We start from the raw sequence: 72,089 nt of genomic DNA on the forward strand, positions 1-72,089 counted from the left end.
GCATAAAATTGGTTTGTAAACCTGACCGTGACTCAGCGCCGGACACTCTTACCAACTGAGCTAGCGGATACCCCATAAATTAACTCTCAAATTCATCACAAACACCCTCTAACCTTCTTTATACATCAAATAATTCAAAAAGAATTAGAATTAGGGACAGAAAAAAATATATTCATACATTGCTGGAACTCCCTACCATCCCCCTTGCGGCAAACGAAGCTGGGGTTAAATAGTAGTTGGTACGTATTACAAATATTTATTACTCCCTGCTTGAGAGGTGACTGCCTCCTCCTTTTTCGATTATTACGGTAGCGGCAAAGCATCTTGTGCGTGAAGTGGGTGTCTTACGGATGGGATCCTTGTATGATATACTTCGACGCGTTTTTTCTCACCACCTTTGTGTCGCCAATTCACCCTCTACCCTCCACGCACCTCTCTTCACTCGCCCCCTTAACCGCCACACTGTGGCCACGCCTCTGGCGTCTATATAAGGTCCGTCATCTCCGCGGCGACTCACTCACACCCGGAACGATCAAGCTAGTAGCAGCGTGTTCCTCCACTTCTGAAAATTTCCACTAGTTTCCTCGATCTGTAAGGGAGGCTATTATCAGTTACGAGTCAGTGTGCCTTCAACATTTGTCCGGCATTCAGTGCTCGCGTGTATTAGTCAAGGAATCTATTAGTATTGTCGCCTAGGGTACTCAAATTCAGTTAATATGAAACTTAAAATCAGTATACTCAGCCTTTTTTTCATCCTGTGTATCCTAGCAGAAAGGAGCAGCGCTGGACCATATTTTGACGATGGTAAGTTGTTTTCTTTCATGGGAAATTATTTCTCTATTTTTTTCTTCCAATTCTTCACTTCATCTCTTCGAAATGTTGATATTGTACCGGGCCGTTCAATACCGTATGTTTGGTTTCAATTGCATTTGATTTTTTAGCGATGGGGAATAAGAGAACTCTTTCAATTACAGTTGCGTTTTCTGCGTCGGAATGGAATGGTTGTATTTCAACGATTTTTTCATTCCCTAATTTTTATGTCAAATGGTGCGTTTCTGTAGTTGCTGAGATATAACAATTATTAAAAATTTTGCTTTTCCTCGGTATTTAAGAATATACTGAACAGATTCAATTTTTTTGTTTTAAAACATTTGTCGCGATGACCTCTATCGAGATCAATAACTACTTAGACATCGGTTCAGCAAAATGTGGAGATGTTGCCATTTCCCGTTTTTCAATGATAAATAGTTTGAAGACGTTTAAAAATTGCTGTGATGTATAGAAAGATAGAAATGTTTATGTTGTTGAAAAATTAACTTTTTTCAAATACGTTACAAATTACGGACCGGTTTTTTATTTGAATAGTTTAGGGGCAGTCGCGTTTTTCTGTTTGTTTTTTTTCTAGTCTTCTACATCCGAAAACTTGAACGGGAGTATGAGAAGTTGGAAATCCATACGATACTAATTAGACTCATATTAAAGCTTGCTAGTTCCGATAGACCTAATCGGTGGAGTCGTTTTGGAGATATTCATTTTTCTATATAAATGTTAAATATCGCCTTTCAATCATCTTGTGGAACATGGTGGCTTATGGTGAAAACGAAGTGTACAGTAACATGTTGAGATCATTCTAAAAAAGTTCAAAAATACCAGGAAAGTTTTTTCAATTGTTCCATCATACTGTGACTATCCAATTTTTCATTATTTAAGTACAATTGGTACGTATTTATTCGAAACTCTATTACCAATTACAACTGTCAATAAAGGATAAATTAAGGATCGCATGTTTAGTACTGGTTCCTGGGTAAAATATCGCAGAGTAAATATCTCATGCCAAAATATCACATGCAGGGAAATCCCATGCAGAAAAAAATCTAAATAGTCAAAAATGTTTTGCAATACAGAAATCTCAAGATGATAATATCTCGCACAATAATATATCCGATGAAAATATCTTAAACGCAACCGTCCTAAGTAAAAACATCAACATCACAACAGAATGAACTCCAGAGAAATAATAAAAAAAATTGTGACATTCATCAATCCAGATATCAATAATTACAAAACCGTCATATAATCATCGTATAATCGGAATGAAAGATCTAAACACAAGCAACGACTGACGCTATTCTACCGAAGTGATGTGATCGATACTTTACGAATTATTATTTTTTATCCTTCATTTCCATCAATTCGATTAGTAGTGTCCTTCCGAATTGATCCACACCAATCCGATTTCAAAAATGAAAAGGTAGATATTCGCGATGTGCGTTAGTTGTGGTACTAGCATTCGCCAGGGGGTTTAGAAACATATATTTACCTTATTAGTAACATGAAGTTCAACCAAATAATAATTTTTGGAACAATCGCGCGACGGATTGCGGGCATCCGACGTCTGAGGCTTTCATATCATGAAAGCAGCGATTATCCAAAATTTTAACTTGTTATCCCCATTTTTCATCAAAATGTGAGGTATATAATACTAAAAATCTTTTTAAAAAATCAAAAAATGACAATATTTTGTGATTTTTGTATCAACGGGCACATATATTTTCACAGTTTTTTATGGTGCCATTTGAGACCAGTATTTTGGGGAAACAAACTCAACATCTGTTGAGTGGTCATGGGAGATGAAAGGAAACACATTCATGCAAAAGGTGTGATATTTCTGGAACTACCTGGCCTATTGCACCCATCCAAAACAGTAGTCTTTTATGTCATGACAGCTACAAAAGTACAAAATTTCAACTTTCTCTCTCAATTTTTTTTTAATTTCTGATGCTCATACCGATTATAATGATTGTTTTCCCATCCAAATTTCAGCCAATAGAATTGCACCATTTGTTGATATTTTGTATAGCCTACCTCGAATTTCAGCGATTATTTTTCCCATCCAAATCTTGGCCAATAGGATTGCACCATTCGACGTTATTTTGTATAGCCAACACGGTATTTCAGCGGAAATTCTTGGAAATTTCACTGGAAATTTTGCATGTTGCCCAATTGTATCTGACAGATTAAATGGCAATTCGTTGAAAATTTCGTCTCATGGTGCAATTCTATCGGCCAACATTTGTATGGAAAAAATAATCCCCCGAATACCACTCGAACTTCGAAATTATCTGATATTTCCCTCAAGGTTCCCTACAAACAAATAAGCTCGTCAAGTTTTCCAGAAAAATTACTCGCGCTTCGCGCTCGTGATTTTTAAACTGGAAAACTTGACACGTTCATTTGTTTGCAACGAACCTATCGGGAAATATCCGATTATTTCGGAGCTCTTGTGGTATTATATGCGATTATTTTTCCCATCCAAATCTTGTCCAATAGGATTGCACCATTCGACGTTATTTTGTATAGTCAACACGGTATTTCAGCGGATATTCTTGGAAATTTCACTGGAAATTTTGCATGTTGATATATATAAAAAAAAACAAATGTTGAAGTAACCCTCAATTGTATCTGACAGATTAATGGCAATTCGTTGAAAATTATGTCTCATGGTGCAATTCTATCGGCCAAGATTTGGATGCAAAAAATAATCCCCCGAATACCACTCGAACTTCGAAATTATCTGATATTTCCCTCAAGGTTCCCTACAAACAAATAAGCTCGTCAAGTTTTCCAGAAAAATCACTCGCGCTTCGCGCTCGTGATTTTTAAACTGGAAAACTTGACACGTTCATTTGTTTGCAACGAACCTATCGGGAAATATCCGATAATTTCGGAGCTCTTGTGGTATTACATGCGATAATTTTTTGATAATTTTGCGGGTAGGCTATATATATAAAAAAACAAACGATAACTTAACCAAATAAACCTCTTTTTATTTCATGGCACAATTCTCTTGGCCGAAATTTGGATAGGAAAAATAATCTCCTGAATACCACTCGAGCTTCAAAATTATAGAATATTTCCCTCTAGGTTCCCTGCATACAAACGAAGTCGTCAAGTTTTTCAGTAAAAATCACTCGTGCTTCGCACTCGTGATTTTTTAACCTGAAAAACTTGACTCCTTCATTTGTTTGCAACGAATCTATCGGGAAATATTCGATAATTTTGAAGCTCTTGTGGTATTATATGTGATTATTTTTCCCACCCAAATTTCAGCCAATAGAATTGCACCATTTGTTGATATTTTGTATAGCCTACCTCGAATATCAGCGATAATTTTTTGAATATTTTGGTAAACAAACGACACTTAACCAAATAAACCTCTTTTCATGTCATGGCACAATTCTCTTGGCCGAAATTTGGATAGGAAAAATAATCCCCTGAATACCACTCGAGCTTCAAAATTATAGAATATTTCCCTCTAGGTTCCCTGCATACAAATGAAGTCGTCAAGTTTTTCAGGAAAAATCACTCGTGCTTCGCACTCGTGATTTTTTAGCCTGAAAAACTTGACTCCTTCATTTGTTTGCAACGAATCTATCGGGAAATATTCGATAATTTTGAACCACTTGTGGTATTATATGTGATAAAACCTAATAACAACGGTAATATTTTGAAGTTTTACCCGAAAGAATGTGGATATTTCAATTGTTACACATAAGATGCACTGAGACGAATATTCTGAAAAAAATGAAATCCTTGTATTAGTTTTTGAGGCATTGAGGAAGAACGAAATTTACAAAAGTCGCTATATCTCAAAAACCACTGGATCTACCACTGGATCTGGTATCGAGCTGGAACGACATATCAACATAAATGTTACTGATAGCTATCATAAGTTAGAATTCCCGATTTTTCGCTACCAGTTTGACCGCATTTTTTTACAATTTTTTCAAGATTAATCTTTAAAATTGTGAATTTTTCAACACATACATACAGACGTGATACAAAAAACATGTTTTTTTTCGTTTCATAATATTTTCGACACCTTGGAATTGAGTTTATGTTCCATTAATGTTCAAGAAACTCTGTTATGGGTTTATTATCTAATACGTCTACATAAACTGTCTCTTAAATATATGCTGAAGTTATATCTTCAAATCACATTTTTCAAGCACCCTCCCATTATTATCAATGCTCTTGGGTCCAGACTATGTAGGATGGAGTTAATGTGGATTCAGAAGTTGGACCCGTTTCTTCAGCCTTCCATTAAGTTCCTTCTTTGTGACCCGAATTTTTTATATTCGAAAAAGATGTGATTAAGCGCTGCGATGGAATACTCCCAAGAGCACTCTTCAAAATCAACAATGAGAATATGGGAGTTTATTTCCATGATTTCCTTTGGTCCTATTGACCCATATAATTTGCTCTCGCTTGACTTTATGTAAACTTCCAGAGTTTTGGTGTTTCGTTTACAGAAATTTGCGAAGTGCTTCTCGTCCTTGTTTTTTCCTACCATCTCGATCAGTTTAACTGTAGCTTGAGGAGCTTATTTTCTAAATAAGTCTACAAAGTCAATAAAAAGCACTCCGATCATTTCAGTTTCTACACTGTCTGTAGCTTTCCTTACTAGTTTGCCAGCTTCTTCATTCCCAGTAATCTCCAAATGAGATGGTATCTAATGAAAGTGTAATGAGTGAAATGGTTCTGCTTTCAGCAGGAATCCATTATATTTATTTTTTAATTTATATATCTATTTGTAGCTCCTTATGTGGAGGCAATTGAAATTAGAGAATTGAAAAATTAGTGAAATACTAAGCTGCCATGCGGAAGCAAAAGTATTTTGCTAAATGGACGGACGGTAGTCGTTAGAGTGGCGGCTAGAGTGCTCGAGTAGTATGATACGGATGGGGGTGGAATTTCTGGCGACGGTAGGTGAAAATTTTTAGACTTCTAATCTCATAGTGTCACTGCCGAATGATAGTGTCGCCAAGGAGATGACTGTGACTGGACAAGTTTTTCCCCCCGCGTGAGGTTTCCGTCATCCTGCGGTGAATGCGGTATAGAGGGTTGGGGGTGATATGGAAACAAATCATAATAATTGTTGGCATTTGGTAATTTTAGACAATTCGAACTTGTGAATAAGTGAATTAACAGTGTACTTCGATACAAGTGCGAGGGGATGGAAACGAGTGTGAAGTTGGCGGCCCGAGGCGAAGCCGAGGGTCGCCAATCACACGAGTAAAAATACCCCGTCGTACGTGTATCCGAATTATACTTTTTGTTAGTGATGTGACGTTCAGCGAGTGGCAAACTGTGTCATTTTTTGTTTACTAGTTAACGAAAAGTCTTTTGGTTAACAAGTTTTTACTGTTCGTTTACAAGTAAACGAAAAGGTAATTTTCGACACGGGATGAACATAGCAGCAGTGCAAAAATGTTTTTATTTGTACGTTCGGAAAGGCACATCCACTTTCGTTCGTTTCCTTGGAGGAACTACCTAAAATGACAAAAAGGAATTGAACATCGTGAACTTGACGACTCACATGAATAAAGGTCCACTCGTGCAACTCTTTTTAGACCCGAGAAAACAGAATATACACACCATGCCCCACACTTCTCAGAATTTCCACCCATCAACATGTTTTGCTATCTGAAGCAAAAAGTCGAGATTAAAAGAAGTATAAGCCATACAAAGACTTATTCCATCCAACTGAAAATTAATTTTTGGTTAACAATTTTGAAATATACACTCCAATAACGTCCATTCTATCTTTGAACTTATTTTAACATACGACTTCACACTTTATCTCTGCAACAGGGATTTGCATTCTACGGAATCTCTAAAAGTAGTTATGTAATATTCTGATGGAATGGATTTGTTGCAAAAAAATACAAAATCTAGAAGAATTAGCGAGCGCGGGTATACTTAATGGATCTAAATTGAGCATCTTAAGATGAACATTGAAAACAATGAATATGGGTTACTTTTTAGAGATATACGTAAAAAAGCATTTTCGAGAAAGTTGTTATTATAAAAGCGTGTTTTGTCCAAATTTCTACTTGATATTCTAATATTTGCGAATGCTAGAGAGCGAACAACGTTTTTTTTTCCAACAAACCTAAATCCCAAATAGCCAGAAAACTTGGTGAGAACAGGTATATTGTTTTTGATTGAACTATGTGGGGGGCATTTGGGAGAATATTTTTTGAAAAAAATGAATAAATAAATGGATCCATTAGCTTGGAGATTTTTGTGAAAAATCATTCCAAAACAAATGGCCTTTTCTCGAAATATATGCGACCGATCAAGCGGTTCTTCGGGGCAGACTAACTACTCATTAACACCTATGGTCTATGAAAAGTTCAGGTTTGTTTCGTCTTTTGCTTCCGAGTGGCGGCATTGTAATCCGTCATTTTTTACATTCCTTAATTTTCATTGGAAAGGATGTAGAATGACCTGAAACCCAACAATACGAAGTTTCAAGTCCATGTGTATATACAGCCCCCCTCCCTCCTCAACTTGCTGAAATGAGCATTTAAAAATGGAACGAGGAATTAGCCGAGAAAATTTGAAAAAATCTGAAATTTCAAGAAATTATAGGTTTTAATGAGTACTCACTCAGTACACAAGAATAGTTGAATTACTCGAATATTTTGCGAGAAAAAGCCAAAGGTTCTTCAATATTTTTTGACAAATATTTCAAAACCTAATGGGCCGATTTATTTTTATTTCTTTCAAAATATTTACCTCAATGCCCCGTATGCAGACCAATCAAAAACTATACGTCTGTGTTTACAAATTTGTAGTGCTATCTACCATTTTGCGTTTTTTTTTTCAAAAAATCGTTAGCATCCGCAAAAATTGAGATATCCAGGGAAGATTTGGAGAGGAAATATCACACATAACAATGAATGTACGTATTACAGATAGACTCCACTGGATTAGCAGCTTCGGAGATATTAAACTTTTTCTGCAAATGGTTTTTTACGAATATCTCCAAAACATGTCAACCGATTTTATTTTTTTTATAATGTTCGTCTCGAACCCCCTATCTCGATGTATCAAAGTTTGTATACCGGTCATGGCAAAGTTTTCTAAATTTTTCAATTTTTTGTGTAAATTCATTTCATCAACATATTACCCATATTTTTTTAGAGATCCCGCAGAAAACAAAGGGCTATTGCAGAGAAAAAGTATTAAGTCATATGTGGAAATCATTTGATGAAAGTTGAATAATCGAAGGGAAGTTTTGTATTAGAAACATGGGGCAATATATTTTTCAATTTTTCAATTCCATCGCGAATGTCTAATTTCTTGTTCTGGAACCGAATTGGCACTGATCCATTCGTCAGCATTTTACCAATGAAATTGGTAGAAATGAAGGGAGTAGTAGATTATGGAATGAGGACGATGGGTGGAGGATTGTGAGGAGTGTGAAGTTTGCAGCACGAGCGGGGCAAGTCGAAAGGGGGGGGGGCTTGTTCGTACTTGTTCAACTGTACAAATGGTCAACTGTACACAGAATTTTCAGACGGTGAGAACATTACTGTGCAGGGATTCAACTGTCGAGAGAAAAAACTATCAATCTCTACCTTGTCCACGCTGTTTAAGGGGGGATCCTACTTTAGAGGCTTCAAAAAATCTTTATTTTCAAGGATTTTTTTAAAAAGGAAAGAAATGTCTGATTGAAATGAAACTTTTAGGATTTATTCTTATATATTTGAAGAGTCTTCTTAAATTTTTTTATTATTATACATTAGATATTTTTCATGTTTGAAGAAATTTACGGAGGCGCCTCGAGTGTGCAATTTCTGTGTGGCGGGCAAGATGCAGGTCGCAATTTTCATGTGAAACAAAAAAACAAAAGAAATTTTTAATTTTCAATAGTGTAATTCCTAGGTGAACCACAAAAATTCAACAAAAAATGAAAAATTCAACAATTTTCCGCAGATCGAAAAAAAAATGCATTAAAAAAAAAATTTACTTTAAATCGTTTAAAAACCGGATTAATGTTAACTTTCTTAAGATATATTAGGCTCACCTAGAATAGAATTTAATTCCAAATACAACACATTTTGATTCGTTTCGATAGGACGTTTACTTTTTTTCCTATCTTGCCCGCCAATTTGAAAAAATCATAAAAATGGAAATCCGAGAAATGGCGTGTCAAAGTTTTCGTGATGCTCGTATACCTGCTCGACGTTTGCTCACTATTTCGTCTGTATCTCCGGAAATAATCCAAATTTTGTTCTGAAATTTTGGAGACATATTCTTGGATAGTTTAGGAAGTGATTTACGCAAAAAAAAATCAATTTTTTGAAGCCTCTAAAGTAGGATCCCCTCTTAACGGACCCTGCGCCGCATGTACAGATGTGACTATGCCTAGTTTTTTCTCTCTACAGTTGAATCTCTGCCCAGTGGTGCACTCATCGTCTGAAAATTCTGTGTACAATTGACCATTTGTACAGTTGAACAAGTACGAACGGAGCCCCCCGCTGAAGTCGAGGCGAGCCGAGGCGTAGACGTGTCACACCGAGTTTTCTGTTTATCGTTACGAAGACTTATGGCCGGTGGGCGAAGGGGCACACGAAGGGGGCGGGGGAATCTTAATCGAAATACTAAAAAATGAATAATGCTTTAAATAATGAATAACGCTCAACTGTCATGTCGCTCCGAAGTTTCGACAGTCTCTATTAGAGGCATAGTAGATGGCATTTAGCGGAGGGTAGGTAAGCACCTATACTCCTAGGGGCTGTAATATATCTCTGGTGGAGTCCGGTCTTATAATATTTAACCTATCGTCCTCAAACCAGTCGGGTAGGAAGCGCTTTCCGCGCCTCAGTAATGAAAAAATGATTAATTATGCATAAAGGCACGGTCACATGACTGTACCATCGATTGCTGCTCCTTGTTGGTTCCGAATGAAAGCTTTGCAATTCTACAACCGCGACCAAAAAAAATAATCCAATTTTGCTTGGAAAGGATGTAAAATGGCTTGAAATCTCGAAATATAAAATTTTTTGAAAATATCTGTGCGTGGTCCACCCTAACCAGGAGTAATTTTATAGTTAGAAGAAGACGCAGATGGGTAAAAAATTCCGAAAAATTTTGAATTTAGTTAGATAGTAGGTGAAGGAAGTTAAGCGGTGTTACTGTTGAATTTGAGAGTGAATTTCTGAGGTTGTGGGTAGCTTGGTCGGTAAGAGTGTCCGGCACTATCCTGGGAGACCCGGGTTCAGTTAGCCAATTTCTGAATAAACGCAAGAGAACTCAATAGAGGTGTTAGTGACGGCCGAAGCAAATATCAGTGTTCCGGTGGCAGGTGAAGTAACCACATTTACATGACAAATGCGGTTGATACATCCTAAACAGTATTTGCTCCTATTGGATCATATGGCTTATAATTGAGAACAGATTTAATTAACATTATTGGTACAAAAACGGATCGACGTGGAGGGAGCCGGAGAGTTGATATAAACATAAACAATGACTTCATAGGAAGAAATAACTAAGAGTTCTTTGTCGATCGATAACGATATTCTTTGGGCCTTAGTGACCGGGTTGTAGTCTGCTTTAGCAGCACATAGAGTACAGACGTGACTTCCTCGTGCCATATTCATAATAAAAGAAAGTAAAGTTCGATTCACTGCATTTATGTGATTACTTCTTTACCCATTCCCATTAGCTCGAAAAATGGAAAAAATTGTTTTAACTGAAGATGATGGTCCAGGGGCCAGATTACCTCATGCGAATGTTAGTTAAAATTTAATGAGGGGTTTGCGACGTTGGCTGGCCCACATGCTTTCACCCAGGGTACACACTTTTCACATTCTTTCAGGGGTTTTGGAAACCACCGAAACGTGTGTTCAAACGGTCTGAAGAACATTCCGAGTATTGATTGTCGGAATTGCACGATACGTTCACACAATGTTTCGCCGTATTGTCTCAACCAATTGTCCGCCATATCTGCCATTCTTCCACCGAGTGGCGTGTTGATTTGTCCCAGCCGACGCTATTGACCTTTCGTCGATTTCGTCGAATTTCTCAAAGTCAATTGGGAAATTCGCAAAGGCCCGGTTGTGTTAAAGCGGGAATTTGTTTCCTTTGATTCGAATTCTCTTTGAATGGATGTGAAATAAAACCGGGCGTCGGTTAGTGGCTGGCATCTCGCCGAGTTTCGGCTGGAGCCCCTACAATCACGTTGGCATCTCAACCTTCGTTCAGGTTTGGCGCAGATCTGGCTGAGTATTGGGCCCAAAAGCCGGGAGGGCCCGACTGCCAGTTATGAATTGAGCCCCTTCTATTTTTGGAGCGACAGCTCAATGGCAATAGGATTATCAATCAAGATTTTTGGCGGGACAGGTCTTCATTATTCCATCATGAAAGCGGACTTAATAAATTCGACACTTTTTTTTGCTTCCGAATGGAAGCATTGTATTTTTATTAATGTCCCATCCCCGGAGTATTAAAGATTCGATATGTCATCGTCCTTCGCACTTGTACTGAATTGGATGGTAATCATTGTCGTGATGATAAGAATCCACATCTAAATTATCCTTTTATTCCCTTATTTCTTATTATTTATAATACAGTAATTAGATTCTTCTTTATTTGAAAGACAGACAAATTTTCATTTTATTGAGATTTGTATTCATCATTTAAGGGTCCGGTGACAAATGTGTTTTTCTGTGAATAAACGTTATCGTATGTCTATCTGAGCGCGATAACGCGCTACCGAGCAGGACAAACTTTTTTTTATTCGGTATTGCATCATAAAGAAAAACAGATAATATCTTCATACCTGTGCATCTGAATTTTATTGTAGTACAAAACTGATATTGAGGGACTGCTGGTAGCACGATTTGAAGAGAATCCCAATTGGTTCATGTATAAACATTTGATGGCAGGCTGTTAACTGTGAAGTCAATTTTATAGCACACCAACATTATCAACAATACAATTCAATGTATATAGGATTCTTTACTGGGCGACATTTACGTTGATTCCTTTCCCTAAGGAAAATGCTAAAGAAATTCGTACTAAATTCCATGATCTAACAAGTGCTAAGGCCACATATAATGGTCACAGCTGAAAAATATATTTTCTTAAATCTATTTTAATTTTCTCGAACCATTTGACGTCGAATATTTTTCATTGTCGCATCCAATAGCACCCTAACCGGACACTTTTTTCTTGAATGTGAGTGGATAAGCCGTTTCATAATCGAAAACAATACGATTAATTCCCGTTTGTATCTGCAGTTACAACTTTACATTTCAAAAGATTCAGAGCATACAATTGCTAACTGAATTTAATCACATAGACTTTCTTAAATAGATATATTTCAGATCAGGATTATGATAAATCTTTCTTTAAACCTAAAGTGTCGGGGAAAATTTTGAAAGGTGCAATGAATGCAACTATTTTTATAGAACTACATGGTCCTCGGTTCGATTTTTTTCGAATTCGCGAGCTCTAAATTGCCTTTGTTTTTCCTTGGCCAGTTGTCGCCTTTTTCGCGGACGATAAAGTCTGCCTTCGTTTTTTCCGCGAGTTTCAAACGCTTTTCATGGGCCTGTGATTTTTCCTAATCCTGTTTCTTAGCAGCATCTTTTATTGTTTCGTTCGGCTGAGGTCTTCTTACCACAATTGTATTTTTAGGGGACACATTTGCATCATGCACTTGATTGAACGTATCAAGATCTTCTTCTAACATATTAATCCACAATATTTTTTCCTCTGTGCTCATTTGTATGATTTCACTTTTTTTATTGACTTTGAGGATTTTAGAGTTACTTTGAGTGTTACAGAGTGATTTATTACTCAATTGTTCCGCTGAGTTTTTCTTCTTCTCGGGCTGTTGGAGGTCAGGTTTAATGTTTAGGACAGGACCTGTCTTGGAATCTGCATGGCGTTGGAGTTTCACTTTTTCCACTATTTTTGCAATTGATTTTTTCTCAAAACTGGTATGTTTCACTAAGCGATACCTACCGATTTTCATTCCATTCTTAGTTGTTATATTTGCCCAGTATTTAGATTTTTTGGGTTTGAAATTTCCAGGTTGATAACCTATCGGCAGCACTGAACTTCCACTGGCTTTCGGAGATGAGTCCACTTAACTTGTTCTAATGTTGCCGAAAACGACGTAAATTGAGTGAAAATTATCTCGTGAGGTTCTTTGATGCAGCTCCAGTTTGAATGAGTTTGGGTTCAGTTTTCTATGCTTTTGAAAATTTCACCTTGGTGGGGATGCTTTGAATAACCTACGAGGAAGAATGCTCGAGTTTTCCTTTTTGCTACCGCACTTCATTTGCATTTGTTACCTATTGAGAGAAAAGATTAGTGATCGGTCCATTTTTTTATAGAGCAGTATCTCCTCCCCTGCGGGGAGATAATATTCTCCCTCACCCGCTCTATGGAATTGCAACCTGTTGAATTTTTCCCCCACATTTGCTTCACATAATTTTATTCATTCTATAACGTTGACAAACGTCCTAATTTCCACATTCTATATAATAACACATCACTATTATGTCCAATTGCTTTGGTAACCATGGACAAAGTTTTTTTATTTTACGCATATTTTCTTTCATTTAATAAATTTGTGATTGCAATGCTCCTTAGTCATGGCGGATTATATATAATTGGAAAATTTGCTTCCATTTCTTCATTAGATTCAACAGATTCTTCACTGTACCATACTTGAAAAGTCGTACACATATCCATAATGCCCTCGTCTTGGCAGTGTAATTTATCCTTGCCATACCTGATGTGTATTTTATACCCTCATTCACTCTTGAACTTATTTACATCAACGATGAGCATCAACAAGTAAATCTTCCCCTACACATTCTCATTTTGACTCCGTCGCGATCTTCCACATTTTTTGTGGAATGTATGCCTCATCGCTATCTGTATATTTATCAACACATGCGCATACTCTTTTATGGCGAAATTCAGGCGTTTGTCATTCCTCATACGATTCACGATCCGCGAGATATTTCTCGAGGGCCTCCAAATCGTGACCTTTCAGATTTTTAGACATTTTTACTACTGTAATATCTTTTTACGAATAACGAAAAGCGTGTCGCTCAATTTTCATAAAATCAGTGGCGGGGGTTGTATGATAAGAGTGGGGGTAATGCGCATCATATGAAATCCGCGGGAGTGGGAACATGTGTGACGCCGCCGCCGCAGAACTCTCTATGGTAGGGATAACGTGTGACGGTCATAGGCCTGTTATGTGCATAGTGGGGGGATTCTCCCCACTCTCATACGTAGCGCTATAAAACGCGACTGTTCTCAGTACATTGTGTTCAGTCGACCCGATTTCGTCCATTCATTTTTTCAACATGGGGAGCATCAACCAAAGATTCAGTGGTGCTGGCCAGCATGTGGTACTGTCCTAAGTTATATCTCCAAATAGATCGGAGCCAAAGCAAATTCGTATTGGTTTGCACGTTCCGTGTTTTGGTCAATTTCTTTCGGTTATACAGTGTATGGCCGTACACTCGAAATGCGGAGTATTGTCAATGTTACGTGAAGAATACGTGGGGCCTTTTTTCAACTATCTGGATGCTGTTACAGACTACTTTGACCCCGAGAAGTTTCATCCGAAGATCGTTCCCAATGTATCTGCAAATAAATTTGGGGTCATAAAAGTGAAATTGCACCGTAACTTTAAAAATGACTACGTAACCGTTGCTCGCGATACTGATGATAATCAGACTCATATGATGATGATGAGCCAGGGTATCACAACATTGAAAAACAAGGCTACCTGGATTGATCAGTGGCTCAATTTCTTGGAGACATTACCTCTCGAAAAATATAACGGATCTCTTGTACGATCAATTACAAGCGCTGTCATACATTATATACAATACAATAGAATGACAGCCACTGAAGATCTCCATCATCGCATACATGGAAATTTCGAAGAGATGTATCTCATGACTCTCGATGATCTTCGACGTACAATACCCTACGAAAATCTGGGATATTTGTATCAACTGTTTGGAAAATTATTTCATAATTGCTTCGATCATTTAGATAATTTCGTGGGAAGGGTTTATAGAACGTCCTCATATTGAAAACATATTCGATACCAAACACATGATATTGTAAATTATTTTAACCTTGAGAACCATTTGTAAAATAGAAAAAATGTATATTACTATTTCTTCAGACCTTCGACAGATTTTCAGATATAAAAAGAGATGGAAGGCAAAAAAATTTTGGATATTTTAAGAAAAAATCTTGGTATGCAAAAAAGCTACAAGTAATAAAGAGAGAGAGAGAGAGAAATAGGTAGAAAGAGACGAGATCGTTAAGAATTTTCCCAACGTTCTTCCATAGCCACGGCAAATTTATTGTCCTAAAAGTAGCTGAAAAAAATGCATTCATCTGACGCAGCATCCGGGCTCAAGGTACCGCGAAATACTACACCTGAAAAAATAGAAAGTTTCTCTCGACCCCTTCTGCACAACGACATTCCAAGACCCGACAAACTGTTGAACAACATTTTTTTGGGACCGTCACCCCAGGGGACCCGCCAGCGCGTCGTCCTCTTCAAAAGACATGTTGACCAAGGGAAACCCTGCTCGACATTTCTGGAGAAAGGGGGGGGGGGGATTCTGGGAATAAATTCACCAATCGTTCCCACTTACTACTGAGTATGATTTGAATATGCACATTCTGGTAGTTTTCCCACCTGAGACGATGATGGGTTAATTAAATTTTTCATTACGTATTGTCTATCAACCGTGCAATGAACATAGTAATTAGTAAAATTACAAACTGATTGCGAATTCATTCTCTAGACAATCGTAGTAGAATGTTTATCATATAGTATAATAAGCAAAATAACAATAGAGCAAGCGACACCAATGGCCAACGGGTAATCGCTAGTTTTAGCTGTCCATTTTCTGGTTCATTATCTGGCCATAGAGTCTTTCCACATTTCCCATTTCACAACGTAATTTCTTGTTTCTCAACGATTTCAGAGAACTTTAATTCATAGACATAAATTTATTATAAGTGTTATTCTCGTATTCTTACTTGCACATAAATCCGACTGAACAGAAATATTTAATTCGTGCATTTAAATTCTGCCCATGAATGATAGTTTTACATAAGATCAGAAGGAATCGTTTTACGAATTTCTGCAGAGATATGCGTAAAAATAATTAAGGATTAGAATAGCTGATTTGAATTATTTTATTACACATATAGCTTTGTTTCTGGATTTTTTAAACAATTTTTTCTTCACAATAGCGACATGGATTATCTATATTTTCAAACACGCTCATACCCGTTAAATTAATCTTGTAGTGTCAAGTAAGCGAGGAAAACATTTGGGTTACACTTTAAGAAAAACAAACTGCCTCCGGGAAAAGACATTATGATTTGGATGGTTTATAGTTGAGTTCCGGCTGCACTGGAAAACCTATCAGAAAAACTAATACGACAGGGCTGTTAGTTTTCGGTGTCCCAGGCTACGCTAACATCTGGAGTTTTATTAGCGACTTCCTGTTTTCCCAAGTTTGCTAACATATTTCCTTAACAAGTATATTTGTAAACTTATAATGAGAATCTTTCAATTGACACTAATAATAACAATAATAATAGAAATGGCTAATAATAATAATCGTATTATAATCGATTTGAATTTTAGTGATTTAATTTAGTAAAAACATGGTGGTCACAGGGACCCTACGTCGTACCAGAAGAGATATTTTGACAGTGGTCGAGGGTGATCGTCTGGGCGGAGGGAGGGTTTTGCCTAAAATTTTTCTACCAACAATCCTTATAATTAGAAACGCTAATAATAGTGCATCACATTAATGTTGATTTTAATGCAGGAGTTTGGAGAAATCAGAGGGAGATGATCAGACAAGCAACCCGCGATGCCACACTGACATGATTTGGGTTACCCACTTCCAAGAATGTAACGCTCTGATTACTCGTTTCTATTTCTACTATCGATCCTTGTGCTTTTTAAGTGCATCAATAAGTCAAGTCTCTCTCAACACTTTAAACTGTTACCGTAAGGAATGATTTGGAATTCCGTTCGAAGACATCGAGTAAAGCGCTTTATCTTTAACAAACTGCGTGATCAGTCACTACGAAGGTATTTGTAATTGCAAGTAGGGTTTCCGGTACTCGGAATGGTGAATAAACACTGGGTCGAAGTAACGACTGATTCCGGGATCAAGTATCTAAGTTTGCGAGGAGTTAGTCCCTTGATGGTTCTGATTGATCGTACATCGATTCTGATGCTAGGACAAATCGGAAATTAAATTTTAAGAAATTTTATACATACGTTTGTAGTTAACTTCCGAGTGTAAGTGAATTCGACGTTGATACCGCATCATTTTTATTGTGTTCATTACAGTTCGTCGATGGGTACGTGTTGGTATTCGGCAATCGACGCACCTTGTTCGCGTGATTTCGCAGAATATTCTTTCAATAAAGAGCTTTCTGCCAATTTAAACATCAAATCGTATTTGGTAATGAAATAGAATATTATCAGACACAGCAGGGCTTATCATAAATATTTAATTGAATAAAAAAATGTGGATCATAAAAACTCTGCATGACTCTCTACACACATCAAACAGACACAGTTCTAGATACAATAGTATATCGTGTTTCAGTATAACTCTGAAAATAACTTTTTAAAGTTATGGTTTTCAAAATTCCCGCTCCGAAAGCAATTCAAGGTCGACTCCAGCGCTCCCTTGACCCCTGGCACTTCTTCACCGGCAAATACTGTGAAGGTGACTCCCATATATACCACCAACCAGGACAGTGTTACCTGAGAAGGTGACCAGGATCCGGCCCCAAGATTTCCGTCTCCCATAACGGAATATTGGCTAGTCCCATTCAAACTCTTACTTCCTGCCAAAATATTTCCGATGTGCACGTAGACAGATACACACCTCAGCTACATGCAATCCCACAAAATGCAATCTTACCAAATTCCACGAATTCGGCAAATGATTCCCTAGATGACATGAGAGCTTGTACCGCTTGGGTCCCCTGAAGATTGCGGGTTATTTCCGCAACGCACCCCGCTGTGCTGCATATATCGGACAGTTCATAATGAAGTGTTGGACTGTGTCTTCGGCTCGTTCGCAGTCACAGGTCCTCAAGTTTCAAGTTTTTTAAACTGCTGATTCCACGACGGAATACTGTGGTTGACAAAGACATAAAGCTGTGAAAGACATAAAGATACCCATGCGAAATCTCTGCAAACCTTCGTTTGCAGAGACTTCTCTAAATGGTGGAAAGGTCTTCTTATCTTTCCTCGACACTGTCGCTGGACTGGACGCAAAGTGGGCCGTCTGCAACCACTGGATCTCACAACCCCTGCCTGGGCAAGGTTCGTTCTATCTTATCTTCAAAACCCGTGCGTTGCCGTCGTGGAACACAACGACAGTATTCCGTCGTGGAATACTGTCGTTGTGTTCGTCTTTGAAACAAATATGTTGAACTCTGATTGAATATATTGGAAGATCGGTATCCAGAGATATTCACTATGTTTTGAATACCATGTTTTTCTGCAAATTTCAACGTTTATTATTATCGTTTGCATTATCGAACTCGGTGAAGAGGACGTACTAATTTTTTAAACTGCTGAATCGCGTTTGAGTAATTACCCTGATCAGTTAAAAATAAAAAAATTGAAATCATTTGTCATGAGGTGAAAATTTTATGAGATCACTTGAAATTATCTGGTCCATGAAATCTCTTGGAATCGGAAACCATTGTGTCATGATATACGGCCGGGAATAACCCTTCAGAATGGTTCAACGTAGTTTTTTTGCGTTTCAAGCCATACGGCGTGGTTAGTAAACAAGTTAGAAAATAAAAAAACGAGAGCGGCTCTAGGGCTTCCCTGTGGAAGCAAAAAAGTTTTTTATCTACACAACAAAGTTCTCTTAACCATATATCTTCCACTTTGATCCATTATCTTGTCATTTTTCATGTCAAATGATAATCCCGTCACTGCAGAAATTGTATGGTAGTTTTCGCTGGAGTCTTTCAAAGTTAATTTTACCCCATCAAAGCAATTCTGTAATAACCGGAACCCGTGGTGATCTAATAATTGGCTATGAAGACTATAACGTGAATGCCCCAAAAGATTTCAGTTCGACTATCCAACTTTTTGACAAGTGATCTACCATATGTGAGGTCTGGCGAAAATAAATTTTTAGTAGTTTATAAAATGTTACTACAGTGAAACCAGCTATGGAACATCGCACTACGAGACCATACTTCATTTGTTGTAACATAATAACATTAAAAATTGCGACAGTTTAAATGTGGAAAAACGCGCTTGTTTTTTTTACGATTCAACATCGTACTTTGCATTTCAGTTTGCAGTATAAGACAGAGGCCACTTCAAAATCGATGAAGACAAATACTCTCCATAATCCTATTATATAGCATAGCGAAATCATCATTGAATAAGCGCCAATTTATTTTTCAGTAGAGCGATTTTTTAAAATCAGTTATGCAAAATTGAGGGAATAATATTTTGTACAAGGTGTAGAATTCAATGTTGCTATAGTTCTAAGTAGAAAAACGACTTGAGTATTTCAAAACTTTATTGATTTTCTGGTACTTATTAGGGTTCTTTCGCCGCGAGTAACAATCTATTCGATTCTAATCGAGTTGTAAATTCGATTAGTTGACTATACAAAATTAAACGTGGGAAACGTGATACGCCGAATAAATACTTGTACCACATATGAAATTGATCGAAAGAGGGATACGAAGAAAAAACGTGACACTCGAACTAGGAGAATAAAAAATGTTGGACACACAACACTTATTCAACAATTAAATATTACGATTTAGTCACTAGAAATGGAATACACTTAATAGTGGTGACAATTGACGAGCCACTTCGGGGGTTGAATAACAACTAACTCAGAGACTACAAATCTTAAAAAGTACAAATCTAACGGTGTGAAAGGGAAGAGGGAGTACATTTCGAGGATGAAAGGTGAAAGCGAAAATGTCATTGGTTAAATGGAAGAAGGAGTAGGGTACGATCGAAAAAGAGGGAAAGAGATTTGTTCAATTGGGTTTGCTATCAAAAATGCTAAAAACTGGCGAGTGGAGGTAAAGAAACGCAGGTCCGCTCGTGGGCCAGGTGAGAACTGAGGGGAAGTTTGGGACTGTCTAAGCGGGTGGTAAAAATTTTAATGGATTTAAAAGGTTGGTGGATTAGGGCGATTTTATAGGTGAATTTTATGAAGAAACGGAAAATTGCAAGTAATAATCAGAGAGAATGGATGGTGAAATGATGAAGGACTCGTGGGTAAGTCAAGAGGGGGAAATTTTTTGTTAGCATAGCAAAATTGTCTGTGATTAAAAATATAACTGGGGAATTTTTGTTAATGAGTTTGACTTGACTTACTCTTTTTTTAGCTAATTGGAACTACCAATCCCTCCAGACTATTTATTAACGCTTCGTCTTTTTTATCTCTTTTTAATTCTCTATATAATCTTATGGGGTGTCTCAAGAGTAAAGGGGGTGAGTCTTCGCGAATAAGTTGAATTATATAAATATACCTGTTTGGTCTACATAAGTAACGCGATCTTAACAGGATTTGTTATGTAGAAAGGGGGGGTCAGCTCACCGGTAAGGGGAGAAATTAATTCACTAAGGGATACGAGGGAGAATATTATGACGTACTCACCCAAGACCACGATCCGATTTTGGTCCAACGAGACAAGTCGGTAATGGCCTAAGTGTATGGTATCATGTAATTAGAGTACATCAATAGGTGTTGCATGTCAAACACGCCAAATAGATTTTTTATTTGGTATTTTCCATTCCCGTTTTCTTTAGTACAATTTAAATTCCTACCTTCAGCAAATTTTCCAATAAATCCATAAAAAACTTGAAATGTTCAGGCGCATTCCTTAGAGTCTAATAAAACTATAGAATGCTTTCGAATGTTTTTGGAATATTGATCACTTTATCTTTCAGTACTGTTTTTCTTTAAGAATTTTCATCGTTTCAGTAAAATAACTCTCAATTTCCCGCGTCTATAGGAATCGTTCTAACCTCTTTATTAATCGTAAACTCTGCGCGTGGAATTACTTTATAGATTCTTTTCCCCACATATTATATTGCCCACTGCAATAATCATTTTTCGGCTACAAAATTGTTTATTAGCAGGGTTATTGCTTTTTCTCGATCCTGAAACATTTTAAGTTTCATTTTCCCACTTCTATAATTTTTCATCGTCAGTATTGTCGCGACCATCATTGTAGGAACATCTCAACGGAGATCCTTCCCTTCTTTCGATATTAGTGTTATAGTTCACCCTTCTTGTTGTAAAATATATGTGAAATTGTGAATTAAAGGTGTTGTGTATCAATCAAATAAATTCCCATTCTCCTCAAAAGAACACATAAAACATCCACACAAGGAAAATCTCGGCGTGTAGTATATATTCGAAATATTCTGTGCAGGACAGATGCGTAGAATTTACAACTCTAGGAAATTCAAAATTGAATGTGGTATTCGAACGAATACAAAACAATAGGCCAAGCAAAGTTTCCGAAAACCATAAACTGGCAAGGTTGTTGTCATAATAACGCATTGAGTGTCCAACGAGACACATGTGCCCAAGCTCATCTGAGGCATTCCTGGTCGGTGGGGATGCACGTCAACCTCTCCGGGGTTCCTGAATTTAGTTATTAAATCCAATTAAACGACTCTAATCCTAATTACTGTTCCAAACACGGGCGTATTGATGTTTCGGAGAATTTCCATTCGATTCACTCTCTAACTGGGGTATCCAACAAGTGTCTGCCCCCCTTTGTGCGGCCCTTCTTCCGGAGTTTCCTCGGGCAATGCCCTTAATCTTCGCAGGGGGTTGGATGGGATGACCCTGCGCTTCACCCTGATATGTGGTTCACGACGCACATTTCAATTCCGTAAATATTTGGACTGATTTTGCGGGAGGACGCGTAAAGCGAGTCGGGGATAGTGCTAGGGGAAGCGGTATGGTGCGTGCCGGCACGTGCGACGAGTATACTTCCTTGCGAGGGGACAGGGGAAAGGAAGGGAACGATAGCTGGGGACGATGTGAGGGAGCCAACGGTGGTCAAGCGGCTTGGAATTAGAGAGAGGGAGTGAACAAAAAAAAAATACCAGTTGCCTTGTCACAATACATTTTTCTAAATACCCTGGCGAATGTCAGTACCCATTGTAGAGATAAAATATAGTAATCTGGTGAAGTCATAGGGTTTTGTCTGCCGATTTTTCTGCAATGAATATTTACTTTTTCCCTAGGTTCAATTTGACGGAAACTATCTCAAATACTCTGGAAAATATGCATTATGTCCTGGTAACAATTGAATTGTTTCTATGAAATGTACAAAAATCGACTACTCATGATGTTCTCTTTTTTTTATTAAAGCTTGTTGAAACCTAGAGGTTTATAAAGCTACAAACATATGTTTACAGGAATAATTTGGAGTTAACGAATTTCGTTTTTCGTTTTAATATGTTCGGGAGTTGAGCAGTTATACATTTATATTACATTACTTTAGAAAATTGTCTGTACTTAATAAACATTCCTTGTCCAAGTCTTTGAAGAATCATTGAATTTACTATGGTGGTCGGTATCCGAGCGATAGAAGACCGTGGATCATGGGATGTCTGTACTGCTCATAGAGAGGGCAGTTCCAGAGAACATGATCAAGGTCCTCACTCGGATGACCACATCTAGAAACGGCAGAATGTATCAATCCTTTACGTTTGAGGAAATAGCTCAGTGAGGTAATTTAGAATTGTAGAACTAGGGTTTACGTCTATTAGAGTTGAAGTTGCAGAAGTAGATGTGACCCCAATTAGGGGAATCTTCAGTGCATATTTCAAGTGTTTGGTTCAATGATTTTTTTTTAATTCTTCGCTAAAGGCTTCTTCATAATTTTCTCTTCAATTGAAATTCTAGTGAATCCATTCATATGCCTATTCATAACTCCATTGTCAAAAATTAGATTTTGTGAAGAACACATTAGAAAGTTATCAACTTTTGGTATCCATCAACTAGGAGTTCTACCCTGCTTGTTTTTGTTAGAGAAATAATCGAAATTTCGTTTACGCAAACTTGAGAGGAGAATAAAACTAACATTTGTTGTGAAATGCCTCACGGAGAAAGGAAAACGAACTCTCTTTCCAAAAATTGTCAGAGTTTCACTCCCTGCACTACCATCGCTATCGATTAATGGTATGAGGGGGAATGAGTAGGGGTAGCAACAGAAGCGTAAAAGTTCTAGTTTCTTATACATGTATGTGGTCTAAATCAATTTTGGCACAATTATGAGAGAACGTGAGGTATTTAACCTTTCAGGAGGGACTCCGATTTCTTGAAAAAATGAACTCATCCTTGAATATTTAAAGGTGCTGGCGTAAGATCGCAGTATCAAAAATTTTCACGCTCGGTACTAGCCACCCCCTGAACAGTGCCATCAGATTATACTCATGCATACCCCTGTAAATTTTCTCTCAGCATGAAAAGTTCAATTATGAAGTACAGAGATTATAAAGTAAGATGAGTACAAAGTTAAATTGGGAAAGTTGGAAAGTAAAATTGTTAAACCATAGCATCTCATTTTCCAATACGTGATCTCCTGTGAATCCCAGAATAGTCCGTGCAAGTAGAATATAAAAATTATTGATTCAGTAATCGGTGAAGTTACCAAATTGTCTTCTTTCCTCGAGAGAATTATACCGTTTTTATCAATTTTAATTTTTGGTGATATGTCGAAACAATTTTCATGTATTAATTTCATCGATGTAGGGTTACTTTTTAAAAACATAAGAACAGTTTATTGTCCATGAAAGAGGGTACAATTGATATTAATATTATACACTATATCTTGACTATTGAATACACACTTAAATACAGTCTTAAGACACTCATAAGCACACAAAAACAAAATGTCCAAGTCCTAATTGTCTAACCACGCGTCTATCGTCTATCTTTGCTCAAAACGAACTCTCACTCTGTCTCTCTTCTCAACCCTGGACTGGGTCTTAACGGGGTCACGTGGTCCTAGCAACCCTGGATCTCGCTGGCTGCAACAATTTCCGCCTCTCACATCTGTGGGCCTCACAAACCCACAAAATATGACCCTCTAAGTGCCTCTATCATACAGGCTTGCATCACTGTACCAATCCATGTCTATTTTCGGGATTTTCCCACAAATAACACTTACGATACGACTACAATATCATCTTATAGTCCTAGTACTATCTTGATAAAATACGGAGGACATCTGTCTATCACATTCGACCGGTTATCATTTTTACACTGGGGATTGCTCCATAATTTTTCCCGATACTACATCGATGTGAAAAATCAAAATAAATTTAATTTCTGACAACACAAGTTCCCTGAAGATGGGTAACAACTTAAAACCACAGCGAGGCTTAGCAGAATTTTCTGCCCTTATCATGACAAGTTGAAAACACTGGGAACTTAAGGGTACATTGAGTGACTTCAACACTTTGCGACTGAATTTTCTTTTCACGCGATATGAGTTCATTTAGTCAAATTTATTTGAAACGACAATCTTATAATTTATGTGACTGGATGAAGAGCTGCTATAGCTTAAGATATGACGGAATGAAATAATACTCAGTGTCAATAAATTTATGGAAATTAACAAATTTTCATATCAAGATACCCGACTACGTATATCGCCCAAATTAATATAGAGAGGGCCGATGGACAGACGAAGCTGATGCAGTCGCACTGAATAATTTCAATATTACACTGAAGGAAAAATATAATTTTGTCAATTAAATATTTTTCTGACAAGAATTTTAAACGCATTTTCCAATGGTAATTTTTGAGAAATGGTTTTTGCAAAACAAATACGATAAGCAAAATTATATTTCTCTCTCAGTGTAGGGTTAACACATATCCCCTCTTATTCTCTCACACCACCGATCGATACAATTAGAAATGAATTAGCCAGACTATAACGATTTTTGGAAAGAGAAGTCGTTCTCTCTCTTCGTTAGACGCCATAACGATAAGTAGTCTTAGTTCTTCAATTTACAAAGGGTAGTTTGTTATTAATAGTTAGTGTGATATAGATTGTTTGGATATGTTTATATCATTAAAATCAATTAAGTTTCTGTTGAAAATCTCTATATAATAGGTCAGGTACTTCCATGTATCGAATCATCTCCAAACTATTCTTTCCACTAACTCCGAAATTTAGTTGATGGTTTTAGCCAAAGTGACAGGATTTCGATTAACTAAATTAGTTATATTATAAATACCTCCCATGGACCCTTAAGAACTCCAAAGCCACAGGATGCGATTTAGTTGAAGGTATGATTCTTAAAGCTGCTATGCTGAAGGTACTTCACGTCTTCACAAAACTTTTCAATATCTGCATGAAGTGCGGTCTTTTCCCCACTCTGCGGAAAGTCGGCACACACCAGGAACTTCTCAGGGAGCGGATAAGCACGTCGAATCGCAAATCTTACCGCCCCACCTATCTCTCGTCGTTGGTTGGTAACTTTTGCGAAAAGCCCGTTCACCAGGTTCTCGTTACGGCAATCCTTACCAAGAGCAAGATTTCCGCGCGGCAATATGCTCGTCTGCCTGGGCACTTCACAGAACAGAAGATAAAATCTTGATGTACCAAGCCCTAGCTAGCCGGACGACCACCTGATTTTTGAAATCAGGCAACGTTATCTGAACCTGATGTGACACGTATTTATTTTTCTAGTCGGGTAACTGAACTGAACTGAACTGAACTGAACTGAACTGAACGCATAGTGGGTTGTCTGTGACCACTGAATATTGCAAGTGCTAATGGGGCGCGGGCCATTCCGGTTCTATATTCAAGACCGGCGCCTTGATGAATTAAGTGTCTGCAATTGCGTCTATTCCGAAGACAGAGTCCAAAACCTCATTATCCCGAGTGGAAATAATGTCAGGCGAGCCTGAGGTTTTATCAGAACTATATCTGGTGGTGGCCAGGTTCAACTGATCAAGCGAGAATTGATGAAGAACTGATCAGTTTTTGATTTACTCCGTCTGATCGGAATTACTCTGATCAGGTTCTGATATGGTGAGCTTGATCTGAACCCGAGGTGCGTTCAGCTATAATCACCTTGATCAAGTTCTGATGAGATGGACCTGCTCTTATACTGAAGGTCGTCTGCTTGCGATTATTCAAATCAGATTCTGATGAGTTCAACTTGAGCGGAAATCGAGCATTGTGCTTACAATTGTCATCTACTAGGCAGAGTACCGAGGGTAAATGTATATGTACAAAAAAAAGGGGAAACGCCTAGGTGCGCGTAACAGCAAGTGGTGCACACGTGTTGACCGCTTGCTCGGGCTACAACGACTTATCCGGAGAAAAGAGAAACAATGAAGAATTTCTCTACTCAATAAATTCCGTTTCCAAAAAAAGGCTCTTTGTCGAAATTTCCCCGAGCGTGCCCATCTCATCTGTGCCTAGCTAAAAGTGTCAATAAAGAAAAAATGGTTAAAAGATGGCGTGCACATTACTATGAAGATATTGCGACGCAACATCCACCGTACAGCATAGTCCGAGCGTTCCGTCGATCAAATCCGGATCTGTTTGACGGGATTAACTTCTGATCAAGTTCCATTTATCTAGCCTCATCAAATTCTGATCAGTTGGGTCTGACCAAATTCTCATTTGGTCATATTGATCAAGTTCGAAACGAGTGAAGGCCTTACATGCCTGATCAAGTTCTGATCCAATTCTCGAATCAGTACCCGATTATACATGAGGTCTGACTTGGTTCGAACTTGATACAGATCTGAGATAAATTTCCACTCGGGATGAACTGTTCGATATATGTCGCACAGCGGGAGTGCATCGCAGAAATAATGGGAAATCTTCAGTGCCCTGAGGCTGCACACGTTATTGTGTAGTCTAGGGAGACATTGACCACGATAGTGGGTTTTTGTAGAAAGTCCATGCGACTGAAGTGTGGAAGTGTTTGCCCGGTAATCGGAAATAGTTACTTCGACGAAGAGTGACAGTGTGAGTGGAACGAAACAACCCTGGTATTCGGAGACAGGGGTCATGGGGCAGGAACCTAGCAATCTTCTCCGGATAACCCTTGCCGAAATGGTGGCATGAATGACAACGAGTATCGAAAACACTCCCTGCGGGACCGCGTGGGCGTCGTAGGGGTAAACCTGGGGATGTGCGCGAGACGCGAATTCTAAAAACCATAACCTTGAACGGTTGTTTTCATAATTACGTACTGAAAGATTCTTCATATCATCGATTTCATCTTTTGTGAGTGAATTTTTTAACTGTATAATGTCAATTGATAATCTTTTCCATGCTGTCTAATACAGTGGTTTAATTAACAGCAATCAGAGATGTTTTATATTTTCAATGAGACAGTAGTCCCGTCCCGGAATCATAGGTGAATCTATAAGGCGCAAATCATCTGAAATTCGCACCTGATTCCAGTGATACTGAATATGACCCTGGTCGTCACGACGAGTTAAGATTTTGTTCCGATTCCCTGTTTAATCAGTACACAAACGGTGGTAGTTCTATAGTGTACGTCCGAAATCTACGCTTCGAGTGCCAAGTCTAATAAAAGTGAAAAATCATTCATCTTGATCATATTTCTGAAGAGGTTTTTTCCGATTAACTACTTTTCCCTGTCTTTCTATCGCTTCTTTTTCTAAACACTGCTGATTCTTGTATTTTATTTTACTTTATAATAGTTTTTTCTTCACCGATAGTCATTTTGTTTCTACCTGCCTGCATATTTTTCCCAGAGAAAAACTCTGTGAAACGTGTGGCACGCCATCACTACTACCGGCCTTCCTCGTATCGTCAATTAATAATGAGCTGGGCACGCTGTTTTGTTCGTTTCTCCTGTCAATTGTCAACAATTATAGTAATAATGGGGTCAATGTGTTTCTAAATAATGATATAAGGAAATATGTGGTATTCTTAGTCTTTGTTTGTTTTTGCAGATTAAAAATTTATCATTTGTATCACGAAAATGGTATAACCGACAATGCAGCCAATGCTTCAATAAATACATGGTCATAATTGATATTGACATCATGTTCTTATCGATATTGTCTTATTATAAAACTTTCTCTTCATTTTATTACTAAATGCGTGAGGTTAACATTTTGATCAACATTTAATACTGGTACTAATAACGAATAAATACGTACATTTTAAGAAAAAAAAAGTTGAATATTTAGAAATTCAAATGAATTTATAAATAACATCAATTCGAAGAGATTTGACGCATGAATCACATAACTCCAGCATATGATTACACGGCCGACCTTGCATATGGATACCAGATTCGAACTGCTGACAATAAGTGTTAAGTATCTAACTGTTTAGAAGTGTATAAGCATATGACACAACACCTGCACTCATTCGTTGAAATCTTGTATATGCTGCGCACGTGAAATTAATCGGATGCGCCGTAAAATAATACAGGGAATGCTGCGGTTGTATGATCTGAAGTTTATTGTACGCAGTTCGTAATATGGACAATAGGTTAGAAGCGTCTACTTCTTCCTTCGAATGTTCGAAGGTAACTGTTCCACAACTAATTTTATAAATCCATTCACCGTCTCGCCTACTTCTTCTGACAAGAGGGACCCATATTAAGGTTTAAATTTTTTTATGAATTTGGTTATATGAACCAAACCCAATGACTCTTGGTTTTAAACGGGACTTTATTGTGTGGCCTAAGTGAAGAACGCATGCAGCCAAGATTTACTTTACAACATGTCCTAGGAGATGAGCTTTGGGATCTTGTATTTTAATGGTCTATTGCTTCAAATGCTAAAATACTGAATATATAAAACTAGCAGACCCGGCCACGCGTTGCTGTGGCTAAGGTTTTAAAATCAGTTAAAATTGGATAAGTACTTTAAGAGTCCTTCGCGGACAAACAACGTGACACGTTTGTAGGTTTAACATAGCAGTGCCATCTATTGATTACTTACTCAACCCAGTCAATAGATATCGCCATCTGTTAAAATCATTTGGAGTTAACAGATTAGAATGTGTGAATGTCAAATATTAGACAAATAATTTGCAATAGAATAATATTGCAACTATAAATTAAGGTGTAAGCTATTATACCTTTTAAGTTGAATCAAACTGGACATGGCGCGCAAATTTCATTAAAATCGGTTGAGTAGTTTAAGAGTCCATCGCGGACAAACAACGTGACACATAATTTATATATATATATAGATAATCATGTGCACACATACAGGGTCCCAACACAAACTATTTATGACTTGAATAAGATGATAGTATTGAGTACGAAATTACTTACAAGTAGCAATAAATCAGGGTTTAACCCGTGACTAATACAACTTTCCATCAAATTATTAACCTGGAAACTGTTTTCTTAATTTTGCACAAGTCTAGATAAATTCAATGAGTCACTAGATTATGTCAGCACATCTACGGAGTCTCTAAACAATTACAAATATCGCGGTCATTGAAAAACTTTTTGAGAGTATTACGAGAATTAAAATATTTCTCGAAAGTTCCCAGTAATTCGAGAAACATTCTGGAGAGTCTCCCTAGACAGTGAGCTGGCCAAACTGTAATGATTCACTCTGTCCCGGTTTATCGATCTAATCGTTCTTCAAGCAAGTTTACACTTATTAAAACATGCTGGGGACCTTTTCTTCTGGACTTTTTGTTACTGAGCCTTTCCAAAAGGTTTTTCCAAAACACATCTCGTGACCAGACATGGTCAAGATACAATTTCTCTGTACAGTTTCAGGTGGTGCGAAATTTATTACCCTCTCTGAGTAGAGGTGAACCAGGGCCTCACTAGTTGTTTGTGAACTGTCGTTAATGACTATCATGCCCTTGGTGGCATCATAGTTGCAATAATATTTAGGAATTATTTTCGGGAATAATAATGAAACGCACTACGTGATTGGGAAAAGCCTTTCGGCATAAAAAAATCCACGTTTATTAATGGTTGAACAAAAGGAACTGCGAATGACGTCACAAATTACACTGTTGGATCTGACATGCACACACGCACACAGTTTTGTTTTTCTTTTAAGAGCTAATCGCGGATTTCTCAAACACACCGTTCTTAACTCATTCAGTTTGTTTATTAAAAACGCTTTAAGTTGGTCAAGAGGGATGAAATGTTCACTGCTTGACCGTTAATGAAAGGGTTGTGCGGCTAGCCATGCAGCTAAGTGCCACTGATCTCGGAATTATGTAAATTTACTGGATAGCTACACTTTGGAGAACTTTATCTCACGATTCTTAATCCTGCTCTGAAATACAACCATCAAGCTGTATACAAATTCTCGATACTACAAATGTATTAGGAGTGTGAATAAGTCTTTCCCGTTTTTTTCAAATTTTGAGCCTTTATTGTGAAAAAATGGTTACAAATGAATTATTGAAAGTATTGGCCATCGTCTTCTTGCGTTTGACACGAATCTTCATCAAGCAAAGTCGCCAATTCTTGATCTTCAAAGATTTGCGGCCGCCCGGAACGCTCCTTGTCTTCCACGTCGAAATCACCACTTTTGAAGCGTCGAAACCATCCGCGAACACTTGAATCATCGACACAACCTTCTCCATAAGCTCGGCAGCAGATTTCTTCAAATTGAACCAATAAAGTGAAACTTCCCGCAAATGACGTCGACTCGGCTCAAATTTCGACATTTTCACGATATCAAAAATTTATGATGCGAAAAAATTTCAACTAATGTGTTAGTGTGGAATTGTTGACAGATGAATAAGCTTTGATTATGACATATGTAACCATTGAATACTCGCACAGTATTGGTGGCGGCATCTCTTACAAAAAACGGGAAAGACTTATTCACACACCTAATATATTCTATCCAGGCACCCTATCAGACCCTGATCTATAAACAGATCAGGATCTGATGAAGTCGTGAATCGAAGCTAAAATTTCTACTCAGGTGGTGGGTCAACAAAAAAGAAGTGACTGAAATATTGTGACAAAATTATAAAAATCGGGAAAATAGCAGTCGTGATGAACCTAAAAACCGAGAGATCAGGTAAAACGGGGCGGAAAATGTCACCCTCCTCCACACTTTACCGTGGGAAGTATCACCCTCATCCCTACGTGCTTGTCATTCTCCCTTTCAGCTCGAAAGGCAATTTTGCGTGGGAAGAGACTGATCCATTTTCCAAGACTTGAGCATGAAATGCCCTCCATCATAGCTTTTCCATTGAAGACGACAAAACTTCTACGGTACTGGGCTAATAGTCACTTCAAAAATGGCACAAAATGGTGGATCAAAATGGCATATGATTGATTTAATAAACTCAACTTTCAACATAAAATAGTTAATATCATGTAGGATCAAGATTACAGAAAGATAGAATTTATTTATTATGTAAAAGTAACTAAGTTTTTTTTTAAATAGTGTACAGTCAAGTTTATATTAGAAGTAGAAGACGAGTATCCTCTCGCGCAACCGGTCAAGTCACAACTGACTCCGTATCGCTTTTCCAAATCCGAAAATGCACGGTTTTTCCTTCTTTCTTTAAACATTAACTTTCTCCCTGAGTCGTCAACAATGTAAGGTCTGTCCTGAGAATGACCCCCTATGGCCGGGCAAAAACCCACCGTCTTAGTATACAGAAAATCCTTAAAACTTGAAACATGACCGTCATAAAACTGTCATGTTCGACAGACACGTCTCCTTTTCCTCGCTTTTCTTACGTTAAAAACAAACACATAAATTACAGTGAAAAACTTAGCATCTTAATAAATCTTAACGTTAACTAATGTTATATTGTTCTCTGACACGTACGCGAATATCCGAAAGAACAAAGCACTCTTCACTCATTTCATGCATTCCACACTCATGTTTTCACTGAAATAATAATTTTTTCTCGACACAGGATTAGATTAAAGGGGAGTATTTATGTCAAAACTGATTACATTATTACAACTTCGTCGTGTTTCAAGATACATCAGGATGATATTACATCTAATCACTTAATCATTTCTACAAATACTAATGTGGTATCTTGTCTAACATTCTTTAGATTACTGTCAAGTGCAAATGTCTGTGAATAAACTAACTATTGAATCAGCAGTGCGTTGATTATCATTTTGCGGAAATCCAAGAATCTTCTTTTCTCTTAAATGTTGTCTCCTTAATTCTCAAAAATTTTTCACAATAATGAAGATTCAATACGAGGAAACTCAATGAGGAGAACAAGATCTATTGATACGTTAAACCAGTAGCAATCAATACGTTAATCAAGATCAATTAATACGTTAATGCGCCTCCGATATATGTGCTATGGAAATTCGTCCCCTCCTCTTCCCCTTCTCACAATTGGGCAACGAGAACAGGGATATTTTTTCGGCAGTGGGCATTAACTTTGGCATGTTCCATACCAATTCATCAAATATTGCACTCCTAAATTTTCATGTGTATGGTTCGATGAAAAAATAATAAATAATTGCTTTGTTATTTCTTTGTATAATTACCCACGAGTGAAAGGGCGATATGATGTCAGCGATTAAATTTCAGAACTTGTTTCAACGAAAATGGTAGAAACGCAAAGTTCTGATTTATTCTGCATGTTTAAACCTAGCATAAGAAATGTAAGTGTGAAAGCAGAAGTGTTTGCTTGGCGTGACAGTTTTATTGTGGTTGTTTTAAGGATTTTTGAGGATTTCGTTGCTCCATAAGGGTAGCCTTTACCTGGCCACATGAGGTAATTTCTGGCACCAAGATTGTATTGATAGAAAGTGAGAGTGAGTGCGAAGACCTCGTTTAAGGGGTTACTCTCCTGTGATCACTTCGAAAAATCGTTTTTTTTTCTTTATATTTTGACAGTAAAACCTATTGAAAACATGCTGTGAAAAATTCAGACCGAAATTCATAGTATTTAATAAGTTATAGCTCATAGTCGCCGACGTGTCGTAAGCGACTGTCTACCAGGCTCTAAATTTGAAACGCATTTTTCTCGAATCATCATTTTCTGAAACTGTCATGGTCCTAGAAAAAAAAGTATTCAACCGATTGCTTTAAAATTTACATATGTTGTTCTACTCATTTATAGTTATCGTCCCTACCAGAATTGTTTATTTTCGAAAATATTTTCATATTTTTTTAAAACGATTTTTAACGAAAAAGAACAAGATTTTCGTGATTTTTTTTTGAAGTTCGATATTTTTTTTTTCTTAATGAAAATGACCATGAGCAGTGAACTACCTTTTTTTTGTTGGGGACTACTTTGACTTAAAAAAAATATATGTTAAAAATGTAAAAAACCAAAAAAAAAAATTTTTTCGTATATTTCAAAATACAAATAAAAATATATTGAAAAATCAACATGATTGAAGTTTGTTGTCGCATAAAAAAAAAATTCCGAAAAAGTGGTAAAATATAGGCGTTCACATGAGAGTAACCCCTTAAATTAAATAAGGAAAATCAGCGTGTTCAGGTTTCCCAAATCGGAGTCAGGTCAGTTCGGACTTGACTGGTTGCGAGTGAGGATACACCTTGTCACTTACATGATAAGCCCATCTGTATTTGATTTGAATTAAATTGTGTTATTCTTTTAAAATGAAAAATCCCATGTTTGAGTAGTGAAATGTTAAATGCCAGTATTTGGTACAGAAAATTGGTAATAAAAATAAAATTAATATTGTTTTCGCGCGTAACCTATTAATATCATGTTAGCGTCCAAGATCACAATTATTGTTGTCACAGTATAAGCGAAAGGAAACTGATAATGACTAGAACATTTGTTTACTATTTTTACAGATATTGATGCATTGCCACTCGACGATGGTGACTACTCGGAAAATAACGCAGTGGGTCCCCTGCGCGGCTCGCAACAAAAGTGAGTGATTATTTCCAAATCAGTTTTAGAAATTGTGCTTTTCGTTCGCTGTAGAGTAGTTCTTCAATTCATTTTATTATGCCATAGAATAGTTTTTAGGTTTTCATAGATATTACCTTTGACCTCGCTTGTAATTTTTAATTTCTCTGGGGGAAAAAATGAGGGATTTCATTTAGCTTTGGTATCCGTATCATTTCATGCATGAACAAAATTTTTATACCACAATCATACCGTTATTGTTGCACCACAGTATGTCGTTCACGATGACTAAAGTCAACAAACATGCGGTCTTCATACTGACAACGACTGTTTCGAACACAGCCCATCGTTCGTTGACGGCGATGGAATTGCCTTTCGAAATGTCAGATTTTCGTACATGACAACGAGATTGTATTTAATTAACCAATTTCGGAATACACATCAGAGAGCCCGATAAGCGCGATAGTAATAACCGGGAGAAATAGCAGCGCTCAGGTGGTAGGTGAAGTAACCACATTGACACGACAAATACAGCTGATGCATCGCAAGTAGTATTTGTTCCAAAAATCAAATAGTATATTTTGATACAAGTGTGAAGGGGTGGCAATAAGTATGAAGTTGGCGACTCGAGGTGAAACCGAGGGCTACCAATCGCACGAGTTAAGGGGTTACTCTCATGTGAACGCCTACATTTTACCACTTTTTAGGAAATTTTTTTTTATGCGACAACAAAATTCAATCATTTTAATTTTTTAATATATTTATATTTGTATTTTGAAATGTACAAAAAAAATTTTTTTTTTCGTTTTTTACATTTTTAACATATATTTTTTTAAAGTCAAAGTAGTCCCCAACAAAAAAAGGTAGTTCACTGGTCATGGTGATAGCGGCTGTTCATGTTGTCTGAGATAAAAAAATCGAATGAATTATTATTCAGTAGATCTGCGGCTATCGTCCCTACCAAATATAATCAATTTCGTTAAAAAAAAAAATATCGAACTTCAAAAAAAATCACGAAAATCTAGTTCTTTTTCGTTAAAAATCGTTTTAAAAGAATATGAAAATATTTTCGAAAATAAACAATTGTGGTAGGGACGATAACTATAAAAGAGTAGAAGAACATATGTAAACTTTAAAGCAATCGGTTGAATACTTTTTTTTCTAGGACCATGACAGTTTCAGAACATGATGATTTGATGAAAATGCGTTTAAATTTTAAAGCCTGGTAGACTGTCGCTTACGACATGTCGGCGACTATGAGCTGTAACTTATCAAATACTATGAATTTCGGTCTGAATTTTTCACAGCATGTTTTCAATAGGTTTTACTGTCAAAATATTTTTAAAAAATCGATTTTTCGAAGTGATCACATGAGAGTAACCCCTTAAAACACCCCGTCGCACGTATATCCGAACTATACTTTTTGTTAGTGATGTTACATTCAGGGAGTGGCGAACTGTGTCATTTTTGTTTACTAGTAAAGGTTCTTTATTTAAAAGTTTTAACTTTTCGTTTACAACAATACGAAAAGACACTTTTCGACATGGGCTAAATGTAGCAGCAGTGACAAAAAAATCTATTAACGGAAGATGATGTCCGAGGAGCAAGATTACCTTATACAATTGTTAGTCAAAATTTAGAAGCGGATTTAAGACGCTAGTTAGTTTGTTGGAATTTTAACGCTAATGTGTTAAATTTGACTTAATCAGAGGGGGAGAACTTATCAGGAAGAAGCGAGAATGTTCATGTTAATATTATTGACGTTAGTAATATTCTCATGTGGGATGTTGTGACACTTGTTATCTATTAAAGTGGTTCGTCGCGGGTCTGCCGTCAATCAAGTTGCCAATCGGAAGCGAGACACTCATGGAACGCTCTAGAAGCACATTTGATTTTCTCCTCTTCCCCTCCAGGTACCTCTCGTTTCTCGAGCTAATTTTTTTTTATTTTTGCAATACCCGTTAACCCACCAAATATACGAGCCGCACTTTATTAATAATAAAATGACACTAGAAGCATTAATAACGTGTGCACTGCTTATTGACCTTCATCTCACAGAGTCTTCCTTCTCCTCACTGGTCAAACTGGATCGAAAATCCACGAGATCAATTGAATCCATTAACATTATCTAACCTCCTTTTTTGGAATACGGAATGTTCCTCAGTCTCCCGCCGAGTAGCGCGTCAATTTGTCCCAACCGACGCTATGAACCTCTTGAGGAGAATTTTTCAAGTTCGATTGAAAAATGGGCAAATAATTGATCAATCAAAATCAAGATGTAGAATGGGAATTCCACGGCAATCGAACCAGCCTGTGATTTCGACTTGCCCACATTCGTGAGCGATATTTATATAATGGAACCGATGATTTCTAATTTTTTAATTAGAATAATAAACTTGTTAAAATGAGTTCACCCGTAAATGCGGGAAAAATTACGAATAAAATTATTGGGACCTGAAACGTCAGTTGCTGCTAAAATTAATAGGGATACGGATCAGAGTAATAATAATAATAATAATAATAAATCTATTAATATATTGTATCAAGAAAAGAGAAAAGATAATTTTCACATGCAGTGGGGAAAAATCGATATTCTTAATGATAATAAGTGTATACTCCCACGACCGAACGTGGAACAGTCCGGTTTGTCAATTGTACTGACCGAAATAGACCAGTTAAATACACTATCTTAATATGACGCCAGAGTAATTTTATTAACAACCGATTCCTGACGAATCAACCAAACAACCCCTTGCACACAACAATAGTTTCGAATAATATTTCGTGTGTATTTGTTCTAGCCGAGGCTATGGACTTCTCACGGAAAAGTTTTTCAGCTTGATTAAGAAATTAGCTAATAGGTGACAGGTTGCTTTACACGGAGTCGACAAGTGTTTGATTTGCCAACTTAACGGACGCGATTAATATGCGGTCTTTTTTCAATATTTTCCGTAAGTTGCTCAAATTTTCCATTAGCGTTCTGCCATTACAAAAATTCCGTGTAATTTGCAAATTATAGATTTTTTATTGGGCTAATAAACGTCTTTCGCAAAATTTTCGAAATCGTAAAATCATAAATTACGTTTATAAATAGTAATTTATGTTTTCAGATTCGCAATTTATGTTTCTTGAGACGTCATTTACGTGTTTAAAAATCACATAAATTATGTTTTAAATCTCGAATTTAAGGATTAGTTTTTTTTGTCTCTGTATAGGAAGAACTTCAGTGCAGCAATAACAGTAAAAAAGATAATGAGAAAAAACGTTATTATTAATCCACTTGACTTTAGGAGTATCGATTCTCTGTTACTTTGAGCATGAAGCACATGGTTTTTCAATAGTTTGCCAATTTTCTTTTATAATTACTGGGTCTGACATTTCTTACAAGTATAGAAACATTTAATTATTCCATTAGTAAAAATTGCGTTTTTTCAATTTTCGAAATTTGATTTATTTCCGTTATATTTTTGCCTGTAAACGTCACCCGTAACGGACCTCTATCCTTCCAGTACATTGAAAGATTATTGAAAACTCCGACAAAAACTTCAAAAATGTTCACCACATGTCTAACCATAACATGGGGTAAACTGCTCATTAACGAAAAACTTAAGAAATCTTACAAGTTTCCATAGTGTGCGGAGTATTTCATTTTTAGGAATAGCGATTCCTTCTTCATCACGTTTATCGAGTATTCAATCTATTTCCAGAATCCGTTAAGTTTTGCACAGGGAAGAGTCCTGGATGAAATCGCAACAATTGTTGTTTTATGATTTTTCCACGGATCTCCTCTATATACGGAGTAATGTTCATGTTGCCACTGACTGAAGTAAAGAGAAGTAATTGAACTCTTTCACATTCAAATGCAAAAGCAATCATCTCAGCTCATATGATATAAACAAACCGAAACACACTTTCCTAAATGGGTGCCAGTAACCAAACGAAATCCCCTCATTTACTTCATTTTACCCCCAACATGGAATATTTCCTTAAATAATTAAGGTACGAAAAATAGTAATTCAACAACTTTGGTGCAAATTTTATTCAGGAATATTTATTGTGTTTGGTGAATGTCTTGATTTAGGGTGGCGGGGATGTTCGAAGATCCCCGAGTTGAAATAATCATTGAAGATTTTGTTTAATGAATTATGATTATTTATTGAAGGCTTTGAATCACTGTTCCTCACTGAACAAAATATGTTCGTCTGCGTTGATCGTACCATTCGATACGAGTCACTTACATCTTCTAATACCGTTGAATCACTGATAACATTATGTAACAACAACACACGTTTGTTACACTCGAGCTAACAATTTAATATCACTCGAGATATGTAAGGGCTTCTATTTTTATTTTGTCTTTGGAGGAATCACTTATGAGTAACACAGACACCTTTTTTAAATTGGTATTTATTTTTATAAATGATAAGGGTACACGAGCAAGCGAGAAAGATAGAGTGATTTTAGTTTTGGAATTTAGGTTGCACTTTAGGTTGCTTTGTCTTTGAGATCACGCAGTTACAAAATTGAGGGTTTTAGGCTACCCTTTCGCACGATGTCACTGATAGAACTAACTTTTGTCTAAGAGGTTCGAGGGCTGGAGGAGGGAATCCTCTCTTCGTCACAACTCCCAAGGATTCTGATTGGTTAAAAGAAACATAGAACCCCACCCTTCGAGCTGGATATTTGAATTTGGAATGTAAGGGAAAATTCTTTTGCATGTGTTAGGAATTAGCCGTTGGGGAAAAATGAACCCTTGGAAAAGAAGTAAGTACACGGCTGGCAAAGGATTATGTCATAAACTGGACTCTACGTATGAAAGGATTGACAAACCCTGTCTTCCAACATTTGAAGAAAAAATTAGAGAAAAGAAGAAGAAAAAGGAAGGGAACCAGGAACGCGTATAATTTATGGCGGACCCTTGAAAAGTAGAAAGTGAATGGGAAAGTTTGAGCCTCCAGCCCTCGACCTCTCGTTATTATATATATTCCTAAATTATTATTACTGCTACTTAATATTATTAAATTCCGACAAGAAATCATTTCGTTGTTGGAGACAAAACACATTAACTACTTTAATTAAAATGGTGTTTTGTTGAATTTCCTACTGCGGAGGTAATAGATGCTGATCTACAGACTTGATTAGCATTTCGCATTATTGATTACGATGGCTTAGTTTCTATATCAAGTAAGTAGTCAAGTCGACTCCACTACCTGATTGACCCGTTACGGTATTAACGTTAGTTTTTCGATTAATTTGCGTTAAATTTGGGTGACTGTACTAGACCTGACCGTTGCCTCGGAAAGGGCCGATGATTGTCGTAATTAGTCGATTATCTGGACGTCGAAACTTCTCGGAATCATACTTCCGTTGCAAACATATTGTTCAAAACTTTTTTCGGTATCGCAAATCGTTCCTAGGATAAATTTCTTCGAATAGCTGAAAATCTAGTGTCTATTTCAGATCGATTAATTACTGCAAGGAGGTACCCCCTCCCCCTCTCACTCTTTTCATTTATGGCGAAATGTTCCGTAAAAAATATTCTCCGCCATTACTGGCTTCCCGAATTTTTCTGCATTTCCTCTCCCCACATTTCCCTCAAGAGGATTCCCTAGTGAGCACAGACGATGATTTATCACACAAAGATAACGACACTCGGGACACCAGCACCAGGACCGAGAACAGGCTATCGGCCCCCCGAATCCAGTCAAAAAAATCCTTCCAAACAACATATACACACAGCCCCCTAAACTCTCGGCTCAACATTATACATAATATTGGATTTAAGAAGAAGAAGAAGCTGCTCCCCTATTCGTCATCCTTCAAGATGTTAACGCTAAATGACTCACTCCTGTGACAGTCGTTTTGGAGAGCACTACGCGCCGAACCTAGAAAAATAGTTTTTGGGGATTAATTGTGCGGACAGATATTGACAGCTCCAGAAGAGCGAACAAGGAGACGAGGCCTGCAATCTGCAGTTACGAGGACTTAGACAATTTGGAAGTAGTGAAGTGTTGGAGAATCCGCTCGGAGAGAAAAATCGGTGAATTTATATAGTGTGATTCCGATAAAAATTACTATGCTGTCTTACAATCTCGGCGCAAAATGCAGGCTCGAGAAAAATGACTAGGCGACCGAATAAGATTTCTTAATCAGCTTAGGAAAATCTCAATATCGACCTCGTAAAAATTCAAAGTCTAATGGACAGCGAGGGGCTAAGCGCCGGATTTAACAGCTCCCGTAACGGAGTCCAACGTGGCAATAATCGAATATATTCAGTGCTTATCATCACCAGTAACCAAGGGATGATAAAATAAACGGATTTACATGAGAATTTTCAGAGGATTTCTATGAATTTTTCATTCAAACTTAAATAAAAATTGATAGACCTTCATATTTTATCGAATTGATAGATAAAAATTAATAGACCTTCAAATTTTATAGACTTGTAGGGTTACTTCGAAAAGATAAAAACAGTTTATTTCTAGTAAAAAGACGTACAATTGATTTTTACACTATATTCACTATTTTAACACACTTGATGTACTTTACAATCTTTAAACACTCTTAAGTACACTCTTCAATACGCAACACAAAAACGTCTAAATCTACGTCTATCTTTTAAAACTCGTCTAACGTCTATCGCTGCTCAGTAACGGCTCTGACCCTGTCCCTCTTCTCAACCCTGGACTTGGTCCTAATCGCGTCACGTGGTCCTAGCATCCCCTGGACCACGCTGGCTATAACGATCTCCGCCTGTCACATCTTTGGGACTCATAAACCCACAAAATATGATCCTCTGAGTGCTTCTATAGTACAGGCTTCCATTCCTGCACCAATCTATATAACTTATAGCTCTAGACTATCTAAATAAAATACGAAGAACATCTGTCGATAATACTTGACAGGTTATTATTTCTACACTGGGGATTTCCCTATAATTATTCGTGATACTACAAAACTGATAGATAAAAACTGATAGACCTTCACATTCCAGTATTCTAGCATTTTGCACGTCGATTCTAGTGTCTGGTACAGTAATTTGTCCACGATGTTTCTCTCCGGACGGATAAGCGGAAATTTTAGCGAGAAGTGCAGCTACGAACAGTTCTTCGTGAGGAAGGAGAAGTCCGACGCCCTCGTTTCATTAGTACCCCGTGGTTTTCTATGTTCCTCCATTCATCATCCCTGTTAAATACTTTCCTCCAACGGTGAACCCTACATGTTTTTATTCCCCCATTTAATCCTATTTATTATGAATGATAGATTCTCGCCCCCTTGTCATGACTTGCTCGCCCCGTTCCTCCGGGGATTAAGAGCCTTCTTTTTTTTCTTTGGTTAGAGGTAAAGTGTGTCCGAAGAGTCGCTTGACCTTAGCCATCTCCCCTTTACCATTTTTCAAAATGCCGGGAATTATTGTGGGAAATTATGGTGGTGAAAATTAAGTTTTCTTTTTACTTGATCGGCTATATTAATTCATTTATTTTTATTTTTATGATCGACGTCCCTCTGATTTGAGCAGCCTAACCCACGTTTCAGGCCCGAATAATGTTATGGGTAATTTTGTTGATCATTTACTGGTTAGTTAATTCCTACAATTTTATGATTTTTACTGAAAAAATAAAAATGCTCGGGTCTGCGCCGAGTGGCGCAGGCGGTAGAGACCCGACCCTTTAAGAATAATGCTTGGGGTTCGTTCCCCTCAATTACAATTTTAAAAACCGACTGTAATGGTTGGGCGAGTGTGTGGATGGATGGGACCCTGCACTATCGGCCGACTGTACGGTAGAGGTTTTCCATGGTTTCCCTCTACTCCTGTGCAAATGCAGTACAGTTGGGGAAAAAAGTCGGTCCCATGGCACCGCAGGGGAAGGGAAAAACAAAAAGTGTAGGAAGAGAGGAGAAAGGCTAAGAGAGGCGGGAGATGTAAAAACAACGGAAATACGTTGTAACATCAAGGATATAAACAAATAATAATAATAAAAATGCTCGGTCATATTATATAAAATATTGTGCCAATTCAGGTATCTCGAGGTCACAGGCTGGTTCAGGTGACATGGAATTCCCGATCAATATCTTGATTTTGATTGATCAATAGTTGGCCAATTTCTCAATTGAACTTGAAAAATTCTCCTCGAGAGGTCCATAGCATCGGCTGGGTCTAGACTGTTAAGAGGGTTCCGCAGAGTAACTTAGACTCCATTCTTGTCAACGCAATGATTATTTATTAGTTAAACTTTGGTACGAAAAAAAATAAAAATTCGAAGAGAATTAAAACCAGAGAAAAAATTTCCGCTTTAACCCAACCGGGAATCGAACCCGGGTCTGCCAGTATCGCGCCGGCTACTATTATTATTTTTTTATTTCTTAACCAAGTTTTTATTCATAATACAACAGTTATTATTTACAATATTTACAAACCTTAAAAACTAGTATAAAAAAAAATGGTTTCTTTTATAATAAAAAAAAAAAGATATATAAACTTTGGCCTGTAGAGACTCTCTAGCTTATTTCGTAACGGTAATACTCTATGGTATTTATATAAAATAATCAGAAACAGGGTATATCCTATGGTGAGGTTTATACAATATATAATGTATCAAGTAAGTTGTTTTATAATAAAGTGCTTAAAAAAAAAAAAAGGTATGTATATAAAGATTGCCTGGGTGTATAAAAAAAAAAGCACAACAGTATTTGCAAATTGATTAAAGTTAAACGAACGAGATTTTTTTCCCCTTTCTCTTTCCTTCTCTTTATCAATAAACAAAAATAAAAAAGAAAAAAAAAAAAAAAAAAAAAATCTCTAATTGTGAATACAATTTTTTTGGTTCACTTAAGTATGTATGAATCATTGATCATGAGTCATTGTTGCGATGAATTATTGAGCTGATATATATGTTAATCCGACTCTAACTTAAAAAGAGAGAATTTTAAGGAGGACGATAATTGTGACGATGAAATCGATTTCGACGTCTATCTTTATTTTTATTTTTATTCAATTGTTTGAAGAGTTCTTCGCGAATTTTCAATTCCCTCATGTGCCTGTCGCCCGGGTTCAGCCACCAAAATTGCTTATTTACTCTAGAGAAATCTTCAAAATCCACTTTTGGGATGTCTCTCGAATATACGAATTCTTTATTTTCAAAATCGTCTATGGGGATTTTTTTGTTATTTTTATGTCTGCTAATGTGGAATAAGACTGGTCTGTTCAGTTCGTCCTGAAACAAACCAATTCTATCATAATACGTAAAGTATTGGGGTTTTATACACCCACAGCGAGCTCTTCCCACAGCCTCGTCTGCTGGGAACTCCGCAAGTGCATTAATAGTTTCGTTTTTGATGATTTTAAGTTTATTATAGTAATTTCGACTTAATCTGAGAATAAAGTTATCGATTCTTGGAATTTCAGCTCTGCTGTAGAGAATTTTATTACTGACATTATGATAGTAGTTTGAATGTTCGGAGCGATGTAAAAAAAGAGAAGTTCTCAGACTTTTCCTTTCAAAAACTCGTAATCGTTCGATCTGATGAGCGCCCATATTCCAAAGAATCTCAGAACCGTATGTCAAAAGGGGTCTGATGAGTAACAAATAGCATATTACTCTGGCCTTTTTATTAACAAATTTATTGTGAAACAGAAATCCCAGAGACTTGAATCTACTCCGAGCTTTTTCTATTTGAATATCAAAATGTTTGGAACCACGGATTAGGTAATCCAAATGGATTCCCAGGTATTTAACTGTATTATTGTAAGGAACAATAGTCTCTACGCCCGTGGACTGCTCTTCGATTTTTATCTCATATTGTTTAATGCTTGCAATTTGTTTTTTAGACATATTTTTGTGCAGATTTCGAAACAGGATTGTCTCACTTTTGGAAGGGTTAACTTTAAGGTTCCATGTAGAGTATAATTTACATACTTTATCAATTAGATTATTTAATTTACGTGAGATGACATTTGCGTCACGACCAGCGGCGTAGACAATCCTGTCATCCGCATATGCAATCGAGTAAGTGTCGTTGCCAGAATTCAGATCAAAGGAATCGATCATGTTAGCCGTAAAGATGGAAAATAAACAGGGGGAGTTGATTGTTCCTTGCTGTAAGCCCTCTGTTATTTTGAAGATTGAGCTCAACGAGTTATTATGATTTATCACTCTAAATTCTTTACCATGGATCATATCCCAGACTGTTCGAATGAGATGTAAGGGAAATTTTTTCTTGATAAGGATAAAAATAAGGCCGTTCAGCCAAACACTGTCAAAAGCCTTTTCGAGATCCAGGAGGACAGCACCAACCATTTTATTCTCAAATAAATGATTGTTTAAGTCTGTAAGTAATTTATTAACTGCATGTAGTGTTGAATGTTGATTCCTGAAACCATATTGATTGTTTGGGATCAGGTTATTTTTATTTACGTGAGACATGATCGAGTTGTTGATGACTGCTTCAAATATCTTACTAAGTGCGGGAGTCATACTGATCGGTCGGTAACTAGCGGGGTCGGTGTGACTTTTCCCTTTTTTGTGAATAGGGATAACAATGGCAGTTTTCCAAATTTTGGGGTAATAATAATTATTCAAAGCGTTGTTCATTATTATAGTGAGGTGTGTTATCATTATTTGGGGTAAATGTTTAATAATTATCGGAGGGATTCTGTCTATTCCACTCGAGATTTTGTTCGGAAGATATTTGAGGATTAATTTAACTGTTGATTCATCGGTAAAATATTTTTCTGCATCCGTTACGTTACTGGGCTTCGTAGCTATATTTTGGTTGTTGAAAGTGGTGAAGGTAACTCCATTTTTCAAATCTGAATTTAAATTAGTGCGAAATTCTTGAATTTTAAAATCGATCAAAGTTTTAAGGCGGGAACCTTCATTAAGATAACGGGGTGAATTAACTCGTTGATAATGTGCTCCCATTATGTTAATCAAGTCAGTATCATTGTTAATGATGAATTCGTTATTTAGAATCGGGATATTGTCAGTGTTACAGTTGGCTTCATGAATTAGTGAGTCATTATTTGCATCAATTCTGAGTTCTTTAATTTCTTGTTTTAATTTGGGTCTAAAAATGTTATTGATAGTTGGCATGAATTTTTTTGAGTCTCTGAAGTCAATCTTTTTATAAATGTTTTGCCAGTATTTTTCAACTGCGGATGAGAAAGCCGATTTTAGCTTTTTTTTACATGCAGTTAGTAAATCGTGGACTCGTAGGGTATGTGCGCAGTTCCTTCCTGGATCTGATTTTATACATCTGTGATATAATGTTAAAAGCTTCGACTTCAATTTTTGTAATTTTAGAATTTTTTTATTAGAATATTTGTATATGTTGCCCGAGGGAGTTCCTTTGGGGACTTGGGAATCAATGGATGTGACGATAAAATTAGTGAATTCTTGAATATATTCGTCGATTTCAGCGTTGGATAAGTTACGATTGTTTGGGATGATTATGGGATAATTATTTTTGAGATATTCAGAGAAAGTATTCCAGTTTGTATTTTTGTAAAGGTGAAATTGTTTCTCATTAGAATTTGATAAATTAATACTCATCGAGTGATTCAACTCGATTTGAATTGCTAAGGCTTTATGGTCGCTATCATAGCTGAACGTGGGAATCTTGTTATTTGTTAGATTTTTGATATAGAGTCTGGTATCGATTAGAGCAAGGTCAAGAAACGATTGCGCCTGAATATAAGTAAAACCGTTCGGGGAAATGAGATTTAATTTCAACTCATGCTCCCGTGCGAGCTCCCAGTTCCGGAGCTGTCGGCCTCTGTAATTATTATAAAAATCCCCGTAGGCATGGTGTCTTGCATTAAGATCTCCCATAATTATGTAATAATTGTTTAAGTCTGAGAGTCTGAGTTCCTCAAATAAGAAGTTCAGTTCTCTCAGAAAGACGTCTTTCCTATTTATAGCGTTCGTGGCATAAACACTGACGACAAACAGCGACTTGGAATTTGAAGTTTCAATTTTTATAATAGAATATTCTAAAATGAGATTATCCCTTGAATTTGGGTAATTTATTATTTTAAAATTAATATCTTTGCGGATAATTATCGCCGAACCTCCTGAAAACTTTGAATTAGATCTGTCACTTCTGATCATGGTATAATTGTCAAATCTAACCTTATGCTTGATGTTTAGTTTGGTTTCACCAATTAAAGCGATATCGACATTGTTGTTATCAATGAAAGTCTGCAGAAAGAAACGTCTTTGTTGTGAGACGATAGAGTTGACATTTATGGAAATAATATTTAATCCATTTATGAGTATCGGATTATCTATATTGTCAAGATGTGACTGTTGATTATTGATTCTCGACGCCATTTAGATTGAGGTGTTTTAGAATCTTATCAATATTTTGTTTATTTGCCTTGACCTGATCAGAGATGGGTTTCAAGGACGCAGTTATTGCTGCAATAATATCATTCTTCATGGGGTCTGCCCATTTTGGAATGATCTCTGTATCAGTATTATTATCTTCGTTAATATTATGATTGTTGTGATTGGGCTGTCGAATATTGATTTGAGAGGGTGCTCTCTGATTTCTATTAACTTGAGATGTTTTTGTATTCTTTGGTTTGGTCATATCGGCGAATGAAATACCGGGGGTGACTTTGTTGCTGTACGCTTTGATTTTATCAATTCTGTTCTGATCTGAAGTTTTTTTATTAGAGTTGACAATTTTCAAAGCTTCTTTGAAATAAATGCAGCCCCTGTAATTCGCAGGGTGTCCTGATTGACCACAGTTGGCGCATTTCAAAAGTTCTATGGGAGAATCTTTGTTCAAATGACATTTACCCGGCTCATGATTGCCGCTACATTTAACACATCGGTAAGGAAGAGCGCAACTTCCCGCCGCGTGAGCCAGCTTCTGGCATCGTTTACATTGGAAAATTTTGGTTTTACGCAAAGGTTCCCATTTGATTTTTTGAAAGAGGAATTTTTTAATCTTAGTGATTTCAGCAATGTTGGAGTTACTTGATAATTGGACTAAGTAACCGAAGTGGTTTGATTTCCTGTTGAAAATTAATTTGCTCGCTTTTAATATTTCAACGTTTTCTATTTTCAATTTTTTTAATTCGTCAAAGATTTCTTCGTCAGAGTAATCACCGTATAAGTCCTTCATAACTATAGATTTTAATTTCTCTGGTTTAGGGGTGTAAGTGTAAAATTCCACTTGTTTGTTTTTCAGTAATTCTTTAAAAATATTGAAAGATAATATGTCGCTTGGGAAAATTGAGACATAGCTAGAATCTTTTGCTTGTTTTAGACTGAATTTGTTTTCAACTTCACCGGTCGATGAAACGGTCGATGAAACCAGTAGCTCGGCGATTTCCTTCAGTGTCTTCCCTGTGGTGTGGAGAGGGGGAGGCCTTTGGGCAGTTGTTTTCTGCGATTTGAATTGCTGGCGCTGTGATGGACTGGGGAGAATTACCTCTTCTGTCTCACTTTCGCTGTTCTCGATGTCGATCAGATTGTCGTAAATATTATTGTCCTCGATTTGTTTTGGGACCTCGAAAATGCTTTTGTTTCGGCGCTTTGGTGAGGTTTTCTTCTTTTTCGGAGAGATCCATTGGCTTTTCTCCGTAATTTCAGGTATTTTCTCATGATTATCTGGAGAGTTCTGAGAAATAATGGAGCTGGTGGTTCCCGCTTTTTTTGGGTATAGGGGAGTGTTTGGTCTTGTAGATGCAGTTGAAGCTCGTGTACCTGGTATGCCGTATAGTGACTTCAACTCTTTAATATCCTTGGTGATCATCTTATCTAGCAGATCAGTTGTAATATTTGGTTTTTTAACCTTGCTGGCTTTAACTGGAGCATCGGAAGTACCATCAGAAGCTTTCCTTTTGCTCAGGGTTGTCGTTTTAATATATCCACGACCTCTGCCACGGTTTTGACTCATTGTGACAGTGTCGATTAGGTGAATATGGAGTGGAAAATTCACTAAGTCGTTTATTGACTTGAAACTGGTTCACTTGATGTTAGAACAACGCACTTCGTGACCGATGCACTTGGGGAAACGAAGTAGACATTCCCGCCACATCAGTGGGGGATATTAATGGTTTTTGGGCTGTATTAAGACCGATAAACTTTTCGAAGCTGTTTAAGTGACAAGCATCCGCTCTCGGTCACTGCTCAAGGCAGTCTGATCGCGCCGGCTACTCTTCCCAACAGCCACCGGATACCCCAGAAATTCACTCTCAAATTAACAAGAAACACCGCCTAACCTTCTTTGGGCATCAAATAATACAAAATAGGATTTATGATAATGTTAGATAATTGCTACACGTTTGGCGCCAGTACGTAGGTCTAGATACTAGGGCCTGTTTCGCCGATTGCAGCGCCGCCCTGTGGACGGGATGGGAACTGCCGGAGACAGTGCCACCGCAACTACTTCCCCTCCAGTGAACTTCGCGGGGAGGGAAGGGCACGAGATCGTCTTATCTCTCATGACCTATATTCAGTGAGGTCGGTCCATGATTGATGATGAGATCTGGGGAGTAGCTCTTTCAGCTTCCTCAGCCTGCTGAGGTTCTTGAAGCTTCTCAGGATCTTCCGTCGCGATGTGGGCTGGTTTGAGCCTATCCACTGATATTGCGTTCCGTACGCCATCGACCTTGATTTTGAAGACGTTATCAGTTTGCGGTTCCAGCACTTCCTGCAGTCCGGAGTATGGCTGCGGCAAGGCTCGTTTGACTGTGTTGATGCGAAGAAACACATGCGAGAAATAGTACAAGTTCTTTAGAATGAACATGCGCTCTTTCGCGTGGTGAGCTATTGGTGTGGGTCTCAGGCTCCTAATGTGCTCGCGGAACTTCTCCGCGAAGATTTGTGGGTCAGCTGGCATGTCCTCCGATACAAAACATTATACACAAACGCGCAAACCTGTCCCATATCCAAGATCAGCAAGTGAGGCGTTCAGATCCTCCTTGTAGCAAGTACGAAGTACAAGGAGTACGATTGGAAGGAGCTCAGGCCAGGGAGCCTGTGAGTTGCACATCAGAACTGCTTTGACATTTCTGATGAGAACTGATGATAACTCTCTCAATCAAACCATTAGATTGTCGATGGTACGGTGCGGTTCTGATCCGGTTGCCATCAATCAGTCTTGCCAAGACCTTGAAGAACGTGGACTCGAATTGGGATCCTTGGTTGGTGGTGGTAGTTACAGGCGTGTCGAACTGAACGATCCAGTGGGTGTAGAATGCCGTGCAGATGGAGTCAGCTATCATATTTTTCAGGGGATGGCTGCGGGCCACCTGGATAATCTGTCGATGATCGTTCGACAGTAACTCACCTGATTGACCGCTGGGAGCTCGTTGAGGTCTAGGTGAACGTGATTGAAATGGTTATCAGGCACGTCAATGTGGTTTCGTGTCACACGATTGTGTCATTGAATTTTTGAGCGTTGGCCGACGATGAAGTTGCGAGCCCACTCCAATGAATCCTTCTTGATGGCGTGCAATGTTGTCCGACCACTGAGATGGGACAGCCCATGTACAGTGTCGAAGAACTCGCGATGAATACTCTCAGGGATGAAGGGTCTCACAATTCCAGCCGAGACGTCGCAGTAAATTGAGTCATTACCATCGATAAATAGTCGCTGGAGCTTCAACGAGCTGTGTTTATTGCCCATCAGTTGTTCCAGCTCTTCATCATCTTGCTGCTCCTGTTGGATTTTCTCAGGACAGCCTGGTTGGCATGTTGATGGCGCTGATTCTGGAGAGCGCGTCAGTGACAACATTATCTGTGCCTTTGAGGCGGACAATTTCAGTGGTGAATCGCGAGATGAAACTGAGCTTGTCGAGTTGACGAGGAGGAGCCTTGTGCGCTCCTTGGGAAAAGGCATAGATTAGGAGCTTCTGATCAGTCCTGATGATGGAGTAGCGTCCCTCGGGGATATGACGCAAAAATTTGACAGCTGCCAAAATTGCTACTTTCTGTCATACGTGCTCCATTCTTTCGCGGCTGGCCTCAGCTACCTAGAGAAAAAGTCAACTGTGTTCCAGGTGTTGTCCTTGAACTGTACCAGTGATGCGACTATGGCAGAGTCAGAGGCATCAGTCGTGAGTGACAGGGGAGTAGATGGTGATAGGACGGCTGTGCGAGATGCTGAGGCAATGCTCTGCTTGAACTCCTCCAGGGCTCTCTCCGTGTCTGTTGTCCACTGAATCTTGGTCTTGTCGTTCTTTTCGGCGCTCCTGAAGAACGCATGGAGTGGAGCTTGCGACTCTGCAGCATTGGGAGGGCTCTAGTGGAAATGGTTTAACATTCCCAAGACTCCGAAAATAGTATTCCGAAAATAGTATTTTCGTTACTGAGGCGCGGAAAGCGCTACCTACCCGGCTGGTTTGAGGACGATAGGTTAAATATTATAAGACGGGACTCCACCGAGATACATTACCGCTCCTAGGAGTATAGGTGCTACCCTCCGCGATCTACTATGCCTCTAACGGAGACTGTGGTAACTTCGTAGTGACATGACAGTTGAGCGTTATTCATTTTTTAGTATTTCGATTAAGATTCACCCACCCCCTTTCGTGCGCCCCTTCGCCCACCCACCATAGGTCTTCGTAAGAAAAATAGATTATGGCATGAGGACGATTGAGTCGGATGGTGAGTCGTGTAAAGTTTGCAGCGCTCGGCGTGGCAAGTCAAAGTCGAGTCTCGCCTCGTGCTGCACACTTCACACTCCTCACAATTCTCCACCTATCGTCCTCATGCCATAATCAACCGTATTTATCATGTAAGTGTGGTTACTTCACCCACCACCTGAGCGCTACTATTAGTCCCGGCAATAACTGGCGCCCCTAGCGGGCTCCGTGGCGTATGTAGGATCAAAATCAAGTTAAAGGATTAATGATTAGTTTATTTTACGAAGGGTTACAGAATATTATAAAGTCACACAATAAAAATTATCTTAGGAGGATGAGACGAATATCCTCACGCGTCCGCGGTCAGGTCACAACTTAAACTAAACACTAAATTCATACCGCAGCTCACACCCGAAAATGCACTGCCTTTTTCTCCGTTTTTTCATCATAAGTTTTCCTCCCTGAGTCCTTCAACAATGCAGGGTCTGTCCCATGAGTGACCCCACATGGCCGGACAACACTCACCATTATGCCATAGAACAAATCCTCAAAACTTAAAACACAACTAACATAAATCTTTCATGTTCGAGACACACGTCTCCTTTTCCTTACATCTCTTATATTAAACAAACCCATAAAATACATTAAAGTCTTAGCATCTAAACAAATCTTAACGTCCACTAGAGTCATATTCTTCCACACGTGCACAAACATCTAATATAACAAAGCACTCACTCATTCATTCTTTATTTATTTCACACATTCCACACGTATATCCAGACATCGACTAATTGTAAGACTATTCCGTTGATGAGCAGCGTTCCCCGCATGATTAGCTCACCTTATGATGTTAGTAGACTCCCTTGCTTTCAGTAATTTTTCAGTGTAATGATGTATTTTTTCTTGATTTCCTTAATCTCGAATAGACGCTCGTACATATATCTGTATAGACGTAGCTGCATTCGCCGAGATGGAAACTGCGACCACAGACCCAATGACTGCTGCTACAGCTCCTCATGTCGATGCAACCTCTGGGGCAGCAATTGCCGATGTCAACGTATGGGACTCTTCCAGAAATGGGGATAAATTTTTATTCTCGGTGCATATGCTTTTGAAGTGTCCAGGCTCATGTGCTTCTGTACTCCTCAAATAGCTATTCTTTACTCGCTCTTCCCGTCTATTTATCTGTAAATTCTGAAATCCTCCATCTACATTCCCCCTCAAACATATCTTTCAAGATGAAATTTGCTCGAGTGTTCTGAGTACCTTATTCCTTCGAGGTTTTCCTTCCTTCCTCCATCTCCATTAACCTCTTCCCATACTATCAGAGTATATCACCAACTGTTTGTATTCACAAACAGGGTCTCCGGAATTCTTCAGTAAACACCACTTAGTCTTTAAATCTCCCTGGAAATTGTACCGTAAAATGTTTATGAAGCATTGATGTTCAATGGAATAAACGGATTAAAAGCGAATCCTTATACAACATGTCTGTGAAACTAGTCTCCCAAAAATTCTATAGAGAGAAAAATATAATTTTGCAAATTGAATGTTCTTCGGACAAAATTTTAAAGCGTATTTTCCAATGAAAATTTTAGGCATTTGTTTGCCCCAAACAAATATGATTGATGAAGTTATATTTCTCTCTCAGTATAATGTCGCAGAATTGTCATTGCAGAAGGAAGAAGGGCATACAAAAATAAAGGGAAAAATGATTAAAACGACCAGTAGAGACGAATTTCAGAGAGCTTGAATAAAAAGAATATAAATTTCGATATAAATGTTTTTACTCAGAAAAAAACTAAGTGGCAGTCGTTTCTCTCACTCGAGGTTCATTATTCCCTTCGGTCAGATCTCAAGGGTGTTGTGTGCAGAAATTTTGTGTGATCGCCTGAATAAACAGTATCTGAGTTCTCTCGATTTTCACGAACGGTAGAGAAACGCTTGAGAAAATTGATGAATAGTAAGGGGTGGGTAAGGGAGACAACGAGGACCGAGAAGGGATGAAAATAAAGTGAAGTAAAAAATGACAACATAGAGGATGATAAAGAGCACTGGTTTCCACACATCAGCTAAATTCGCACCTTTCCTTTGTAATTCCAACTGTCCCTCCCATTTGTTCTCATAATTATTACTTATTGTACTTATTACCTGTTGTACTGAATATTCAATGGAGACTTGGATTCTGGAAGATGGAAGTGAAGTGGAAAATTGAAAAATGTTTATCATGCAATGAACAAGGTATTCCGATTGAAAATATCTCCACAGCCACTTCTTCGATGACCTGGCTGTGTTTCAATATCTTAATTATTGTTCAAAATAAACAAGAAGCTATCAATGTCAACAATATAATGAGGAAAATACAATTATTATCAGGAGATATAAAATTCAGTTATCTCGAGGCATGTCCGTCATTTATGGGTTTATTGGATTAAATGCTTGGAAGAATATGGCCTAATGTGGTTTTATTTTGCATTCCAAATCGAAAATGAACTGAAAATAATACGAACAATAACGAAGTGCTTTATCTGTGGTATAAAGCATGGTGTAGGCATATATGTGAATCAGTACGTACATAAATGTATTAAATTATTGGATGAGAATTAAATATGCAAGAAAATCCTGGATACTAGAATAATTGAAAGGAGAAGAATGGAAAACTATCAATATACCTCTGCGGCATCGTACACTATGAACGCAATATATAAATAAATTGAAAATCTATATTGTACTATGATAAATGTTAAACATTGTATTCGAGATGAATGTACGTAAGAATATACAGATATACAAACGAAGTTTTGGATAAGTTATTTCCTACGATTTGGTGACACACCTTGACAAAATTTTTATTATTATTATTATTATTATTATTATTATTATTATTATTATTATTATTATTATTATTATTATTATTATTATTATTATTATTATTATTATTATTATTATTATTATTATTATTATTATTATTATTATTATTATTATTATTATTATTATTATTAATGGTAGTTCATCGCATCAAACTCGGAAATTATAAAATCTCGCAAATCACATGCCAAACAAAATTCATAGCTTGCATTGCTCTGATTGATTACAAATAATTTGTCTTTATCATATTTCAACCAAGTTCAATCTTAGAAAGACTAACAAGAATGCACAATCTAAACGCCGAATTATCAAACATATTCTGTTTTTATTTCAAGTAACTTTCATTCCAGTTACATTTGCAACCCTGAAAGTAATATATTTTACATAATCTGAGGTGGTCAAACACTAGTTTATTTACACTGAAAAGAAAATATATTTTTGCCAAATATCCATTTACTTGAGGGAAATATTTATTAAATTCTCCGACGATTCTGATTACGTTTAAATTGCGTTAATTATATTGTTCTAGAACATGCTCATGTTAATTATAACTTTGAGTGAACTCCTGGATAATTATCAGCATTAAATAACTCATCGAAATTCTTCCCTCAAGAAATGAGGGATTTTAAAAAGCTGACTAATTATTGATAGAGTTCATTGAGGGTAATGTAGAAAATACTCATCTTGTAGAGTCATGATTATCGTAATTTATATCTAACTGGGTTCCCCTTGGCAGTGATTAGACGGGAGCCATACAATTAAGAAAAAAATTCGTCTCTGAAGTAAATGGATATTTGGCAAACAATTTTTTTTCACGTCATATACAACTTCATTCAAACATTGAGTTATGATTCACAACTTCCATGTTTTATCAATTATTGATTTGTAAAGTTCAATAATTACCTATCAAATGTCGGCGAGAAAAATATATAGATTAAATGATTTAGTTTACTTATCTTGACCTGTCAAAAGGAATTAGGTTCTGCCTCGAGGCTACAAACATACCTAATCTTGTCACAAGAAATACTGACAATTCTACAGGTGTTATCAGGACGGGAACTGAGGTAAGAGAGCGACCAGGCTCTAAAAGCTCTTCGTCTCCGACCTTCGATCACAAAACCAAAATATTTGTGATTCAATGCGAATCATCAATTTTGGTTTCGATCATCAATCTCATCAGAGCTATAACGAGAAATCTACCCTTCCAATTGTTGCATGATGATTCGAATTCTTACACGTTATTTTACAACTAATTAGTCATGATTAATTCATGTCCAGCGATTCCATTGCTACTATGTTTCCGAATGAAGTTATATGAATTCTTTGTTAACTGTGAGCCATTGCACATTGATAGTGTGATTTAAAAATAGTTTTTAAAAATCTCTGATTTTTCAAGCACAAACCTTTCATTCAATCCTTGAAATTTTTTGAAAATTATTCCGACTTATTACTTGATACTTCATCTTAACAACAGGCAGCAATCCGAATGGAAATCCAGTCAGTTGACCCACGTTTCATGCAAGTTTAGGATCAGGAATTAGTCAGGTTAATCTTAATATAGTGATTGACGGATGAGGTCCTGATCAGGCGCTCAAAAGGAATCCCTTAATAAACTCACCTCTTCCGAAACCTGATTTGGGTACTCTGAGTTTTTAAGCTCTTCCTGGTTCTCTTCCTACCTAACCAAAATCCAATCCAACAATTTCCTATGACGTCACACGATGTGGAGCGCTATATAAACTTTTTACATGTGAGGACAAAGGACACAACGTATAAGAAACTGATCAGGAATTGAAAAGGCATTCCTTTACAAGTTAATGCCATGCGACAACGGATTCGGTGAATATGCGGTGAAATTTATGGTAGTTGTATATTTAGTAGATGAAGGGCTCAGGGATGATCAGGAAGTGGGAGGGCATTTGTTAGCAATCTTACCTCTCACGAAAACTGATTTCGTTATTGTCCGTCTACTCTTACTTCAAGGCTGACAATTGTACACGTTAATTGGTGAACTGTTTGACTCTGCCTATCATAATCATGTCAGTGACTGGTAGATAAGGAACTGACCAGGTAGTAAAAGAGGAAATCCCCCGATATACTAATTAGTCCTCCTCGTGGAAACTGATCCAGTTAGGGTCTGTCCAAACTCAGTCTACTGGTATCTGCGACAAGTTGATCGTCAGGGAATCATTCGACTAACCTCTTTCAACCTTACCTCAATTCTATCAACAGCCAATAGATAAGAAACTAATCAACCATCGAAAAGGCATTGTAGTGCCCGATATCACGAATTGATCTTGGACACTTTCGAGCTAAAAAAATGAATTTTACTCGAAAGAATATAGGACTAAATTCGCTTTCCCTTTTTTTACAATACACAATTAATGCAATTGTCTATAAATTCTCACTGATGGGTTTAATCACTGTACACACAATATATGGAACTCACTGTTATTTTTATTACTTTTCAAAGGGTGACTGTTTTGTTTACAAAAAATTGGATTTTGCTTTTCACAAGTATGAGTGACTCAAGAACTTAGAAAAGGCCACTAATGTTGTCGGGAGGATGGTGAAGTTCTAAGTGACTCTCTTTTGTCGACCTGCACGTCTTCATAGTAGATGTGTAGTATCGGAGATTTTTGGACAATTATATTGCTATGGGGAAATCCTTTCTAATGTTGCGACATGCGGTCCAGATGTTGAGGAATATGTCCTTGGCAATAGAATAATTTAAGTATTAGACGAGTTGTAGGATTCCTTCAGTGAGGAATCAAGTTTATGGTTTAATGGCGGTAGGGCCTGTCCCCTCGTAGTGAGGGCCAGACAGTATGTGTGTGTGAGAGGGAGAGAAAGAGAGGACGAGAGTGAAATGGGTCCTGGTCGGCCCATGCCACTGACGTCAGAGGGAACCTTTTCCCGTCTTGACTGTGTTGACCTCGGAGTGGGGAGCGACGTAGGGCACCCTGAGAGACCCTTACTAGTTAGTTAGTAGAGAGAGTTGGTAGAGAGACCTTGAAAAGAAGGTCAGCGCGTAGAGTAGAGCATAGAGTAGAGTATAGAGTGTAGAGCATAGAGTTAGAGTAGATATAGAGTTTTAGAGTTGAGTGTGACCTTTGAGAGAACGGGGTCACAGTTTGATTGACAGATCTTCTAGAGTTGAAGATCGGTTAAACGCGAGTTGTAAATTCTACAGTTTTCTATATATTATTAAATACAGTTAAAGAGTTAAGTGTTTCGTGAGTTTTTCACTAACCAATCCTTTTCACCCTTAAACTAATCCCATAGATGAAAGGCAGCTGCAAGGGATTATATGATAAAATAACTAGAGAGAAATTGAAGAGAGATATTTTATTGTTAACTGAATTTGTCTCGCTAGTTTTTATGATTGGTTTTGGGATAAAAAGGTTGTTTGGTCATCGTAAATTTCAACTGGAAATTATACAAGATGACCCTACTTAAAATTTTGGGAAAAATCCATACATCTGGTCTTGGGGAATACCCCATGGCACCAGGTTGGAAAATGTTGGGGAAATCTTTTTTATTCGTTATTGGAATTTTATAAGAGGATTAGCTATGCTCTTTCCAAGTTCTTGAATATGGAATGACGATAACATGAAAATAATGGTTTTTCTTTCTTAATTATTACGTTTCGTTTATCGAGGGAAGGAATGAAATGGGAATTCCTCAATAAGTTAAATCTTCACGCATTATGATTAAACTACTATTGATCAATGGAAACTCCGTTTAGGAGTGTATGCCTTTTTCGGTTTTTTTCCACATTTATGTCCTTTTGTGCTGTCAAGTGAAGTTAAACTGACAGATTGAAAAACAAGAAAGTAGTCTCACCGAAATATTCTTCATATGGGAAATTTTAGTTGCTAAAAATTACAGTAGCGCGACAGAACAGTGGTAACGTATCGGGCTGGTATTTTTAGAATGCTGCGTTCGAATCCTGGTCTGTGCCGAATCTCATCAGATGATTTTGAAGATAATAGCACATCGATTATGGATTTGGGAAATCAATCATTGGGAGACAGTTTCACTACTATGAGATGCTGCATGTTTGGGTGTGTGCAAAGGACTACCTCCTCCAGGTTCACCGTGGGGGCGACATTGGCACTTTGACAGAAATGTTGCCATCACAACGGAAATTCTCCAGTTTACTGGCAGATCTGAATTTCGCCAAAACCGAAGAGATCCTGCAGAGGTTTAACAATTTTCCGATAACTATAAGCCTAGACGGTTGTTGCCAAATTTTTAATAAATATGGAGTCTTGAAATAAATTCTGTCGTGAAGTGGTAAACTAGGATAAGTGCATTTTTTTTGAAAATGGGTTTTTTGTTTAAATTGAAGCATAACATTGTTCCGGAGGTCCTCACAAAAGGATTTAGCTGAAAATTATTTTTTGGTGCCAGTATCGAACACAAATGAGGAGGATAAGTGACATTATGACAGCGCAAATGAAGACGAGTTGACATATCCTCCGAGGTTGAGTTGCTGGGAAAGGATAAGTTGACTTATCTTACTATTTTTACACTACTTGCTGCATTGTTTGAAATGAAATAATTATTATTGTCAAGTGCTGGATTTGGACCAGGTCTGTTTCGAGCGGCTTGAAGTTGATTGTTTGAATAAATTATTTATTCAAACAAATCAACAATAATTCGTTGGGGATTCCGGGATAGTTGTTCAATCGGTTTATCTCTCACTCAATGAGATCTACCAATCTGGTTGATGGTAATAAAATATTATCATCAACCACGAATTATAACCCGCCATAAAAAACAGGCAAAGTTTACAAAATAAATAGAGTCAGCGCCAAAAAAGTAGGAGAGAGAATATCAGCTCTATCGAGTTTTTTCTCTTCTCTACTACCAATATTACGTGGGGATAAAACAACCGACACTCAATAATTTACGTGAAAAATTGCAAATCCCCTATAACTATAACAAAATTCTACTACCCCTGTCTGTTGCGTACAAGACCACCCGCAGCCAAGGACCAATAAAATTATGTGTTACGAATGATTTCATTGCTATATAATATCCCTGCTTACGGGGGGAGGTCAGTTGTATGTATATTGTCCGAGTGCAAACGTCGTTACGGTTAAACTGTATAAGAAATTGAAGACTAACGGATCCAGACATTATCTCATCAAGTGAAGACAATGATTAAAAAGGGGTAAATATGATCAGGGTAATACAATTGAAATTGCAGTCTCATAAATAAATAAATAAAATTTTTCGTACACAATTCGACGGAATTCAGTAATTGATTATTGCCCTGACAACAACTAGAGGATAAGTCAACATATCTCATTCCATTTTTATTGCCGAGGAAGATAAGTTGACTTAACTTTTGTTGGTAATCATGACAGTGAGGATAAGTGCGTGAATTAGGCGTCAAATCTAGTACAAAGTCGTGGTGCCATCGTTATTAACAAATAATGGAGCAATAAATAAATATCCATCATTAGATGCGTGAAAATCCTCCTTATAATGCTGCAAATCGTTTTTCAGCTCTCCTGAAAAATTCGAATTTCTGCCCTTATCCTAGTTTACCACATCACGACAGAATTCATGGGTGGATTCAGGGTTCCAGAAGAGAATGATCGTTGAAGGGGCTGATAGATTACAGAGTTCATGACAAAGTGGACTCTAGTCGAGAATCAGCAAAATAGGGGAATCGCAAAATGGTGCAAAAACAGATTAAGTGTATTACTTCAAAGTCCAGAATTTTTGACGAGCCACTTATATTGGACGACCTAAATTAAGATCGCTATGTCCGCTTCCCGTAATAAATTTAATAACATAGAAATTATATTTAAATAAAAACTGATATTTATTAGGAAATTCACTCAACGTGTCAATATTGTGACTACAGATTTATGTGTTCAGAGAGATTTCTAATCTTAGAATGGACTCAGTGCTCTCGGTGAAGTTCGGGATCTAACTGATTAACAAGAATAATGTTCGAGTACTCAGTTCCTTACCTGAGGACACAAGGAGAAAATGGAGGAGATGGAAGCATGACTATTTTTTGGGCATGCAGATGCTAGCCTTTAGTAAATGGGAAATGGGGAAAATTCGTAGTGACGCCAGGGTTTATGATGGGATTAAGAGTTTGGGCCGGACGTAGTTGGGGTATACACCAAGCAATAAATGAATGGGAAATAGAAATATTAATGTAAAATATAAAGTGAAATATAGGGGTATACAACAGCTATTTTACCATAAGTTGAAAAAAATGTAATCAGGGTCGGGCAGTCCCTATTGCTACGCCCATTGATTATAGCAAAAACCATATTAGCCATAAGAATTCGTAGATTGTGCCCTCTGCAGTTGAGCTTCATATCAGTGGCTTTCCCCTAGAGACGAGCTTTGCAGAAGCCAATATCTCATCCAGAATGTCATCTGGAATTTCGACGGTAGTAATGGAATCTCCAATTATAAAAAAGAACAAAGGATTATGGTCTCTGCCAGTGCTTCCAGAGAGCCGTGGAAGGAATTGATAGTATTTAAGGTTGCTCAATTGTGTAAAATGATTAGATAGTATAATTAAGAATCAAATGAACTTACCTGTATGTGAAGTTCAATTGTAATTATATGAAATCTCGTTCGAAGGGATAACAATAATCACTTGTAGAGCTAGAGAGTTGGATATCCTGCTTTTTTTTATTATGAGCAGCGTAAATTGTTTTTGCGGACACGAAGCACAAGACATGGACCACGTCCTGTGGTCCTGCTCCATCCTGGTCACTGACACGTCAATACTGTTGACCTCTCAAAACAGCGACTCACAATACCGATTAACAATTAATTTCCCTCTTGTTGAAATTAATAAATCCAAAAGTACTCAGGACCATAAACATATTCATGATAAACACAGGACAAAATATTTTGTCAATTTCACTACAATTAAACAATTAGAATAAGTTAAATCATAGTGTAAATACATCATATAGACTTGAGCAGTATAAACAATAAGAAAAAAAACATCGTAAATTTGATTCAACATCTAACATATTGAAACCTGTTTGAAATACACTTGCAATTACTGAAAATATAAATACCTTAGACGTGTAGATCTTCAAATCTTTCCTTTATCTCCAAAAACCTTCGAACCTATTGGAGTTTACATTTCAAACTGTTTATCAAAAATTAATTTACAGTTGGATTGGATAGGTCTTTGTACGATTTGTATGGCTTTTATTTCCGTATTTCCACTTGAGATTGGAAAACAACAGCTATTTGGGGTATAATGTGTATGTTCTGTTTTCTTGGGTCTAAACAGAGGTTCGTGAGTGGAACCATTGTTAATGTGAGTCAGCGGGTCCAGGGTGTTGTGGCCCTTTATTCAATCTTTTTATTTAGTTCCTCTAAGGAAACGAACCGGAGCGTTTGTGTCTATCGAGCATATGAAATAAAAAAGAATAAAATAATATTCACACGTTTGAATCATTATAACTATCCCATTTTTAATAGAAACGAACATACCTAGTTCAGTGACAACCGATCTATGATAAAACTTTGCAAAAACTGGTGATCACTAGTGTCTACGCTGTTGTCTCATGGATGAGACCTATATCGATACCTTTCATGTTATGTGCTGAAGTCATTTTACGCTTAATTCTTTTTGCATGTTTTATGCGGTGCGCTGTAAACTTATCATCTATCTCCGCCGCTCTAGTACAACATTGTAACCATTTGTTGAGCATCTGGGACCTAGCAGTGCTGTGAGTTTTTTTCCAAGTTAAAAGTAAAACATTAGGATCTCTTTGTCGGTTTTTAGTTGTCTTCGAATGCGGGATTAAAGATTCAGTTACACAAATCTTAGTTCTATTCTTAAAAAAACAGAGAAACTCTGAAGTATTTAACGTAATTCCCCAATTTATGACTTTGATAGTTTTCGCAATCGTAATACTGAATTTTCAGCAGGATAACCGGAGTTTTTAAAAAGTTTTGCTATGTTATATGTAAAATTTTCAAGTAAATGGCATATGATCTTGTAGTGTAATTTTCCATAGCAATTTTTACTGTAACAGCATTCTATAAACTATTAACACTTCATTTCGTATGATTCACTACATTTTTGATTGACTTAACTATGGCTATTGATCGAAGCATAATGAAAACCAACCTTGCGGAATTCATACTTAAAATACCAATATTGGAACAGGACTGAAAGTATCTTGACACCAACATCACAAATAGTAACTCCGAGGATATGTTTAAAATGTCCTCCATTTACGATAAAACAATAATTCACGAAATATTAAAAGTTATTTGAAAGAATGACCAAATAGCATTGATGACAAATATAATTGCACCAAGTTATGCATTTCGACTGCATAATCTAGAAGATGCCACCTGATGTATACCCCGAAATTCCAACATTAGAACCAGATTTTTCCCTTCTTAAAATCTAATTGCCGTTAAAAACAGTATCCATTAAAACATCTCAATATTTAAACTCTAACCACCCTCTATTAAACTCTGACTATCCGCAATCCATAATACTCTCGAAATATTCTAATCCACCATCGTTACAACCTTTTCCCCAATAAACAATCCTCATTCAGAAGATTTTCCTGTAAATAGTCGCACTCAAGACCCTTCCTGATCCTCAGACCCAAATGTCCACTCTCTACCCCTACCCCAATCCTCTAGTAGTCACGTGATCATCCCTCAATATCTCCCAGAAATATTTTGTAGACTAACTTTCGAATTAACATTGGACACGACTGGATGTCTCAATAAACTGTACCCTAAGACAAGAAAATAAAGTTCTTTCATTTTGTGGAACATTAAGAACGAGTACGTTTACTCTGGTATCCAACACACGTTATACATCACATTAGATTGCTTGCTACAGAGTGGGACTGAACCTTGATGTAGGTCGACGCTACAGGGTTAATACAGTTAACCCCAACGAGTTTGATCACGGTATTGCCTGACCTACAGCTGCAGATGAGTACCGCCTGAGCCGTTACGAGATCGGCTCCACACGACGAGCAGCATGAATAAGCAATTGGGAATCTTCCAACTTCCTTATTCTGGACGTGGCTTTCTTCGACTTCTCACCTGTTGGCGGATCTCATGTTTCTAATAACTAATTTTGTTACTCCATTTCTCAAAGCATTTAAGGCATGTCTATCGATTTCGTATTCCACTGTCGTTGCAGGAGGGAAATTAGTTTGGAAATTCCCTTCGTTGAGAGCACATCTTCCCTGTAATGTAAACATACTAGAGTCTGGGAAATTCATTGGAAGTATTTCATGCCAAATCAGCTAACAGCCGATCTTCACATTTTCGGAAATTGATGACCATTTTTCTACGATTACGGACTGGACAGGACAACGGAGAAAAAATAAAACCAAAATTACCCTGATATTTCTGGCCATTTCATCATGTAGAACGCTAATTTCGTTGCAGTACGACATTCCAGTAGCAATTATGGAGCTATGGACAATTTTTGAAGTGTGAAGAAGGAAATAGTGGTACATCAGTAGCAGCAAAACTATCGAGCTAGTATAACTGAAACTACTGAGCAGTTGATTGAAATTGGTTGTAGGGACGTCAAATATTTAATGACGAAAAATTCAAAAATGATATGTCGATATAAAAAAATTACCGTGTTCGGGATTTCCTGTGGGAAAAATTACGTTAAAAATTGAAATTAAGTGCCAGTTAGAAATTAACAACTCGACGGAGATGGGATGAGACTTGGATCAGGGCAAGCGAACCCTGTTTTTTTTGACTGACGTCATAGCTTGGGCCTAACATGTGACAGACTGGAAGTGAAACATTCGACGAAGCTTGGGGGGGACGAAGTTCAGATTGGTTCAAGACTGACGCCCAGTATAGGCCCACTAGTATAAAGCAGGCCTGATCCAAGTTCATCTAAACCAAAGCCTGACGTCAACCAAGTTTCGGAATGAAATGGACTGAGAATCTAAATTACCACATGTTTATTTTATTTTCTATTTATGACATTTATTTCGCCAAGAAACAACAATCTTGATTTGATTCTTGCCAACTTGTAAATTTGTCTAATTTGATTATTCAAAATTATTTTGCAGGAAACGTGATACGCCGATTGGGTTCTTTGTACCACTTATGAGTTATCGATGCTGGAAAGAGGGGTTAACGAGACGAGGAAGGATCAATAACTACCGAAAATGTTAATAATTAGTGACACACATACACGAATTAATATTTAACAAGTTACAGCTTATTTTAATTCCGGATACACTTGGATTTTTGGTTTGACGTTTGCACTCTTAAGATTAGATTAATACTGAATGTGTTGTAAGATTTTTGTTGAGAGAGAATTAAGATAGAAGGAGTAGAGGAAGTACGTTAAAGGAATTATCGATGAGAGTGGAAAAGTCATTGGTGGAAAACTTGAAGAGGAGGGGGAAAATTCGACTGACGAAGATAAGGTGATTTCTATTGGTCTTTGGGACTGGAAAAACTCAAGCCTTTGTTAGGGTGAGTTTAAGGACTGAAAGAGGCTCAGTCTGCCTGGAAAGAGGGGCACATCGGGAAGGGATTAAGACAATTTTGTGGATTAAGACGATCCTTATGAAGGAAAACGAAATTTTCGAGTATTTGGGAAAGTTCGGGGAATTTCTGTCAATTGAGTTTTTATAACTGTTTCGAAGAAATTATTATACGTTTTTGGCCCGAGACGTGCCAAACAATAAATGAACAGGAAATGGATAGAAATGAATGGCGCGTCCAGACGCGTGTGAGATAAAGGGATGGCTCTTTTCTCATATTAATCAATTATTAATCATAATACAAAAAATATCAAGTGCCTGTGTCATCACGCAACAACATGATTATAAAAATCTGCTATCAAACACTTAAACATAATGTATAAGGTGTGTGAATAAGTCTTTCCCGTTTTTTTCAAATTTTGAGCCTTTATTGTGAAAAAATGGTTACAAATGAATTATTGAAAGTATTGGCCATCGCTAGCTACAACTTTTTCCCATCTTTCTGGCAACATACGAATCCCGTTGCGAAAAAATTCGACCGGTTTGGCCTCTATCCAGTCATCCACCCATTTTTTGGCTTCCTCGTAGGAATGGAAGTGCTGATCAGCCAGGCCATGGCCAAGAGATGGTAATCAGACGGAGCAATGTCTGGACTATACGGCGGGTGGGGTAGGACTTCCCATTTGAGCGTTTCTAAGTATGTTTTCACCGGCTGTGCAACATGTGGGCGAGCATTGTCATGTTGCAAAATAACTTTGTCGTGCCTGTCGGAGTATTGTGGCCGTTTTTCTCGCAGTGCGCGGCTCAAACGCATCAATTGTCGTCGATAGACCTCGCCTGTGATCCTTTCATTCGGTTTCAGAAGCTCATAGTAAACCACACCTAGCTGGTCCCACCATATACAGAGCATGAGCTTGGCGCCATGAATATTTGGCTTGGCCGTCGATGATGATGCATGGCCGGGTAGTCCCCATGATTTTCTTCGCTTCGGATTATCGTAACGGATCCACTTTTCATCGCCAGTCACGATACGATGCAGAAATCCCTTTCTTTTATGTCGCTGAAGCAGCTGTTCGCAGGTGAAAAAACGCCGTTCGACGTCTCTCAGCTTCAGTTCGTACGGCACCCAATTTCCTTGCTTTTGGATCATTCCCATGGCTTTCAAACGCTTGGAAATGGTTGTTCGGTACACTCCCAATGCTTCAGCAAGTTCTTCTTGCGTTTGACACGAATCTTCATCAAGCAAAGTCGCCAATTCTTGATCTTCAAAGATTTGCGGCCGCCCGGAACGCTCCTTGTCTTCCACGTCGAAATCACCACTTTTGAAGCGTCGAAACCATCCGCAAACACTTGAATCATCGACACAACCTTCTCCATAAGCTTCCTGAAGCAATCGATGCGCCTCGGCAGCAGATTTCTTCAAATTGAACCAATAAAGTGAAACTTCCCGCAAATGACGTCGACTCGGCTCAAATTTCAACATTTTCACGATATCAAAAATTTATGATGCGAAAAAATTTCAACTAATGTGTTAGTGTAGAATTGTTGACAGATGAATAAGCTTTGATTATGACATATGTAACCATTGAATACTCGCACAGTATTGGTAGCGGCATCTCTTACAAAAAACGGGAAAGACTTATTCACACACCTTATATAAGAAACTTCGAGTCGCATGCATTAAGTCATGCAGGTGATATGCATTCAATTAATCAACATGAAATTAACCAACCATTAATATACGCCAATTGTTAATTTTTCAAATAAAAATAAAAAATAATCTACTCCAATCATCTTTCCATAATTTTATGACTCCATTGATTTGACCAGGCTATGAACTGGGTTCACAACCGGACTTCGAGGTCACCTATCGAAATAGTGTTGGCCCTAGATTGGCGTCACCATCGGTCAAAGCATCACATACTAAGAAAAAACCGACCCGGCAGTTTAGAGTCAAGCAACCTTGGCTCTGTTGTCAATCCTTGACAATTCCTACCAGGGGTCGATAATTATGAACTAAAATAGCAGCGGACATTGTGTGTAAATTGGAGAATAAAGCATGCACGGAAGATGGTATCAATGCAATGCTAATTAAGGAAGTATAATCTTTTATTGAAAAACAGTTTATTAAACTTATTAATTTATTACTTGGTAAAAGTGAAATTCCTGCCGACTGAAAAAATACGTTAATTACTCCAATTCTAGAAATGCCAAATGCTACCAAAGCCAACGAGTTTAGACTAATAAATATATTACTGATATTTGAAGAAATTCTAGAGTTCAAAAAAACTAATCTCCTAGCACGAGAACATTCGAGGTATGGTATACACAACACAACTGCTCTTGGTTTTACTGCGGAATCAACGATGGGGACGTAGCGGTTACTGATATGCTTTTTTTATATAAATTAATAATTTTTGTTTTATATGGGAGGTTTCATGCCCGGCCGGGCCTCGCACAGGTTCCCGCCAGGGGCGCTGCCCCTCCTGGACCCCCACTGTCGATCTGCCTCAGAACCCCTCTAAGTTAGTACATAAAAAAATGAGGAGAGGGGTTTGGCAGGCCCGTAGAGAGAAGGCCAACGGGGATGATATCCGTGGCCGAGGGGATATTTTTTCCAGGAATATTTCTTCCCAGGATATTTATTCCCGGATATTCTTTCCGCCACCTGGTTCGAATGAATGACATGAATCAATTACACTTTTGCCCATTCCCTCTTTTTCTATTGTGGGTTTTAAGATTTTTTGACAAATGGGACAATAACTTTCAATATTCACAAAAGGCTCTTAGAAATTAAGACAAAGATTTTCTGTTACTTGAGTTAGTTCATTGTGAAACGTAGAGTTTAGCCTATATGTTTATTTTGTATCTTTTATAGTTTTTCCTAGCGATAATAATTTAGCGTGGAGTGTCTAGTATAACTGAGTGATAGTTTTATGACATGCATGCCTTTTTTTGGGGCTTTTGTGTGAGATCCAGTGGAGACAGTGTGCGGACCGCTAAACAATGGATGATTTGTTCTAGTGCAGTGAAAAGGGGGAACTATGGATGAGAATGAGTGAAATTTGGAAGACTGGACAAGTAGTTCGTTTTGGGTTTTCGGAGAGAACAGTTATTTTAATCGCGGCATATCTTTACCTTTAATCAACATCATTATACCAAGTTGATATTTTCTTATTATTATAGTTTTTTTTGTAATAGACTTTTTCTCATTTATTTCTTGCCCACCACATTGATCCTACACTATTTTTCTCTAGCCCTCTATTTGATTATGGGGTAGAAAAGAATAAACACTGTTTAAGTTTTACTTAAATCAAATTATGATTTAAAATATCACTATTGATTCTATCCACTCAAGAGGCAGTACACACTACGAATGTTCACTATGAACTATACTAGCTAACTAACCTTCGTAAGGCCCAGAGGTCACCCTCAATCTCAGAGGGCAATAGAGCTCCCTCCCCTTGCACCCATCCCGGCTCTCTCTAATCACCAGACGTAAATCGGGATAACTATAGCGGATAATCCTTATGGGGATTCCCCTTAAATTATTCTAGAAGGAGGGCCTCATAAAAATAGACTAATAAATATTTCCTATATATTGAATGATTTTATAGCAGGGTGAATTTTGTAGTGGGGAAAACCCCAAAATCCAACACCCTCTTTCGCGCTTCTCTCTCGTTCTCAGTCTATTTTTCTCTTATTTCCAATTCCCTCTCTCTAGTGCTGTTAAACGCTTAATGCAACCATGTGGTCATTCCCCCTCCATATCGACGTTAAACGTTTAACGCAATTATTTTGGAATTTCCATTACAAGTTTCATTAAAAAAAAATTATGTTTGAAAACTTATACAATTTGTATCAAACCCTTATTCAAATCCTTCCTATATGTATATACACAACCGGGGTCATGGAACTCAGTATGACCTCTGGAGAGTCACGACACGTCAGCCATATACACATCTGTTTTTCTCTTCTCACCTGCTTTCGTTCGTTCTCCTTTCGCTTTAACCAACTCTGTTAGCCGTACTATAACAGATTCACGTCTCGTAATCCAATATTTTATCCTCAGAGTGCAGTCATGCAAAATCGTGGAATAGAAATGATGGGCTCCTTTTGAGAAACAGTGGATGTCTTTAATGTATTGTTTTCTCAATTTTGTATGCCTATAATTGGAAAGTGGATATGATAAATGATATAATTTCTGCCGTAATACATCTCATTTCATTGTTTACATGTTTCCTTGTTATTATTTATTTGACTCTTGAATTACCGGAGGAGTTCAATACTTGAAAAATGATGGACAAGGTTGGGGACACCACATAATCAATGGGCTTTAATAATTCAACAAGTTACATCTAGCAGACTACATAATGGTGTTTTTTCCATACCAAAATCGTCCTACACTCGCACCAACACGCGAAAGTATTATAAATTGCAAAGCGATTGCAGGAAATTTGATTAGATTCGACCCTTTCCATAAAAGTTTGACCAGCATACGACCTCAACTTCTTCCATCTAAGCCGTCATTTTTATATGATTGATCCATTTCAAAAAGCACTCCTAATTTTTTGGAAGTTATTTATATGGTAAGGTTGCTTCTTAATTCGCTTCAAAACTACAAAATGCTACTAGCGATAAAGCTAAAACAATCGCCAAATTTGTGACGAAAATGTGAAAAATTTTCAAATTTATTTCGACATGGAGAAATCAAGAGGTAAGATTTTTATGGATACCACTTCTATGAGAAAGTGTTGCGGTTATGCCTGTTGGGGACACAATAAATTTTTTAAGGCAGTGAATAATCACGAGGTTTGTTGGGGTTCGGTATTGAATAAATGGATAATCTGATATTTAATGAAATTTTTACTTTATTTTAAAAACATATATCTTTTAAATGACTTTTTACACCATATGAATTCTAACGATTTGCGCGGAAATTAGTTTAAGGTTAGTTTAAGATACATTTGATTTTCCCGTTGAACATAAAAAATGTATCGATTCGGAAGAGTTGCATCGCAACATATTCGTAGAAATGTGTATGAAATATTTTAATCATTTCGTCGTGATTGAAACCTAGGTTAGGCGCAGATGAGTTAGGCAAGTTCGGGGGAATTTCGACAAAGACCTTTTTTTTAAAAGGGAATTTCTTCACAGGAGAAATTCCCCATTTTTTTTACTCTTTTCCCTCAGATATATCGCTTTGCCCCATTTTACTGAGAGAAAAAGACTTCTCCTAAAAATCTTAGAGTTTAGTTCACACCCACGAGTCGTAGCATTCACATCGCGAAATATTAGCAACTCCTAGTCAAGATATCAAGTCAATCAAATATACATATTGAAGACTAAGGATATTTTTTGTAAGACTAGTGTATATGAGAATGAGTGGTTGTGTTATTAAACAATGGTTAAAGTGGGTCAACGCATTATTCATTCAACGGAAACCCTGCGTACATCCTGATCACCAAAATCCACAAACTAGCCAAGTGAAAACACAGTAGCTTGGCAGTTCTTGTGTCCTTCTAGTGAAACCGGCAAAGGTCATATCGGGCCTTACAAACTCGATAAGTTCCAGCAGAACTGCGCTACAGAACAGCGATATTGTTTTATCGCTTTCTTTCGTATCTCAATTATTTGAGAAAATATTCCAGAATTTCTGTCAAGTGAAGTCCATGAAGGAGTATTGTGTGTTACGCACTATCCGCTCAGGAAAATGCAATTAGCAGGTACCAAATTGAAAAGCATCACTGAACTTTTACAAATTTAGAACTGCAAAGGGTACACAGAAAAACCTTCTACCGTTTCTAAGTTACTCGAGTTCAAACACATGAGAAAGTTGAAACAATTAATTTATGCTAAAGGGACCATTGGTGGCTATCCATATCTTGGCATACACTGAGAGAAAAATTTAGTAAAATGTACTAAACCTATTTGTTTGCGACCAAAATTGGTTGTTTTTACTAAATTAGATTTAAAACACTCAAACATTTTTTTGAAATAACCAAATATTTCGTTAATTTGATATTTTGATAGATTAGCGTCAATTTAGCATTTCTTAACAAATATGTAGTAAAAGCGAAAGAATATACTCTTAATCACACAGTTATATAAAATTGAAACAGAAAAATGAATTATTCAATTCTACTACATTACTTTATTGTAAGAATGGAGCATATGAAGTTGAATGTTTATTCTTTAAGTTCGTCGAGACGTGTAATTCCAATCTGAAACCACTATACGAGCTTCATTGATTTCTTATAATAAATGAATAACAAAAGCAAAATAAGAATTTGAAAAAATTATTTATGGAACCAAAAATTAATTATATTCCCTATGCATAAGTTAATCGAACAACCAAACAAAAACTGAAAACACAAAAAGATTATTCAAAATATAAATTATAAATATTATAATTTGAACAACCGACTGTAATGGTTCCGAGAAGGGTACACTGGGACCCTGCACTATCGGCCGACTGTACGGTAGAGGTTTTCCATGGTTTCCCTCTCTACTCCTGTGCAAATGCAGTACAGTTGGGGAAAAAAGTCGGTCCCATGGCACCGCAGGGGAAGGGAACAAAATGTAAAAACCCGAGAGGGTATACATGTGAAAATAAATAATAATATTATAATTTGAACAAAAAAATATTCAAATTTGGAATTATATTTCCTGAAACAAGTATTTTTTTCGTTGATCTTTAGTAGTAATTTTATTCATCTAAGCATTTCATATGTTGTTTCTTATAACACATTTTGTTATTTTTAACCATTTATCTTCGTAGAGTATTGCAATATTGACTTGAATTAGTAACAACTATGTCTGAAATTATCCTGTTTTTTGTTTAAAGTAGAAAAATAATCTCAGGATACAAAAATATCTATTAGTTGTTTCAAACAAATTTATTCAACTAAATATTTAGCAGTCGCAATCACATATGTGTATGCGACTATTCATTAAATTCATTTGGTAGTTTCAAACCAATATTTTTTGAAATATACTAAATTTTTCTCTGAGTGTAAAAATGGTTTGGAGAGTTGCATTTTTGCGCCCGTAATCAAGACTTGATCAGGGACACTTTCGAGCTATAAAAATAATTTCAGTCGGAAGAATAAATGACTAAATTCACTTCCATTTTTTTAGAAACAATTCACAATTAGTTAAATTATTTTATATAAAGTCCCACGGATGAGAATAATAACTGCATACACAATGTATAAAATTCACTGTCACTTTAATATTTTTTCAAAAGTGATTGCCTGGTATACACAAAAAGTTGGTTTTATTTTACACTCATTTTTTTTCAAGTTTTCTACACTGAAGTAATTTTTCGCAACTAGACTGTAATGCTCGCAAAGATTATCTCTAGAAATTGTAAGTGATTCAAGAACTTGGAAATTGCCGATTAGATGTTGTCGGAAGGATGTTATTACTATAACTGACTCTCTTTTCTTTTATCACTTTTTGGTGACAGACTTCGGAGTTCGCAATTTTTGAGGAGGAACATCTCGTTATTTTATTGGTGAAAATGTCAGAGGGGAGGATACGTATAGATACGAGAAGGAGGTTCTTAGATGGGTTCGTTCCTTCAGGTCAGTGTTTTTGTATGGGGTTTGACCTTTTCCCAACCTGCACGTCTTCATAGTTGAAGAAAGGCTGCAACGGATTATGTCGTAAAATGGCTAGAAGGAAATTTAAGAGAGATATTTTATTACGAACTGAGTTTTTCTTGCTAGTTTTTATCATTGGTTTTGGAAATGTCGAAAATATTATTCAAGATGATAGTTCTTAAAATTGTGGGAAAAATCTAGACATTTGGTTCTGGGGAAAATATTAAGGGTGATGGTTATATTGAGGATGTTTCAGCCTTTGTCTTGGGGAGTTCCCCATGGCACCAGGCTGGGTAATGTTGGGGAAATCTTTTTTATCTCAGAAAGAACTGGCTATTGGATTTTTATAAGATAATTTTGAGTTAATTACACTATTTCTAAGTACTCAAATATTTAATGACCACGACATTAAAATAATTGTTTTGTCAATTATTATTTTTCGTTACTTTTTTTTATCGAGGGAAGGAATGGAACATAAATCCTCAAATGTATGACGACGATAAAATTAGTCTAGTAGTTTTCATTAATGGAATGAAGGTTATAGAAATACGGAATCACCACTGTGGCCCATTGCTATGACGATTTTCCATCCAACATATATAGCCATTTGTTGTAGGCACATATTATGGCAAAGCAAAACCTGGGAGAGTGCCACAGTATTTGGAGGACTTCCTCAAAGTGAAAACTTTGATTAACAAAACTGTAACGGCTCATGGCTGAACATATACATTTGTGTTAGTGGCAATACTTTAAGGTAGTCTAGCC

General features: G+C 37.2%; 1 protein-coding gene across 2 annotated transcripts; it reads left to right on the plus strand.

Moving 5' to 3' along the window:
* The first annotated feature begins 528 nt into the window (after window positions 1-528).
* On the plus strand, window positions 529-53,142 carry LOC135170180 (U8-agatoxin-Ao1a-like). 2 transcript variants are annotated; one of them, XM_064135740.1, is made up of 3 exons: window positions 529-804; window positions 33,684-33,762; window positions 51,271-53,142. In XM_064135740.1, the coding sequence occupies exons 1-3, from the start codon at window positions 717-719 to the stop codon at window positions 51,428-51,430; spliced, it is 327 nt and encodes a 108-aa protein (XP_063991810.1). In that variant the 5' UTR covers window positions 529-716; the 3' UTR covers window positions 51,431-53,142. The 2 variants fall into 2 exon arrangements, with proteins under 2 accessions (XP_063991810.1, XP_063991811.1); XM_064135741.1 differs by having other exon boundaries at window positions 51,295-53,142.
* Window positions 53,143-72,089: the final 18,947 nt, after the last annotated feature.

This window comes from Diachasmimorpha longicaudata, chromosome 16 (assembly GCF_034640455.1).
Source record: "Diachasmimorpha longicaudata isolate KC_UGA_2023 chromosome 16, iyDiaLong2, whole genome shotgun sequence".
NCBI classification, from domain to species: Eukaryota; Metazoa; Arthropoda; class Insecta; order Hymenoptera; family Braconidae; genus Diachasmimorpha; species Diachasmimorpha longicaudata.

Coding starts and splice junctions, on each gene's coding strand:
- LOC135170180 (XM_064135740.1), top strand. CDS start 717: ATGAAACTTAAAATCAGTATACTCAGCCTTTTTTTCATCCTGTGTATC. Junction 805..33,683: donor TGGACCATATTTTGACGATG/GTAAGTTGTTTT, acceptor CTATTTTTACAG/ATATTGATGCATTGCCACTC. Junction 33,763..51,270: donor CTGCGCGGCTCGCAACAAAA/GTGAGTGATTAT, acceptor AATCTCGAATAG/ACGCTCGTACATATATCTGT.